Source organism: Antedon bifida, chromosome 10, assembly GCF_963402885.1.
Source record: "Antedon bifida chromosome 10, ecAntBifi1.1, whole genome shotgun sequence".
NCBI lineage: Eukaryota > Metazoa > Echinodermata > Crinoidea > Comatulida > Antedonidae > Antedon > Antedon bifida.
In genome coordinates this window covers 14,018,426-14,090,514 of record NC_136235.1, presented here as the reverse complement: position 1 = coordinate 14,090,514, position 72,089 = coordinate 14,018,426, and the positions used below count along the sequence as shown (strand labels likewise).

The 72,089-nt window shown below is 33.9% G+C and overlaps 1 protein-coding gene, 1 long non-coding RNA gene and 2 other non-coding genes across 4 annotated transcripts; 1 reads left to right on the top strand and 3 right to left on the bottom strand.

Annotated features, from left to right (window-relative positions):
- Window positions 1-11,779: 11,779 nt before the first annotated feature.
- On the bottom strand, window positions 11,780-11,851 carry Trnad-auc (transfer RNA aspartic acid (anticodon AUC)). Its single transcript has one exon. It is a non-coding gene; the product is annotated as a tRNA-Asp (tRNA).
- A 204-nt stretch (window positions 11,852-12,055) lies between these two features.
- Window positions 12,056-12,127, bottom strand: Trnad-auc (transfer RNA aspartic acid (anticodon AUC)). Its single transcript has one exon. It is a non-coding gene; the product is annotated as a tRNA-Asp (tRNA).
- A 22,666-nt stretch (window positions 12,128-34,793) lies between these two features.
- On the bottom strand, window positions 34,794-36,779 carry LOC144854156 (uncharacterized). The gene is made up of 3 exons (XR_013614518.1): window positions 36,431-36,779; window positions 35,511-35,539; window positions 34,794-35,077 (listed from the first exon to the last, which is right to left on the bottom strand). It is a non-coding gene; the product is annotated as an uncharacterized LOC144854156 (long non-coding RNA).
- A 1,487-nt stretch (window positions 36,780-38,266) lies between these two features.
- On the top strand, window positions 38,267-58,679 carry LOC144854508 (uncharacterized). The gene is made up of 16 exons (XM_078712460.1): window positions 38,267-38,309; window positions 45,132-45,357; window positions 45,477-45,592; window positions 47,283-47,451; window positions 48,300-48,424; window positions 50,794-50,948; window positions 52,359-52,473; window positions 52,609-53,290; window positions 53,687-53,876; window positions 54,318-54,519; window positions 54,887-55,098; window positions 55,273-55,495; window positions 55,957-56,157; window positions 56,526-56,678; window positions 57,114-57,317; window positions 57,601-58,679. The coding sequence occupies exons 1-16, from the start codon at window positions 38,267-38,269 to the stop codon at window positions 57,657-57,659; spliced, it is 3,075 nt and encodes a 1,024-aa protein (XP_078568586.1). The 3' UTR covers window positions 57,660-58,679.
- The last annotated feature ends 13,410 nt before the right edge of the window (window positions 58,680-72,089 follow it).

Below are 72,089 nucleotides of genomic sequence, written 5' to 3'. Positions count from 1 at the left end.
CCACATGTACGCATATCGAGTAAAAATATTGGCACGCAATGAAGCCTGTGGTCGTATTCACCAATCTCACTTAGGCTAAGGAAATACTTCCCCTTAAAATTTGAGAATTCCCTTAACAAAGGAAAACACTTAAAGGATGAGTTAAGGGATTCACTTACCTAAGGAAAACACTTAATTTAAGGGTAAAACTTAAGGGTAACAAGGCCAACAGCCATTATACATTATTTTGAATCTTTAGGGTCACATTTATATTTGTACTAGTAATCTCTGGATGGGAGGGGTGTCGGCGCAGTGTGCAGATATCAATCTGCTGAAATGTCTGTACTGTATATGCTATGTTTTTAGTAGTAGTAAGACTACTATGCAAATTGATTTAAAAGGATAATGTGAATGTTTTTATATTGTGACCTTTGACCCAATGACCCCAGGGTAAGATGAAAAATCAAATGTGCTATTCTGAATCTTAAGGGTCATGTTTATATTTGTACTTGTACATTCTTATTCAAAATACCTAATGGATTAAGAGATAATTAGCATATTTTAGATGTCATACTGGAATGACCTTTGACCTTGACCCCCAAAGACAATTAAAATATATTATTCTGAATCTTTGGGGTCATGTTTATATTTGTGTTCAATACATTCTTATACCAAATTCTTTATGGTTTAAGAGATAATTGGGATCAAAGTTGTAAAATGGCAGCCATTTTGATTTTATGCAAATTAGGTAATTTATAATGGGCAGATCAGGGTAGATTTTGGATATAATAATATCTACATATAGTTGAGCATGTTTCAGCAAAAAAACAAACTGTTGCAATTTGTTTGACTGAAAAATCTATTTCCACTCATCTACTAGTTTATATATAATTTACACAGTGCCCAAGCGAAGGTGCGCGTAATGAATGAACTAGGTAGAATTCCAATTAATCACTATCAAATATTGAGAATGATCAAGTATTGGAAAAAAATTTATAAAATGGAAAATAATAGATTACCAAATATATGCTACCAAACTCAAAGATCGTGGTCGGAAAATGGAAAAAACTGTTGGGCGTTCTGGATAATTTTGGTTGTTGTTATATGTGGAATAGTTTAATCAATGAAAACATTTTACCTTTTATCTCACAAAGAATTAGGGATGTTGCATTGTAGAAATCAAATGAAAAAAAATAGTAATATACACGTCTCACTTTTTATAAAAATATTAAGTTTGACAATTTTTACGAACCTTATGTTTATGATTTAAGTTTTAAGTATAGAACACTAACATCACGCTTTAGATTATCTTGTCATAATTGAAATTAAAAACATTAACCGAAAGTCTATAATATGTATGTTTTGTGATCAATTAAGTTTAGAAGATGAACAACATTTTCTTTACTGCCCTTTTTATAAAAACATCAGGAAAAAATATATGTCTGATTTAAATGTATACATGTTAAAAAATATGTTTGTAAACAATGAAACCCAAAAAAATTAAGTCTTTTGCAACCTACTTATGTAAAGCTTATGAAAAAAGAAAAACCTGTATGTCCGAAAATAATATAGATTTTATTATGTGAAATGGGCCGGATGTCATTGTTAATTGAAATAAAAGAAAGAAAGACAGTTCTTCTGTACGATTCTGGAAAATCTAAATCTGAAGAACAGATACGTCTGATACGTAATGCTTGACTGTACGGTGGTTTTGGTACAGTGTCGGGAATGACAACTGCTAGGTAGCAGGTACAGGTTTGTGGGTTTACGGAATAGGTCAGTTTTGAGTGTACCATTTTCTATGGTCACTATAGTGTCGAAAAAGTCAACGCTATACTAGTGGATTTAGTAGCTGTAAATTTGATAGGTGAGTGGGCTGAATTAATATTCAGAAGAAATGAATCCAGATTATCTTCACCATGGCTCCAGATCATGAAGATGTCGTCAATGTATCTAAACCAAACAAGTAGTTTATTAGGTTGGAGAAGGGACAGAAAATTGGCCTCAAATTGTCCCATAAATAAATTTGCAAAAGATGGCGCCATTTTTGTGCTCATCGCTGTGTCATGAATTTGGAGGTAAGGCATTGCCAAAAATAAAACTGTTGTTGGTTAAAATCAACATGACCAGTTCTCGTAAATGAGCTTTAGTAGGCGTTTTTCCTGGAATTTGTTTGTAATTTAAAATGCATGCATCGGCTCCAGTCTTCGTGAGGGATATTAGTATACAGCGATGAAACATCTAATTAATGTAGTCAGAACAGAATTAATAGGTACATTTTGAATTTGGTTAATTTTGCGGATAAAGTCCGTGGAGTCCTGAATGTATGCAGGGAGATCAGTCACATATGGTCTAAGTAAATCATCCACATAGGCCTATTCAGAAATTTTCTGTGTAGCAGTGCCATTTCACGAAATAATCGGTCTACCAGGATTGCCTGCTTTGTGGATTTTAGGTAAGAAGTTAAATCTGATTAACCTGTGCCAAATGAGGTCCAATCTATTATTAATTATTAAATTATGTATTAAATTAATTTGAATATTAATATAGCGTTATTATTAACAAATCGCAACAATAGCTGTTGTGGAATCGGTGAGAGTAAACATGATAAACACGTTGTTGTAATATATTTGTCTTTATTTTGTAGTGTTAGTATTATTCAACAACTGTGTGTGTGTAGTAGAAAGAAGTAGACAACGTACGCGCCGACTCAAATCAAACGGCATGATAACGAGCGATACCTAGAGATATGAAACAATTATATATAATTCAAAAGGGGCAACAACACAAAGACTGCACAGGCAGACCCCCCGCACAACATATTAATTGTTGACTATAATTCAAACTCACCCTAAGGGTTCCAAATAACAATATAGATGATAACAACTGCATAATATCTCACACGATACCATTAAATAGATTAAATAGTAGATAATAATATTTTATAACGAAGCTGCTTGTCGAAACTGCTCGCCAAAAAAAATCGGTATAAAAGCTGAAAACAGGCATATAATGATGAGATAAATAATAATACTGATCGAAGGTCTCCGAGTAGCATCTACCTGAATACCTGAATACCCTATTTTGAAACTACAAAACTGTTATTTTAGCACGAAAACTGTTGTATTTTTGTTTGTCTTTTTGACAACACCACCTGTAACCAAAACAAAACAGCTAGGCTGATCACGTGATGTCTAGTAAAAAGGACATTCCAGTCAACGAGTTCAAGACAAATTTCATTATATTCCAAGGCAAGAGAAAAACAGTCACAACTATAGATAATATTATAATTGATAATAAGTACATCCAGGAAGTATCTGAAGTCATGTTTATTGGCCTAATTATGGATAAACATTTGACATGGAAAAACCACATAGAGAAAATTAGAACTACTATTAAAAGAAAAATTGGAATCATTTTTAAATTGAGACATTTTCTTCCACAGAATATTCTTTTATTAATTTACAAATCATTTATACAACCACATATCATGTATGGCCTTGAGATCTGGGGAAGCACTTATTCATCGTATTTACAACCTATCTTTTTTACTTCAGAAAATGGCAGTGACAGCAATTTCTTTTAGTGACTTTACCTCCCATTGTCACACAGCCGCAATTACGGCTCTTTCGGACATGTAATTGCTGGTAACCAACGGTGAACAACGGTAAATAGCCACAACTGTACACATATAAATGTAAAAAGTAAAATTTAATAATAATCTTCGACAACCAATTCTTTCTTTTATAATTCAAACCCCCCAAAAAAAACCCACAAAAAAAAACCCAACCAATTCTCAAACAATGATACCGTGTTCCTATTCCCCACAAACTTTATGCAATTCCCCAAATTTCCCAATCCTCCCAAACCAAATATCAACAATCTTCTTATTTTTAAATAAATCCCCGAAACCCCCCCTTTCAAATACAATAATATCACAAGATGAATAATTAAACAATACTAAATGTCCACAATATCGTTCCTTCTTGCCTTCTCTCCTACGCTGACACAAAACAAATTAGAAAGATAAAAGTTAAAACGATTCTGCAAATAAACAACTCCCACGCCTCTGCTCCCGTTCTGCTTGTATTATCAATTATAATTCTTCCTATTTTCTGACATATAAATAAATCAAATATAAAGTTAAAATGTTTCTTGATGTCGTTCTGCCCTGCAATCCGCTCCCCGACCAATTATTTCTTTCTCCTTTCCACGTAAAATAATATCAGTATCAATCCAGTTACTCTTCAATATTTCCAAACAATTCTTTACATGCAACAACGTCTGCTGTTTCCAACAGTTATTTCTTCCGTCAATTTACCTTCACAATTTAAATTAATCCTCAGTAATCTCAACAATTAACAGTTCTACATTTAAGTACAGCCTTATAGTATTACTTCCAACTCACAATTTATTAACTTCATGTATATCACTTTATTTCCTTTCTGCTTCAGCTCTATATCACCATAATTATCTCCAACTCACAATTTATTAACTTCATGTATATCTCTTTATTTCCTTTCTGCTTCAGCTCTATATCACCATAATTCAATTACTTCTTCTCCTGCACGTCTTAGTTTCTCATATCAATATTCACCTATCCCTTTCTGGCTTAACATAACATAGCCCTCCCTCTCTGTCTCCTCTCAATTTCCATCTACCTCAAAATTCCCTCAATTATCCACATATCACCACCTTATCCTTCTCCACCAATCAGCAACTCACACACTAACTTAACCCTTATACCTCTCCTCCAATCAGCAAACACCACACAATCCTTCTCTGCAACACAACAACTCTGCTCCACTGGCTTCACACAATAGCTTCCTAAAACAAAAGAAAGGTTCAAATAGTGAAAACAAAAGGAAAAGTAAGAATGACTTGCAAAATATATACACAACTTTATGTCACTTGTGACATTTACTCCCCTCTAAAAGAATAATGTATCAACATTTTCTCCATACCGTGACGGGTCCTATTTACACTCGACTTAAATAATCAGCTCCTACATTTTCACTGCCTTTAATCGCCTCTATTCGGAACTTGTACGGTTGTAGAGCCAGGGCCCATCTCATAATTCGCCCATTGGACAATTTCGCTCTGTGCATAAACACAAGCGGCTGGTGATCAGTTTCCAACGTGAAGTTTCGTCCATATAAATAAGACTCAAATTTTCGTACACTCCATACAATGGCTAAGCATTCTTTTTCCATCACTGAATATGCTTTTTCTCGAGGAAGCAGTTTCTTGCTAGCGTACGCCACGGGAAACTTCACGTCACCATACTGCTGCATTAGAACCGCTCCCACTCCATATTCGGACGCATCTGTTCTCAAAATAAAATCTTTGTTTAAATTAGGAAGGCATAAAATTGGAGTACTGTTTAATTTTTCCTTAAGTTTAACAAACGCACTTTCCTGGGCCTTCTCCCAACATATTCGGTTAGGTTCCCGATTCTTCGTTTTGTCGGTTAATGGACAAGCAATCACAGAGTAATTAGGAATGAACTTTCTATAGTAGTTGGTCATCCCAAGGAATGACCGGAGTTGTTTCTTTGTTTCTGGTTGTTTGGCTGACAAGATGCTTTGTATCTTCTCCACTCGAGGTTGAACATTTCCTTTCCCTACCACATGGCCAAGAAACTCGATTGTTTCATAACCAATGAAACATTTGCTTGGTCGAGCAGTTAGATTGGCCCTGCGGAGACGTCCAAACAATTCAGACAAACATTTCATATGTTGATCCCAAGAAGCTGTGTGAATTAGAATGTCATCAATATAATTAAGTGTATTATCCATTCCTTTTAGTAATTTTCTCATGATACGACTGAAAGTAGCCGGTGCATTGACTAAGCCGAACGGCATGACATTAAATTGAAACAAACCATCTGGTGTTAGAAAGGCTGTTAAAGGTTTTGACGCTTCATCCATGGGAACTTGCCAATACCCTTTACTTAAATCTATCTTAGTAAAATAATGATCATGGGCCAACTTTGTGAACAGTTCCTCTTGGTCCGGAATCGGTTCGGCGTCAAAAACTGTAACCTGATTAAGTTTTCGAAAGTCCACGCAGAATCGATTTGACCCATCCGGTTTCTTTACCAATACTATTGGAGAGGCAAACGGTGCCCCTGAAGGCTCCACTACACCCAGATTTAACATCATATTTACCTCATCCTTAATGGTACCTCGCAACGCATGTGGAAGTGGATAGGGCTTGGAACGGATTGTATCATCAGTTTCCAGCTTGATTTCATGCTGCCCAAGTGTAGTCTTACCCGGTAAATCCGTCAGTACATCTTTGTAGTTTCCGATAAGTCGGTGCACCTCATGCTTTAGTGTATCATCCAGGCTTTCGTTGATGTGGATGTCGGCTGTTGTTTCTTTTGCTAGTAGAGGGTGGAGCTGTAAAAGATTCTCATTAGATAGATGATAATTTTGGTCATTTGTAAATGTTTCATTAGGTCGCATTCAATAACAGCGGTGCTAGCTAATTCAAGGATACCAGAAGGCTCGGATACCCCTAAGGCAGCACTAATGTCTGCGGTTCGCTCATAATACTTTTTCAAGAGATTGGCGTGAAATATTTTGAATTTCCCGTTAAGGTCAATTTGGTAGTCTAGATACCCAAATTTCTTTACAACCTTAAAAGGACCTTTCCATTGAAGCAATAGTTTGTTTTTGTCTGTGGGTAATAAAAGTAGTACCTTATCCCCAACCTCAAATTCCCGGGACTTACTCTTTTTGTCATAATATTGTTTGTACCTGACCTTAGATTTTTGTAGATTCTTCTGAGCCATCTGACAGGTTTCATGTAGTCGTTCCCGTAAATCCATAACGTACTGGTAGGTGGTTTTTGTTTCTGGTGTTTCGATTTCTTCGGTCCACAATTCCCTTAGGATGGACATGGGTCCTCGTACGGTACGGCCATATAACAGTTCAAAAGGAGAAAACCCTAAACTTTCCTGTGAAGATTCCCTAACCGCAAAAAGTAGTGGGTCAATGTAACGATCCCAATCAGTAGGCCTTTCTGCACACATACGTTTCAGCATTTGTTTGAGTGTTCCATTGAACCGTTCGACCAAACCATTACAAGCTGGGTGATATGGAGATGTCATTACCTGACGTATAGACAACAACTTACTAACTTGCCTCATGACTTCAGATGTAAATTGTGATCCCCTATCGGTAAGCATTTCTTTCGGGATACCAAGTCTAGAGAAAACACCAACCAAGGCCTCAGCAACCCGTTCAGCTTCAATATTTGGTAGAGGCACTGCCTCTGGATAACGAGTAGCAAAATCTATTATTGTGAGTATATAACGATTACGACCTTTAGACATGGGGAAAATGGGACCAACTATATCAACGGCAATCCGTTCAAACGGCACCTCGATCAAAGGCATGCTTCCTAGAGGCACTTTCGTAACTCTACCTTTTTGTACAGTTCTCTGACAAATGTCACAGGATCGACAATATCGAGTAATATCTGCAGTTACCCCAGGCCACCAAAATGTTGTCAACACTTTATCTGTCGTCTTTTTTACCCCTTGGTGTCCTCCTAATAAGGTTTCATGGGCTTGGCGCATTACCTGGCGTCGATAGTCAGCTGGCACTACTAGTTGGGTAAACTTATCCCCGTGTTCAATATTAGGAGAGGAAAATTGCCTATATAATAGGTCTTTATGATAAATAAACCTAGCCTCGGCTTGTTTGTTACTCACAGTTGTAGTTTGTTTCTCTGCAAGATCCTTGAATTTTGCAAGGCTGATATCTTGTTGCTGGGCGGTTTTCATAATTCCCGCTGTGATGATTTGCTTGTGTATTTCTGTAGTTTTAAGTGTTCTGAATGGTTTATCCATAGTGTTAGCTTGAGACCGGGTAACAACAGAACATCCTTGAAGATTTCGCTCTGTCCATGTGGGATCTGGATTTCCTGGTGCTCGTACTCCTGCAATATTACCTAATATCAAGTCATAAATAGGGTTATTCATACATAGTGCATACGTCTTTCCTGAAAAAAATGGAGTATTAACATGTATTAATGCAACCGGTAAGTTGCGGACCGTGCCATCAATCAGCACACAGGTTTTCTCCTTACCAGTAAGTTGTTCGGCTGATACAAGATCTTTCTTCACAACCACCCCACTACAGCCACTGTCACGAAGAACAGAGACGCAGCGTGACCCAACACAACCTGTATAAACGGGCATTTTACTAATTGAATTATTTAGAGCCGCTGTCATAATTGGAAGACAGTGCCCACATTGAAGAGTGACCTTATCACCATCATTATTGATACAACATTGATTTAAAGACTCTGACATTTTCGTAACCATACTGGCCCCCACATCGGGAATTTCTTCTTTGGCATTACATTCGTGTTGGTTTGTACATTTCTGGCAATCAGACCCTGTTTGTGGTGAAGTAGACAACCCAGCGCAACTGTTGGCGTCCTGTCTACAATTTCTGGCAATATGTCCTGTTTTTAAGCATCGGTAACATTTTGGAGGAGAGTTTGGCTTATGCATAGTTGAGGCTCTGCAATTTCTAGCTAGGTGACCTACACGATGACATATAAAACAAGTTGGACTACGGAAACTAGAAGGGCTTTGTGATGAGGATGTACTGGGAACATTATTAGAGGAGAGTTGAGGAGAATTTGGCTCTTTTTGTTTAAACTCTATTGGTTTACCAAATAATCCCCCACGAGCTTCCAAATATTGCTCCGCAATTTCAGCCATCGCTTGTATCGTTTTCGGTTGACGTTCCCTTAGGAACAGAGCTAGGTCCTTCCCACACCCATCGGTAAACTGCTCTCGCAGCAATAAATCTTTTAACCCCTGAAAGGTTTTTTCCCCCTCTGCTAGGTCAATCCACCTATCAAGATAATTGCTTATCCTCGCAGCAAATTGCGGGCCGCTTTCTCCGTATTCGGGCTTAGCTGTTCGTAACTTATGTCGAAATCCATCGGCGGTTAACTGAAACCGTTTTAGAAGAGCCAATTTCAACAGTTTGTAATCGTTAGCTTCAGCTGACGACAACCTGGAATAAACCTCGAGAGCCTTCCCAGTTAGTAGGGCACTTAAGTTAACCGGCCACTCAATTTCTTTCCACTCCTGACTAGTCGCATACCGTTCAAACCTTTTCAGATAGGCATCTAGGTCATCTGTTCGATCATGGAAAGGGGGTAATTTAGGTTTACTGGCCTTAACCCGTGACTCAGGATTGGGTAATACTCTACCACCCGGCCGTGCCCGATTCTTTTCTTGTTCTAATTGGATTTCTAACCTTCGCATTTCTATAAGATAGGCCTGATTCTCAGCTTCTTTCGCCCTTTCGTTTTCTCTCTCTTTTTCTTCACTCGCTCTTTTTCTCTCTGCTTCGTCCCTCTCTAGTAACTCTCTCCTCTCTCTCTCTTCCTTCTCTAGTGCCTCTCTTCTCTCTCTCTCTTCCTTCTCTATTGCCTCTCTTCTCTCTCTCTCTTCCTTCTCTAGTGCCTCTCTTCTCTCTCTCTCTTCCTTCTCTAGTGCCTCTCTCTCTCTGTCTCTGTTTCGCTCCATTTCTTCTCTCTCCCTGTCCCTGTTTCGCTGTTTTTCTTCTCTCTCCCTGTTTCTCTCTTCTCTCTCTAGTGCTCTCTCTTCTCTCTCTCGTGCTCTCTCTTCTCTCTCTCTGGCAGCTTCCTCTCTCTTTTCCACAAACTCTCTTAATTCCACTCCATCTAACCCCAACGCTTTTCCTGCGTCAACAATTTTAGTGAGATCCATTTCTTAAGAAAAAAAAATATATATATATATATAAGTATCCAATATAAGTATACAGTATGCCAATAATATGGCAAATAGACAATCCAAGAATCCCGTACAATTGTTTCATCTACCAATGTTCACGCTAGGTTACAAAGTCTCCCGGACGAGCCCCCATAAATGTCACACAGCCGCAATTACGGCTCTTTCGGACATGTAATTGCTGGTAACCAACGGTGAACAACGGTAAATAGCCACAACTGTACACATATAAATGTAAAAAGTAAAATTTAATAATAATCTTCGACAACCAATTCTTTCTTTTATAATTCAAACCCCCCAAAAAAAACCCACAAAAAAAAACCCAACCAATTCTCAAACAATGATACCGTGTTCCTATTCCCCACAAACTTTATGCAATTCCCCAAATTTCCCAATCCTCCCAAACCAAATATCAACAATCTTCTTATTTTTAAATAAATCCCCGAAACCCCCCCCTTCAAATACAATAATATCACAAGATGAATAATTAAACAATACTAAATGTCCACAATATCGTTCCTTCTTGCCTTCTCTCCTACGCTGACACAAAACAAATTAGAAAGATAAAAGTTAAAACGATTCTGCAAATAAACAACTCCCACGCCTCTGCTCCCGTTCTGCTTGTATTATCAATTATAATTCTTCCTATTTTCTGACATATAAATAAATCAAATATAAAGTTAAAATGTTTCTTGATGTCGTTCTGCCCTGCAATCCGCTCCCCGACCAATTATTTCTTTCTCCTTTCCACGTAAAATAATATCAGTATCAATCCAGTTACTCTTCAATATTTCCAAACAATTCTTTACATGCAACAACGTCTGCTGTTTCCAACAGTTATTTCTTCCGTCAATTTACCTTCACAATTTAAATTAATCCTCAGTAATCTCAACAATTAACAGTTCTACATTTAAGTACAGCCTTATAGTATTACTTCCAACTCACAATTTATTAACTTCATGTATATCACTTTATTTCCTTTCTGCTTCAGCTCTATATCACCATAATTATCTCCAACTCACAATTTATTAACTTCATGTATATCTCTTTATTTCCTTTCTGCTTCAGCTCTATATCACCATAATTCAATTACTTCTTCTCCTGCACGTCTTAGTTTCTCATATCAATATTCACCTATCCCTTTCTGGCTTAACATAACATAGCCCTCCCTCTCTGTCTCCTCTCAATTTCCATCTACCTCAAAATTCCCTCAATTATCCACATATCACCACCTTATCCTTCTCCACCAATCAGCAACTCACACACTAACTTAACCCTTATACCTCTCCTCCAATCAGCAAACACCACACAATCCTTCTCTGCAACACAACAACTCTGCTCCACTGGCTTCACACAATAGCTTCCTAAAACAAAAGAAAGGTTCAAATAGTGAAAACAAAAGGAAAAGTAAGAATGACTTGCAAAATATATACACAACTTTATGTCACTTGTGACACCCATTCTCAACCTTTATTTAAACAATTTAATTTGCTAGATGTATTTAAGTTACACAAATTATGTATTTCCTTATTCATGTTTGATCTGTATCACGATAAATTGCCTCATGATCTAAACGAATATGTAACACTTATCACCCATTCACATGAAACTAGACAAAAATGTAAGGGAAATCTATACCAACCTAAGGCAAATAGTACATCAGGCCAATTTTCCATTACCTGTATAGGCACGAAAATATGGAACGAAATACCAATACAAGTCCGGGAAATTAAATATAGGAAACATTTTAAAACCAAAGTCATAGAACTCCTGTTGGAGTCATAAAATTTATTCGTAAATGTATGGCATTAATATACATGTGTGTATGTGTATGTATATACAATTGAAACGGAATGATATATGTATGTATGCGTGTTTGTATGTATATATATATATATATATAAACACAGTAGGCAAAGAACATTAATTCTAAACCGCCCGGTGATATACTGAAATTTAATTAATTAATTTGAAACGATAAAGATGAGGAAATCTGTGAGAATGAGAAAAAGTCGCCCCAACCGAGACTCGAACTCGGACCGCCTGCTTGATATGCAGATGTCCTAACCATTAGACCACTGGGGCTTTCATGGTATTGTTCGAACTCGATTGGATAGCGACTCTTTAACATTCTCGGCGTGGTACGGCGGGAATGTATATATATATATATATATATATAAACAAATCAGGCAAAGAACATTAATTCTAAACCGCCCGGTGATATACTGAAATTTAATTAATTAATTTGAAACGATAAAGATGAGGAAATCTGTGAGAATGAGAAAAAGTCGCCCCAACCGAGACTCGAACTCGGACCGCCTGCTTGATATGCAGATGTCCTAACCATTAGACCACTGGGGCTTTCATGGTATTGTTCGAACTCGATTGGATAGCGACTCTTTAACATTCTCGGCGTGGTACGGCGGAACAGCACTAGTCCTCAGTTGTACACACGCGCACCAGAGATCAAATTGATACGCCCTCATCTTACAGTATTTTTATTCACGAGGCGGGATCTCCGAAGAGATACTTTTATATATATAAACAAATCAGGCAAAGAACATTAATTCTAAATATATATATATATATATATATATAATTTATAGTATGATTTGTATATATATATATATATACATCTATTATTATTATTACTATTATACTATTATTTATTAGTAATTAAATTATATCATAATATGATTTGTTTGATTTAAATAAAATTGAAATCTTTTAGTTATAAGGGAGTAGGGCTAGATAGGCATGAAGTTGCCTTTTCTCTTCTTCCTTTTTCTCCAATTATTTTAATGTTTTGTATTGTATGTTATGTTTATGTATTTGGATAAATAAAGAAAGAAATGTATAAAAAATATAGATTTTGCTCAGCCTGCCCATCGTACGCGCAATGCGCAAAGTGAAAAACAATGACGTCATGACAATAGCGTTAGTTATAATATTGCGACCGTGTGATATACAGCATATTGGTTTTTGACGACGTAATTGAACATTGTTTATTAACAGACTGTGAAGTTAGATTGTTTCTAAAAATGGCCTGTTGGAAATTCGTCTGTTTTTTTCTTTCTACCTTTCTACATTTAAGTAAAGGTATGTTATTAATATTATTTTAGTATTTATCAATGCTGTAAATGACTACATTGAGAAAGAAACTTGGATGTTTAGGCCTATGCTCTTCAAAGTAAGCTACTGTGTATTTTACGAATTCAATATGAATTACTTCGTTATTATTTTAAAAATAATTTCCTGAATTAGAAAAGTTTTTTAACATTACTAAACATTTTCAAAATGTATCTACCACATGTACGCATATCGAGTAAAAGTATTGGCACGCAATGAAGCCTGTGGTCGTATTCACCAATCTCACTTAGGCTAAGGAAATACTTCCCCTTAAAATTTGAGAATTCCCTTAACAAAGGAAAACACTTAAAGGATGAGTTAAGGGATTCACTTACCTAAGGAAAACACTTAATTTAAGGGTAAAACTTAAGGGTAACAAGGCCAACAGCCATTAAGTCGCGTGCTATGCATAGTGATACCGGACCGACAGACCGACAGACCGACAGACAAACCGACAGACAGACCGACCGACCGACCGACCGACATAGTGAACTATAGAGTCGCGTCCACGCGACTAAAAATAATCATAAACATTTATGAGTTGTCCCATTGTCCAATCACAGAGGATTTAATTCCCCTATGGTACAATCACTTTCCTCTCTTAAACTAATTTGCATATTTTAAAAAAGAGTACGGAGGGACGGGGAGGATGAAGATAAAAAGTGTGTGGACGATCGATGATCAATAAAAAGAAAATGGCAGTCAAAACAAAAACAAATAAATGAATATATAGGCCTAGGCATAGACTAATTTGTATGGTGAGGATCACCAAAAACGGTCTAGATGCTACTCAAACCAAACATCCTAGGCTGGTTACTAGGCAGACCAACAGGGGACCTAGCATATCTACCTAGCCTAGACTGGGGCTATCTACAAAGTAGGCATTATTACTCGCACATACAGAATCGTCAGCACAACCAAGGTACTGAATAGTTAAGGGAACTTTTAAGGGACCTCTGAGGTCCCTTAAAAGTTAAGGGGAAAATAGACCAAGTTAAGGGTTTCCCTTAACCTTAAACCCTTTGTGAACACCAAGTGAAACCCTTAATATTTTCCTGATTTATGGAAATTTATAGTTATTATTTTTAAATAAATGAATGAATGAATGAATAGGATTTAAGGGAAATATCTCACTTAAGTATGATTGGTGAATACGACCACTGGTTTCCATTAAATCTCTACACTGTATCGCCGACAGTTGTCCCCGACTTGGGATATAGTCCATGAGCATTAGAGTTTGACCCGCATATGTTTGGTAACAAGATGATTTTTTCAGGAAAGGTCCTGAACTATGATTGGACTACATCATACTAAAAGTCCTGAAAAATCCTCCTTGTGCTCTCCGAGAAATCCAAGATGGCGTCAAAAATGGCCGCCATAGTTCACAATATACACATTCCTATTTGCTCTAACAGAAAAAGTCTAATTATAGAGACAATTTGTTCACAAGATTAATTAATCTTTCTTAAACATCCACTAAAAATGCAGTACTGTACTACTATAAGTCTTTTCATTTTAATGTCTATGTTAGGGGCTATGCACTTGGTCTTGGACAGTCATATACAGTAGGCCTACATTTGTTTTATCATGTGTATTTTTACTCACTGCTGTATATCTATTTATGTATATTTTTGTTCTTATTATTTTTTTATTATGTACATCTCATGTTATATCACAATAAATGATTGTATTATGTAAATAAAATGATCTATTTTATTTACATTATACAATCAACTATTTTATGTAATAGTCCAATGATGTTTATATAGAGTAATTACGTTAACATTATAATGTTTCATGTAAAATAGTTGCATGATGATTGATATTATGTTATCAAGATAAATGACTTTATACTGTGTCATATATAAATATTTTGTATGTATTACAACTTACAGTATGCTATGTTATCAAGATAACTGACTGATAATGTGTGCCACGTTTGACAAAATCTATAGTACAGAAATATTGTTTTCGAAAATGGGCAAACCATTATGATTACAAATGTTAATTTCTACCAGGCAAATATAAATCATATATTCAATATCGAGTCAATAATTGTTAACAAAGGTAGTGGATTCCAATTAAATCACTCAAAATCAATGTTGCTTGTTATGTGGTAAATAACAATTGTGTGCAGAGTAACATTATTTCTGAGGTGCGAGTGGATATATCATGGATATAAGCAGACATTACAGTAGCAGAATCCGATGATTTTATCATTTTAAGCGGACATCAATTAATTTTTATAATCCAATCCTGTCGAAGATGATGCTCTCGTAGCTACAGTGCAGCGATTTAATGGATACCATGCTGCCGCGTCGTGGAGACGAAAACTTGATGATTTTCAGGTGTGAAAGACACTTAAGTCGGAACTACAGTTATTTTAATATCGCGATAGTGGAACTGAACAACGCTTGTAAGAAACATGTTAATGTAAATGTGGAGTGAATGCTTTTAATAAAGAGATCACCTCGATTTTGTCTTTTTATTTATTTATTTCCACTTTATTTAGGAGGGTAAACCTTCTAGCATATCAGGCCAGCTAATATTCAGAGGCCTTCTTTAAAATGATAAACATATTATATTTAACTAAATTAAACTCTTTACACTATTAAATAAAATATAAAAAATACAATATATTTAAACAATTACGATAGAATATGTTTTTATAAACTTAATTTAATCCTCTGGAGCTTTGAAAAATCGCTTTGTTTTTGTGCATAGGTATTGTATTTGATTCGTTCATGTGTTTATCTATAAATCATCAAAGAATATTTTCCCAAAAATTAATGTTTAATTGAATAATAATTAGGGTGTTGTTATCATTGTTTATTTAGGTGTTATATTCAAGTAAACGTTTTGTTTTTTTATATTTTAATACAGGTGATGTTATGTTTGTGGTCAATAAGTCGAATCCTCCTGGAATTTATATGACAAACATTAGTTCCAGCGACAACACAACTTTAATTTTAGAATCAGTTTTTCAGAATGTCGTATTAACTAAACCTGTCGCTATCGATTATGACATTAGCAGATTAACACTGTATTGGTCTGATGTCAGCAAGAACACCATTGAACGGTTTTCACTTGTCACTAACCAACATGAAGTGTTTGTATCTTTAGGATCAAGTAATATTCTATTCATTTTTACATTTTTTTTCTTTTAATCAAAATGTATTTTTGTTATGTTAATTTATTTGTTAAGAATATGCATAATTATTTGGTAGCAAGTGTATAACTTCACTAGCTTCATCATGTAGTCCAAATACTGATGTCAGCAAGGACACCATTAAACGGTTTTCACATGTCACTAACCAACAAGTGTTTTTGTCTTTGGGATATTATGCTCGTAATATTCTATTCATTTTTACATGTTTTATTAGGAAAAATAATTTGTTTCGCTAACTTTTAAATCAAATTGTATGCAAAAGAAATGTATTTTTTTGTTAGTGTTTATTTATTTTTTAAGAATAGGCCTAATTATTTGGTAGCAAGTTTATAATTTCGTTGATTTACATAGCCCAAATAGACCAACTCTTCAGAGTTATTTCAAGGTTGAACCAAACGTTGTTGAACTAAACGTTGTTGTTTAATAATCATAAATAAACGTTAGAGGATACTAAAGTAAATTAATGTCGTGAAGAAATTTACGTTTTACCTCTTTTTGCATAGGTTAATTAATTAATTACACGAATATTATGAATATCATAAACATAATTTTACAAATAAATTCAACTAAACAGTAAAAGTAACTATTAAAAACAACATGTAAAACAATCAATATATCATGCTCTGTGAAAATAAAGACATTATCTACTTATTTTGTAAATAAATTGCCACGAAATCTAGTTACTTTACTGCAATATGACCAATGTTCTTGTAAAACCCAAGCTATCTCTTGCAATGTCACTCACTAATATCTAAGGAATCCCACTAAAACTTGTTTTTACCTAACTCTGCAAAAGAGATTCTTGAAATAATTTATAATCTAATATAGTGTCGGCCTTGACGATGTTGAACTACAATTATAAAAGAAATTGAATCTTTATTAGGCCTACCTAACGCATAGGCCTAACTAAAAAAATGTCCAACTTAAAAAAAAAATAAAATGATGTATGGTTCAATTATTATACTGCCTTGCTCTTTTAAGATACGCCTTAAATTATATATATAACATACTTTTTTTCTTTCTACGTGAGCAAGCATTACGAAAAAATATAATTAGTTGCGTCGAGAACCTTATTTCGGAAAAATAGCGACGTGAAAAATGTTAACCAAAGGGTATCGAAACATGGAAGATCATTACATTTCTGCAGAATAATTAAGAAAACAAAATGGTAAATTTAAATTTATGTTTTCAATTAAGTCAAACAATAAGATTTGTTTATCGCAGTATGCTAATTATCAGCTAATAATAATATAATATGCAAGTTAAAAAGCCTAGCTAGGTAGGGCTAAGTCTCTTGGCGGCCCAAGGCAATTATTTTAATGCGAGAGCGGCGTATGTTGCGTGCGCGACACATGCGTTGCGTTCAAATCAAATTTACAAACAAGTACGTTAAAACGCAACTGTTCGCTGAATTATGAACTACACTGTTATGCAAATGAGTAGAATGTTGACATTATCCGTTAAAGTAAATGTTTATGTCCTCGTGCGAAAGTTTAGTATAATATAATACATAACCCTAGTCGAGGGTTGAGCATCAATTGAAATGTGTTAAAACAGTTTTAGTCTAGTCTTTAGCATATAAAGTATATAAAGTATCAATTGTTTAATTTTTTATCATTAAGATGTGTATGAATTAGCAGTTGATGGAGCTGGAAAGAAGCTTTATTGGACAGATCATAAAAATGACCGAATTGAAGTAATCAATCTGGATGGAACAAACAGAACAATTCTGTTTGACACGGAATTGGCCTATCCACATGCAATTGAGATAGACACAGCTAACGGGTATGTCACTCTCTCTTTCACACACCCAAAAGAGATGAACTGTGTGATCACATCTCGGATTGACATGTACTCTGTATATTAATAATGCATCTAAACCACACATTTAAATTCGTTAAAAATTAATAAGAATGTTAAAGAAGAATGATTGCCTTTAGGTTTAAAACATTCAATGAATTGAATTTCATAATAATATCTCAGCTTTAGTAGTTTTGTAAGTTTCTATATTATCTGTCCAATATAGGCCAATTCAATGTAAATACATTGCCACATGTTTCACATGGCGTCTGTACTATGTTATGGTTACAGTTAGGGTAGGTTTATTCTTCCTTTTGATTAGTAAGCAAAAACGTAATAATAATAAAGCATTAATACCACTCAACAATAAAGGAAGTAATGATCACATAATTATTTGTAAATCATTGATAATTAATCTGCTTCAGTAATTTCGTAAGTTTCAATATATTGTTTTTATCCGTGGAAGGGATGTGAACTACTTGTAACAGAACGTTAATGTAGTAACAGAGATTATGCTTATACTTAGATACCTGTACTGGACTGATATATGGAACGATGTGATAGAGCGAGCGGAGTTAAATGACTTGAGTACAAGGACCGTCTTAGTAACAAGTGTACCATACGCAATCGGACTTGTTTTAGCAGTTCCTGGTAAGTTACTGTAGGCCTATGACCATGAATGAATTATATAATATTACTACCGTATGTAATATATTACATTCCTACAAGACGTAACATCATTAGCCTATATCTACAGTGGGTGTGTTTATAAAATTCATATAAAAAATAATATTTAAAAACCAAATGTTACTGTTTTAATCAATGTGAATCAAATGTAGGCCTTGGCTAGGCCTACCTTTTATTTGATTCAAATGACAGGAATCTATTTAGATGTTATATAAAACAACTAATGAATGTTTTATATTTGTGTAATGGTACAAATAATGGAATTTGATGAATGATGAAAGGTTATATTTCAACGAGGCACGAGCAGAGTTGAAATACAAACTTTCATCACCTCATGCCATTATTTTGTACCATTCCACTCAAAAACATTCATTATTTTTGTATCCTATTTCTAATTGTTGATGCCTGTACATAAAGTCTTACTATAAACAACATGATCATTTCGGGCCACGTTGCTTATTTTTACCTGCAACACGAGTGACTGTGTAGGCTATTATAGTCAGACCTAGAAAATAAAATGTTACCAACGTTTGAACCTGCAGAGCTTAATGACAAAAACAACGATCGATTACATATACCTCCTTAAATTATATTATGTTTTACGTATCGTGGCTGGTATCGTGGCTGGTATCGTGGCCTATGTATATTGTCATCCACGTACCTATAGGCATGGTGTTGGTTGATAAGTGCTATGGATGTTACAAAATATATTCTTTATACGTGAAGCTAAACTAATCCCATTTAAGTACATTTTAACATAATTTGACTTGTTAAAACGTATAATATAATAAGGATAAGCACGCATATGATGAGACTATATTATCAAACGTTTTTAATTGAATTCATACTCTTTCCTTACTGTGTTGAAATACTATTTATAAGAAAGGAAAGATGTAGTATGATGCATGTACTGACGAAATTGAGAAAGCTAACCTTGTGCACGCTTCATATGTAGTCAATGTGTGCGCATCCGTGACATGTGCTGGCTCAGCATTGTATTGCTATAGAGTGCATGATACTACAAAATCATGTAAAATGCACGTGGGGTTATCACTTTGACATTCGATGTACTGCATGTTGTAGATTCGTCTTACTTCCTGACATTAGCGACTTTGCGTTCACACGACGCGCCACGCGTCTTTCATTCGAGTAAAAAGAAAATTCTGCCCACGCTCAAAAACACATGAGCATGCGCATAATGACATTTTTACTCGTTAGGCACAAAGTATGTTGCTCAGACCCCATGATCAAATCTATGCTTCCATTTGATTACATTCTCGTTTGAGTGATAACATTTTTTTTTACGTTTTACATTGTGATTCATTTTCTTGAGAACTTCTTTTCATTTGAACTAAATGCACGGTAATCCCTTTACCGTATTCAATCGTAAAGGTCTCTCTCATTTTTGTTTTTCACTATTCTCAAGATGGAAAGATGTATTGGTGTGACTACAACAGAAAGTTAATCGAGGAAGCTAATCTAGACGGTACTAACAGAAGAACGATTATAACTGTGCCGGAGCGCTCGTATAGAATTGACATTTATGGAAACTATCTGTATTGGACAGGTTATCCTGATGGTATATATCGAGTGGATAGAAAAACTGGAGTATCATCACGACAAAGTAGCGATAGTCGACTTAATAATCCAAGAGGCTTATATATTTTAAAAAGTAAATATTCTATTTTAATATTCAAATGAAATTGCTAACTCCTTGTTAAAGATGCAAATGGCACACGTTCCATTAGCGTTGCTTTTATATTTCTATTTCAATATAGGCCTAATTACTAGTAAAGTATATTTGTGGTCAGCAAACCCATTTTTTTTTTTTTTTTAAGTACATACATTCACAATTAAACCAAATGTGCTAGTAAAACACTCTTTAGAACAAAACAATGTAAGACGAAATTCGACGCGATGTTCTCTCAGTTCCCGAAATAATTTTAAATCGACGAAATATTTATGTGTTGTGATTCAAAAGCATAGTGGAGGATTGAAGAGTAACATATTAAACTTTGATCTGATAGAAATAAGATGTGTTTTCCTTATTATAATATTATTGGGCGAAAGTTGCTTAATTTTTTTAGAACAAGAGTTCCATCGAGTACATTTTGATAAAATACGCATTCCCTACATATTGTGTATGATCTATTTTAAGATCACAGACTACATTTTTTGTTGTAAAATGAACCCTACATGTTGTTGTCTTTAAACGGGTATTAATCTGAAAAAGAAGTCGATTATAACAATTTAAGCGGCTAGCTTCAAATACCGGTGCATTGCGCGCAGATTGTTTCGTTTTGCTTCAATAATAAACCCAAAATAGAGGCGATTGTGAATAAATTTATCGGATCTTCCCCGTTCTGTAGTAATGGATTCTGCCATAAAAGACAACGCGCGGATGTATTATTCTAATGGGAACTAAGCTTTAAATGAATAGTTTTTTAAAACAATATGATTCAGATTCAAACAACTGTATTTACAAATTATTGCCCAACAAACTATTAGGTTGGACAAAACGAAATAATTACGCAAACAAAATAATTAATATCCTTTGGATGAGACTATTAAAAAACGCTATAAAATGTAATTGATTACAAATAATTTAAATAATCTGATATACCATCGTATAGATAAATTTATAACACACCGTCCTGTTTGTATTTTTGCAATTTCATTGGTCAATTAAGCCTCGTTAAATAGTGCAATCAATTTTTCAACGAATATAAAACATCACTTATTTGAATAATAATTCTTATTTTTATTGTTATTATTTAATTGTTTATTGATACCGGCAACGTATACTTTCAGTTCCCATTATGGATACGGGCGCAAACGTAGAAGATTCGACAATCTACTACGGAATTGGAGATGAAGTGAAGACGGACCTCTTGGTGAACACTACTGGGTTGACATTAGGAACAGGCTTTAAAGTCACCCTTACAGCTGAGAATATGGAGGTAATTAACTAAAAAGATACATACATAGTATACTGTGTTTCGGACCATGCAAATTATATTTCATCGAATGTCTAGGCCTATATTTATTTTTACTTGTTGGTTATTCTAAATTTAAGTGGGCAGCTATAGGTGATTATAGTGATTATTTGGCCGAACTGTTTTCCACTTCGTTGTTTTTTGGTGGTATTCATCCAATACGGAACAACAGCCAAAAGTCGCGTGCTCTCAGAAAAAAATGAACTTTCAAAAAGTAATGTACTTTAAAACTTTTCTGTACATCAAAACAGTTGAAAAAGTACAGAAAAGCGATAAAACGCATAGTGATACCGGACCGACAGACAGACCGACAGACCGACCGACCGACCGACATAGTGAACTATAGAGTCGCGTCTACGCGACTAATAACGATTATTAGTGTTTCAAATTTGCACAGTTGTTGACCTGTACGTCGATGATTCTCAGTTGAGAACGCATATGAAGGGTATAATGAGTTATGGAATAAGTAGAATGGAAAAACTCCATAATATGGGTGAAATTCGCGTAGGTCACAATGTGTGCGAGTAGTGTGACGTTAGCCGCGTGATGATTTGCTGTTCTTTTTGTATGGATTGAATTATACGTTAACTAAAACTTTGAGATTTAATTGTTGAAAATACATTTCTATATCATATTTTATTTCATCAGTGACACTGATAGGTTCCGAGTTGTCATACACATGTATAATTAAGACAAAGAACTAAACAAATGTTGGCCAGACTGTAAAATCCACCGTAAGCCTACGGAGAACAATGGATCACATGTCTGTCCTACCGACGGACGTAAAAGGAATTTGGCCAAATGAAATACGAATTCATGTGTCGATAAATATACGTATACGTTAGTTTATACAAGAAATAACAAACGCGGAACATAATGTTTATAGTACTAACCGGTTGTTGTAATTATTACTCGATTCTCAGTGCTGTATCTTCTATCTTCAAGATATAGTTTCCAAGTATCAGAGGAATAATTGGTTGTAATACTATAGGAGAAACATGTGAAACACATGTGATGTTGTATTACCAACTATTCCTATTATACTGGGCAAATATACATAATTGATCGATATTCTGGTGGTAATTATAGTAAACATCTTTTTCAGTTCGACCTGTCTGCAGATCCTTTTATATGGACTTTAACAGGAAACGGAAACACCGACTCAACCATGACGGTATGGTTCTGTTTTATATTTTCTTAATATACGGTTGGTTAATTGGGTAATGTTGTAATCATAACAAAATGAGTTTGATTTTAGCAGTGAAATAATTAAATATAACTTAATGTAATGGTATGTCAAAACCATAGATAGGCCTATAGGTATTTTCTATATAATATAATTGGGCGTGCGGAAAATATGAAGCAGAACATCCGACTTTAATCTCAGAGATTCTATTTACATTACCGCTTAATATTTTTACATAAATGCTGAGTTCCTTCTCGATTTGACCGATATACTGTGTTTTGTTTTCAAGTCAGATTTGCTATCAGCTGTTGCTACGGATTCATTGTATTTTTCAGAGCGACTTCACGGTCATCCGGGTCTCCGCATCAGACATTACTTTGTCTTTTAGTAATAATGATTACTTTTTATCTGACATTCAATTTGAAGGGACCATCAATTCCACTGTTAATGGTATTTTAACTGAATCTTTTGTTTGTTTTTTTAGCCAAAATAATAATTTACACTGTAAGCTGTTGAACACAAATGAGTGTTACCACATCCTTGTTCCTATCAAACTGATGTCGTTAGCGTATAAGATCAGATTTATTATCAAATTGATAATCTTTTGTCAAAGTATTTTTTTTATGAATTAATGTGCAGACCTCAACCAACCATATCACATTATAACAGTTCTTATAGATCCCTCCGGTAACCGTATACAGTACATTGCTTTGTTGTACAAAATCGTAATTACGTCAGCAAGTGCTAGTCCTAGTTTAAGGCATGTATTTGACAAGAAATATAACACCAATACGTCTTTGAAGTGAACATTATAGTTTTAATGTCTTCCTAATTTGCATTATTTTAGATATACAATATTAATCTTTATTTATTGTTGTTACATCAATTTCTATGTAGCCGATGTAAAACCTGGAGCTATTTTACGTGTAGCTATAACTATTGAAATAACTGACATATTCAATAGAGTCACCGCAGAAGGAGTGTCAAACGCAGTTTTCAGTAAACTACCGCATTTCGTGATGAACATCACCGAGCAATCTGCAGATGGCAATGTTTATGTTAACGTTGGTCAAAAGGTGCATATGAACCTTATTGTTGAGTTTCCAAAAGGTATCGCTGATCCTACAATTGAAGTCATACTACCATACAACTTCACGACTAACAAGACAAGCGAGCAGTGGAGTATCAACAAAGTGTCCGTTTCGTATGTCAGTGACTCCTTATCCTGTACATATTCGACAGAGTTCTGCTACTACGCTCCTCAGACGCAGTACATTGCTAACGATGATGATTTCGGCATCCTTAAAGACTGGTCGGTGACACAGTTCAACGGATTTATTGAAGTGAACGACCCAGATACTTTCAATAACATCTTGGCGTTAGAAGTTGAAATTGTCCTAGACGATACAGACGCGGTGGTCAATGGATCAGAGCACTGGTTAGGACTTGGAATGCAGATTGGCGACGGAGCTCACATCTGGGTTGGAGAATTACCAGTTTATACGCTGGTTAATGAAGTCCTGAAGCCTAAGATGTCGTTCAAGATAACATACGAAACTAATTCCTTTTATAAAGGGTAAGTTTAGTATCGGATACAAGCAATGTAGGCCTACTGTAAGAGTAGGCCTAATTGTTCTTATTATTGTAGAATTGTATGAATGAAATAAGATAAATTAGAATGGTTCAAGTTGACACTAGCGAACACTATCAGAACTTGTGATGTGCATTATTTAATTGGCAAACAATTGCATTCGTCGTATTTGATAGTTGGCAATCATTGTTCATGTTTGGCGATTTTTAAATGTAACCAATTTGTACATAAGCGTTTGACATTTTGTTTGCGGCATTTGACATTTGGGTCGCGACAACATTTTCACATAATCACTTTTGACGTCCTATAAGTATTGGGATATAGTGATTGTGGTACCACTCTAATTCAATTTCGATAATTTTCGATTTGTTTGTTATTTTCAGTGATGATGTAACACTACTGATTAGTATTTGGCACGATGACGATTCAACCGGAAAAGCAGTAGATGTAACTTTCACAATAATGACATCGAAAAATGTGCGATATCTTAGCCTTGAATCAGAATACACTGAGCTGTTCCAGCCACCAGTGGTAAACCCAAACATGTCTGGACCATCTCCTGTTCGATTTAATGTAAGTTATTCTACAATTAACCAGATTCAATTATGTGAAGGGCCCACGGTCAGCTTGGTTAATAAAGTTTGGAAGAGTACTTTTAAGTATGTTAGGTGTTTACCTACAGCGCTGATACATTTTGAAAGAATAGGAAACGGGTGGATGGCCAGTGTGAGTGTGTACCTTCAGCAACATGTTCAGAATACATTCATACACCTATTAATGAAGTGTAACGCCTGTCTGCATCAGGATAACAAATTCGATATTGGCTGTGTGCGATTTGTTCACTCACAGATTTGTTATTATTTAAAGGTTTACAGTTATTACAGCCTTTATTTCGCTGGGTGGTGTGTTTAACTTTCTCTGTTCTAATGACTTACAGGGACAGGGCTTTCTAAATGATATCAAAGACAGGCGTAAAGGACAACATTTAGTAACATTTTGTATTATTTCACAGCTTGGAACTATTCAGATTGCTGCCAAACCAACTTTCCGTGTACGCCTAGGAATCGACAAAAACGGAAAAACTGCTCCGGGCAGTCATCGCTTTTTTGGCGTGGCTGATTTGTTGTGGTTTTCGACTGCTAATAGCGCTAAAGTTCTTGGTTCCACAAAATATTTTCAATTTAAGTATTCGGACAGACCAGATGTTGGTGGTGGTAAGTGTACGATAATAAGGCGACCACATTGACAATGTTTCTTTCATAACATTAAACATCCTTATCAAATCTGAATTATGTTTATTATGATTGTAATATCGGTAAAGTATCAACAATTTGTCCTGTAACATAGAGAAGTTGTAGATACAGGAACACATGTGTATCATAACGATGACTTCCTCGACCAAAACAACTTTCGTTGATACACTTTACATGTGATCGATATATTACGTTGTAATAAACAGTGTGTCTATGATTCTTACAAACATGAATCGGCTGATTGTAATTACTCTATAACTCTTACACTGTACTTGTAGATTTATGTCGATCTGGTTACACACCTTACGAAGAAACGTGTTACAAAGTGTTCAACGGCACGCTAGAAACTTGGGATGCAGCAAAGGCGGCCTGTGAAGCAGACAATGCGCAATTAGTCATGGTTGAAGATACGTTTGAACAGCAATTCCTTCGCGGCCTTGTTCCAGCACTCTCTCCATACAAATACTGGATTGGGCTAAAAGACGTTGGGGTGAGTCGGAGATCCCACGTCACTATATAGTAATCACCGTAATGAACTGACCATGCACAGTAAACGAGAAAGGGGACGTAACTTCGACAGGGCAAGTCTATGATTAATCACATGACATGCCGTTTATTATACCCCTTATGACTTTTCAATTATAACAATATATATGTTCTAGGGTACTGATACTTTCGAGTGGACAGACGGGTCATCGGCGTCTTTTACAAAATGGCTACCAAACAGACCCGGAACAAGTGTGACCGAAGACTGCGGAGCTGCGGCTTTTGTTGACGTATACGATACCAGGGATGTCAGTACTGATCTTGGTGACTGGGACATTATGGACTGCACCGCTATCCTGCCAGCTATCTGCGAGTATCATATGTTAGATTTTGAATACGGTACGCTAAATCCATGGTTCTTAACATACTGCAAAAAGACTGTGTTTCTGCAGCCAAACATTAACCGATAAAACTAACTTAACCGATATTTAACCGATGTGGAAACGGTGTTTAACTGATTCCGCTCCAGAAAAATTAACCGATAATTATCGCTTTCAAATCGGATAAATTTTGGCATTAGCACGCAACGTAACACGGACGCGTGTGTAATGCATACATCTGACCAATATCGAATAAATGCAATAATGTTTTAATCTTTGACCTAAGGACAAATGGTTTAGAACAGTTACAACTGCAATTTTGTAATAAAGTAGCACACAAACATTGAAAATGGGTTTCAGCAAAATAAATATGGATTTCCATTGTAATATACTTTTTTCTTCAGATGAGGGTACACCAGAACCAGTACTAAGATATGCAAAAGAAGCTGTGATGAGGTACAGCAAATGGACCGAATCTCAGACAGACGTATGTCATTATGATGAGGGATCTAGCCAGACGTGCGATGCTTGCGTGGCTGGTGCTCATAAGTGTGAAAACGGAAAACATACTGTGTGTGTCAGTGATCCTAGTAAATGCCCAGTTCCAGGTAAGTTTGGAATAAAGAGTCCTGACGGTATAGCTAATATATCACATTTTTATTTGGCTTATGAATCAAATTCTGTGTCAACACTGATGCGTAACCTATATAAAAAAGAGACAATAATTCCTAAAATTCTGACTATAGGCCTATAGTATATATAATATAATGTTGGTAAACACTCTCCGGGCACTCCGATCCCTTCCCATTTTATCATCCTAATATGGTTTGGTTTCTATCCATGTGACTTTTAGCAATTTGTCGAAGCATCAACACGACATCAACAAGATATTTTCCACACAATCTAATTAATCGATGAATAAGGCCTTGTGGATTGCGTTTGCTTTTAATGTATCGATGTTTTTTAAAATTTATTTATTTCAGATTATTATGACCAGGGTTTTGTCATAACTAAGAAGTTGGATGATCCGGATAACGACGTCATTTTTGCTTGTAACCCTTCAGTTGGACGTCTATTAGACAAGGTTGTTCCGTCCTGCTATGTACAAGATAATCCACCAGATGGACGCTGGAAAGGTAAAACAATGAGGATTGTTTTCATAATGTCCATCAAAGAATATCACTGACCTGAGGCTGGCTGATATATCAAAACACACGAACTTCCATACTTAGAACATAATTGGCACGGGTCATCATACACATCGATATGCAAGAGGAATTTCTAACTTGATAAATCGAAAAGTAATAGGCCTAACACTGACATTTTCTCCCGGAGATCCCGGATTTGCAGAGAACTAGCAATGAATTGTTAGGCCTAGGCCTAGATTTATTTTGTCAATACATCCTGCCTTGAATGCCTAGCGGCCACACATATTTTCCAATTAAAAAAAAAGGCACATAAATGAAACATTGCATTATTTTATTAATATTTTCTTTTTTCAAGATGAAAAATCTATCCCAGTACTATTACCATTACAATATGTATAAAAAATTAAATATGTTTCAATAGCTCTACCAATGAACCTACACAATGTCATTGGATCTGACCAACTCACAGGACTTATCTATGGCATTCACATGGACATGCGCAGTTACATGCGCAGTAAAGATCATGGTGCGACGTGGGTGTTTATCAGTAAAGACGCCTGGGACTCTTTGACAAAAAGTTTGCCGGACTTCAAGACGGCTGGAACTAGTGAAGACAACTGGCTGTGTGAGTTTATATCATTATTTAGCTACCACTAAGGTTTCACGGTCATGTACGTCCAATGCGAGTAATTTGACCAATAACAAGCGACGCCTAATCTGAACTGTCGCTTGTGATTGGTCAAACTTGAGCTACCTGTCTTTGCTTCAGTGTTTTAAAAACTGAAATATTTACACTACAGTGTATTGTTTTTAAGTGCGACAATCTTTTAAAAATGTTAAAAATGGGCTGACCATTGAATAGAACGAAATAACCAGTAGAACTAATCAACTGTAATATACTTGTGATAATGATGATTAGTTTTTATGCTACTGTGCTTATTTAACACATTTCTATCTTTTCAACAGATGATGACAGTGGCTTGAAGTATAATGGAGTTTTGAAAATGAAGAAAGACTGCTGCTAAATCATGACAGTTCAGCGGCCCGATTCTAATTCAGATTTCCGTCCTGTTGTGGTTTTTAAATTCAATCGAAAATGGAACTTTGAAATTTACAATTTATATTTAATTGTTTTAATTGTAATATGTTTGGTATTTGCATTGCTAATTTTGTATTGTTCTTAAATATTTTGAATGTTTTGACCTAGTGTAATACTATTAATGGCGATTCGGACTAATAATAATAAAATTTGTTTTTTGTCACGCATGAAGTTTCATACATATACAAAATCCTGTTTTGAAAAATCAAATTGCCGGGCCACTCGTGGCGCTACGTAAAAATAATAAGAATTATATCAATTAAGAATATTTATATTTGTAGTTAGATTTTGTACATACTTAATATTTATTATTATTGTAATTACACTATAGTTATTGTTATTTATCTTACGTGTAATGAAATTTAATAATTCGTATTTTAAATCCTAAAAAATGTATTTAAAATTGTAATTGCGTAATTGTTTTTACTAAATTATAATTTGCTTAATATTGTTTATTATTCGAATGAAATATGGTTGTCAGTGTAGCAGACCAAAGCACTTTTATTCTAAAAACCAAGATAATCACACATTCCTACATAGTTAAAGTCACTTGTTGCGCATGCGCGTATCAAACTGTAATATGTATCTGGATCAGACTGTATCGTTGACGTACAAACACCATTGCTAGTTGTCGCGTACGTTGGTCAGGGGTCAGGTGCAAGAAGATCAATTATAAACGAAGGGCGCTTATCAACGTCAATGATGTTCAATTTATTCTTCTTAATCATGAGAGGCATACGTCGTCCGATATGTGTTCAGTCTGGCGCTGATATAATTAGAATATATAACATGCAAATGGCTTAAATTTCATTTCACGTTATGTGTTATCATGCTCGGTAAGAATTTGTACAATCCAGCGTATGGTTGAATTGAGTGAATATTTAGCCTTACGTATAGTAGATAAAGCATATCTTTGATCGAGTACAGGTCAAACTCGGTGCTTTCTGAGTTGGCCGAAGGCCTTACTAAGCCTGTAATAGTGCAACTTGCCGGTTATTGAGTAACGTCAACAACACATATGGGCTATGTGAATTATGCGGATTAAACTACAGGCCTATTAATAATAAAGTGCACAGCCTATATTTTAGTAACGTCACTACAGTAAAAGTTCTCATATTAGAAACATATTGAGGGCGGTCGCTTTTTCCGTGACCTAACGTGCTACGGCCTATGTCATCTTCTAAATCATCGAATTTGAGTTCACGAAAACATAAAAAGTTACCGTGTTTAAATTAAATAAATATTTTATTAATGCTAATTGTTAAATGGTGTAGTGAATTGAAGGAGATGATTATTGATTACGAACTGTATCTAGGTAACTTAAATTATTTATTTCAACTGTATCTTAGTTACAATGTAAACGTAATTTAACGCTCAAATAAAGTTGTCGAAAAAACATTGTAGGCGTATTTTCCTATTATGTACATACATAATACACATACATGCGCGTACATATTTTAGTCTTTAACAACAAAACTGACATGGCTATAAAAACATGAAGCTGTAGATTTTTATGTAAGCAAACACCATATCTCATCTCAAAAACAAACTATCTGTTTGAAAAATATTTATTCGGGGCCGGTGCGGCCACACACGCCAACTACCATAACCCCTCAGAAACCGTGAGAGGATTGACCACGAAGGGCGGAGAATTGTGTTAATTAATGCTACCGACACTTAACAACTTTGAATGGCCTCGACTACAAACTCGGGGTGATTAAAATTAGAACGATTATTTTTCAGAAAAACTGTGGGTGGTAAACGTGTAAATGGAATAGCGTAACCCTTATTTAAAATATCAATCACAAACAAAGGTGGATTAAGGTGTTCTAACCAAAAATCTCTACAGCGGCGCAAACGGCCTGTGACTCCGGGAAATTCAGAGTCTAAACTAGTCTCATATTCGTAATTGTTGTCAAAAATATCATAACTGTCATCAATACTTATCTGGTTAATGCTTGTTTCCTCCTCCTTCTGCTTGCTGCGAACTGCTTGCCCGTTGAGGGCATTGGTACTGGATGTGGCCAACTTGGCCGCATCCCCAGCAAGCCTGGTAGCTGCGGTTAGCACGGGTTGCTGTTGGCGCCTGAAATCCTGGGAGAGCTCCCGGTGTGACGGACTGAAAACAAAAATTGCCACGTCCTCTGCTGCCAATAGAGCGCCTACGTTTGCGCTCCCGCTCTCGCCGTTTAAATTCCGCTTGACGTACCGCTTTAGACAGGCGCTTGTCATCATCGGAATCGCTAGCAAGGTCGTCAGACACGTATGCCTGTATGGTATCCCAACCTTGCTTGTCGGCCATTTTGACAATTTGTTGGCGTTTGTCAATAAACCTAATACCTTCGTTGAGCAGCTCCCTCGCCTTTTCAATCTGATCGTTGTCAATGTTAGACACGGCCTCTTCTATCTTCTCCTTTAATTCCTCGTTGTGCATGAACTGGTGCCTGCAACCTTCCCTTTTAAACTGCGCAGGCGCTGACCTAGCACGTTTCACCGCTGAACTCAGCTGGGAATACGACTCCTCGGCAATCTCCCTTTTGAATTTGCTCAACTTAGCATCAAGAACAGCAGATATCTGGTTAATGTCCAAGTTTGGAGACGCAGCAATGTCAACGTAACCCTGGTCTCCAACTACGCCCTGTTCTGAATCCATAACGGCACAAAAGGAAAACGCGAACTGGTGTAAAGAACTTAACAGTGTGACGTGTTGACCGCGAATGAATAAACATACTCCCTTTCCCACTACACCTGTACTAGTCCATTTGCATAACAACACACGGCATACCAAACCGTGTCGTACAACTACGATGAGATATAAATTCTCTTCTAAACACGTAACGAAGAGAATTACTAAAAAACTATACATGGCAAATTGTAGATAGCCACACTGAGGGCGTGTTATTTCATATTTTCGCACATGAAGATTAAGTATATCGATTTCCCTGACAATCAACATGCATGTTCTTTTTTGTATATACCTATCTGGAAAACACTTTCTGGACGCTGCAAACAAAATAACTCATATACAAAGTCAGGTTCCCAACACGACGCAACACAAAGAAATAAATAATTTGACCAACGACGACGCGTGGATTTGAAATACCATCTCATGACCACTGATCCGGAGAAAATGTTATTTTTCGAGTAACAAAACAACTTGGAGGCGCACGATGGAGAAAGAAAGAGATCATGCTGGAGATCATGGAATGAAGCTAAAGCTAAAGTTAGAAAAAGAACTGGATGAAGAGAACATCTTGTAGCCTTATGGGACAATCGGTCGAAAAAGGATATTGTTAAACATGTATTGTCCCCCAAAACCTGAAAAATAAAGACTAACAAAATCAGACTTTGAAAAGTCTATTGTGCAGTTTTAATAAAGTTATATAATTATTTCACTTATGAAAAGACAAAGGAAACGGTTAATTTTAAATTACATTTTTTCAGGAAAATATATATATATCTTTTTCGATCCAGTTTTTGGTCAAAGTGAATAACCATTATGTGACATTAAAATGGCATATTCAACAAAAAATTAAATAACAAAATATAAATGTACGGGGACAATATATTTTTAAGTAAGGTAATTTCCAGGAAATGGTGTTTAGAGACAATCCAGTGACATTGATGGTACTCGATATATGGACGTCTAGATCCACAAGTTTAAAATTGTCTTTGTTTTCTTTTTCCTTCCTCTAGAATTTTGAGTAAATATTGCTACGAGTATAATTAACCAACAGTTAACGTAGCTAATTATTTTCAAATTGCTTACACAGTATGATGTTTTGGTGGTATTCTAAAAATGGGTTTATTAATTAAAAATAATAATTTTAAAAAAAAATCTGGTCTTAAAAATACTGTTTTATTGTGCTTTTGTGCATATAAGTACTTATTGTCAGTCTTAATTATGTATTAAATTAATTTGAATAAAATATAGCGTTAATATTAAAAAATCGCAACAAAATAGCTGTTGTGGAATCGGTGAGAGTAAATGATAAACACGTTGTTGCAATATATTTGTCATTATTGTGTAGTGTTAGTATTATTCAACAACTGTGTGTGGATCTCTAAAAGAACGAACACTATTACACTAAATAGATATAGTATTCAACACATACTTCAAAACATACATAATCTCTGATGATAAACAATAATAAAACTACCCTCTCTATAGTCGGGATTATGTATCAGATAATGTCAGAGAGATGTAATAAGCCGCTATATAATATCATTGGATAATGTACGGGGTAGTCATGGCACTCCATATAAAAAATATTGGAACTACCCCCTCAAAAATAGTAGAAAGAAGTAGACCACGTACGCCGACTCAAATCAAACGGCATGATAACGAGCGATGCCTAGAGATATGAAACTGCTTAAACAAACAATTATATATAATTCAAACGGGGCAACAACACGCAGACTCCCGGCACAACATATTAATTGTTGACTATAATTCAAACTCACCATAAAGGGTTCCAAATAACAATATCGATTATAAAAACTGCATAAATATCTCACACGATACCATTAAATATAGATCAGCCTTTCTATGCGGCCCGCTTAATAAAGTATGATCATGCATTATCAAAACTCTAAGCTCTAAACTTATCCAGTATAATGTAAGTTTATTAAGTTATTAATTCTGCATTTTTTAAGGAAATAAAATACTACTAAAGTTTACTTGTGTGTGGTTATCAAGTACAATTTTGTTGTGTCTATGTGCATAACATACTATATTGTCAGGCCAAAGTGAATGAGATTAATTTTAATACTAGCGTTATTTTTAACCTAAAAATTAAGCCACGCATAGTTTTTTTTCCTATTGTACACACACACACAACATGCATGTACATATTTTATTCTACAAAACTGTGTCTGCCATGGTAAAAAAGTTAAACATGCATCCGAGTCGAGTTAACGCCAAAACAATTAATGCTTGGCAAAAACGACAGAGGGCGTGTTATTTAAAATATTTCCGTTAAAGAAAGATTATAATAATCTTCACCGTCACCGATATATCGATTTCTCTGAAAATTAATATGCATGGTCTGTATATATAAAATCATGTTCCGAATATGAGCACTGTTTCTATAATTTGACAGTATGATTTATATATAATTTACACAGTGCTACGCAACACAATTGATTTACATATACACAATATTATTTAAAAACCGTTGCGTATTGAAGTTAGAATTTATTCTGACTAGTTAAGCCTCCACTGATTGTGAGGGCGTTTGTTGTATGAGAGAATGTATCTGGTGGGTGAAAATCTGCGATAATACCATATATGGCTCTGTGGTCTAGTGGTATGATACTCGCCCTGTAAGCGATTTGGTTCGAATCCCGCCAGAGACATTTTTTCATACAACTAAAAATACGGAACTTTCGCCGATGAGCTATGCTCGACGCGATTATAAGATCCGAATATGAGCACTGTTTCTATAATTTGACAGTATGATTTATATATAATTTACACAGTGCCCAAGCGAAGGTGCGCGTAATGAATGAACTAGGTAGAATTCCAATTAATTACTATCAAATATTGAGAATGATCAAGTATTGGATAAAATTTTTTGATAAAACTATAAATAAAATAGTAAAGGAAAGCAACAATAGTATTCTGCAAAACACAAATGAAACTTCTTAAAACTATGAATACATTACCAACATTAACAAAAGAACAACAAAATAAAATTGAAGGGCCAATTACTTATAATGAACTTTTAGAGGCTCTTAAGAGGTCACAAAATGGAAAGTCACCTGGTATTGACGGCTTTAGCTATGAGTTTTTTAAGTTCTTTTTTGCGGATTTAGTTTCCTATCTTTTGAGAGCTATTAACGAGTCGTATAACTCAGGTCAACTGTCAATTTCCCAAAAGTCAGGAATAATTACTTTACTGCCTAAGGGGGATAAACCCCGAGAGTATCTAAAAAACTGGAGACCTATTACCCTGTTAAGTGTCACTTATAAACTTGTTTCTTCATGTATTGCAGAACGAATAAAATCGGTCCTTGATATACTGATTAGTGAACAACAGAAAGGATTTATTAATGGGAGATATATAGGCGAAAATACAAGACTTATGTATGATATTATGCAAATTTGTGAAAAGAAGAAAATTCCTGGTCTGCTTTTACTGATAGATTTTGAAAAAGCGTTCGACTGCATTTCTCATACATTTGTTAACTGCGTTCTTAAACATTTTAACTTCGGACAATCCATTCAAAAATGGGTGAAAGTACTATATAAAGATGCAAGATCCTCAGTTCTTGTTAATGGCTTTCTCTCCGAATCATTCCTAATTGAAAGAGGATGTAGACAAGGGGATGGGTTGAGTCCATACCTGTTTCTTCTTTGCGCAGAAATTTTATCCTCAATGATATCTGAAAATAAACAAATTAAAGGAATATCAATTGCAAATCACGAGTATCGATTATCTCAGTATGCGGACGACACTGTATTGTTTCTTGACGGTAAAGAGAAGTCAATGCACGAAGCATTTAAGACTCTCGATGTATTTTCCAAATTTTCCGGGCTAAAAGTGAATGTGAACAAAACAAATGCTGTCTAGGTTGGTTCGTTTAAAGACCGAGGTGACTCAATATGCGAAAACTATAATATAAAATGGATCAAACATGGAGAGCCCTTTGTATCATTGGGTATTCGGTTCAGTACAAATTTAAATGAAATGGTAGATCTGAACTATGAAGACGCATATAAATCAATAAAAAATACAATGAGACATTGGTCAAAAAGAAACTTAACTGTTTTGGGAAGAATCACGGTAGTTAAGTCTTTACTACTGTCCAAACTTACCTATGTCCTTTCGACATTACCCGATCCCCCTGAAAAAGTAATAAAATCACTTAAGTCAGAACTATATCGTTTCATATGGAAAGGGGTGGATAGAATATCCAGAGATCAACTTATACAAGAAAAGAAATTTGGAGGCTTACGAATGGTCGATATAAATGCATATATTCAATCGGTAAAAATCACGTGGGTTAGACGGTTAGTAACGTCCAATGAGACGGGCTGGGCTCTTTTAGTTCCAATCGTGTTGAATATTCATAAAAAAAATTCGCGGATCAGCGAAGTTAATCAAATTAGCGAAGGTTAAGCCCTACAATGCATTTTGGCTGGATGTAATGAAGGCGTGGTGCGTATTCGTGAAACACAACATTCCTATGAGCACCGAATCGATATGTAGACAATCACTCTGGATGAATGACAATATTAAAGTCGGCGGAGAAAGTATCTTTTATAAAAACTGGAGTAATCATGGGGTGAATTTTATAAATGATTTAGTTGATAGACATGGAATAACTCCATTTAAACAATTTAGTAAACATCATAACCTTAACATAAACTTTCTTCAATATGAAGGCCTAATAAATGCGGTCAGACAACATACGTCTTTAAATCAAATTTCTCCAAAAGAAAATATAAATAGTCCATTACTACCTTTTAACCTTAGCGTAGTTATTAAAAATAAAAAAGGATCAAAGCTAATTTATAATACTCTAATCAATTCCAGAAAAAAACAATCGAAAGCTAAAATTAAGTGGGAGAAGGCATTGGATATACTTTATATGTTGATAAAGAGTGGGAAATTATTAATACCATGTCTTTCTCACTTACTATGTCCACACCACTAATCTGGTTTCAATATAAAATTGTGCATAGAATTCTAGGTAATAACTCCTTTTTGTTTAAAATTGGGAAAATTGACTCACCTTTATGTGCTTTATGTAAAGCAGAAACAGAAACCTTAATACATATTTTTGCACAATGCTGTGAAATTAAAATATTTTGGAGAAAGGTTAAACAATGGTTGAAATCATATTTTAATATAAATGTAATTATTAACCCCGAATTATGCCTTTTTGGAGTTAGAAAAAAAACATTTAAAGCCCTAAATACTATTTTACTAATTTGTCGACACTACATATATAGCTGTAAAATGAGAAAAATTAAGCCTAATATTGCACGATTCGTGAATGAGATTAAGTTACACGTTAAACAAGAAGAATATATTTTGAAAACTAAAGGGGAGCATCATACTTACTTAAACAAATGGAGTCCTTTCTTGTAAAAACATGAACTTATTGACTGGTAACTTTGCATTTAAAAAAAAAGACTTAGTATTGTTTTTTTATATAATGTTTTTTAATCTTGAATTATTTATAGACTTTTATCGTCTGTTTATTTAGTAAGTAGGCCTAATAACTATTTATTTGAATAAGAAAGTTATATGTTTAGTTAAATTATTTTTTTCAATTGAAATATGCTATAAAAAAAAAAAAAAATTTTGACAACAAATTATTTATAGATTTTGTTTTTAAGAGAAAAAAAAAAGTAGATTTATATTTATTACATTATGAAATTATTTATATTTTGTTCTTAAGAGAAATGTATATTGTATATTACTATTAATAAGAAAGTGTTATTATTTTAAGCTATTTTTTATTTTTTATGAAAGTGTTCAATAAAAAAAATAAATAAAAAAAAAAAAAAAAGTATTGGATAAAAATTTATAAAATGGAAAATAATAGATTACCAAATATATGCTACCAAACTCAAAGATCGTGGTCGGAAAATGGAAAAAACTGTTGGGCGTTCTTGATAATTTCGGTTGTGGTTATATGTGGAATAGTTTAATCAATGAAAACATTTTACCTTTTATCTCACAAAGAATTAGGGATGTTGTATTGCAGAAATCAAATGAAAAAATTAGTAATATACATGTCTCAATTTTTATAAATATATTAAGTTTGACAATTTTTACGAACCTTATGTTTATGATTTAAGTTTTAAGTATAGAACACTAATATCACGCTTTAGATTATCTTGTCATAATCGACATTTAAACATTAACCGAAAGTCTAGAATATGTATGTTTTGTGATCAATTAAGTTTAGAAGATGAACAACATTTTCTTTACTGCCCTTTTTATAAAAACATCAGGAAAAAATATATGTCTAATTTAAATGTATACATGTTAAAAAATATGTTTGTAAACAATGAAACCCAAAAAAATTAAGTCTTTTGCAACCTACTTATGTAAAGCTTATGAAAAAAGAAAAACCTGTATGTCCGAAAATAATATAGATTTTATTATGTGAAACGGGCCGGATGTCATTGTTAATTGAAATAAAAGAAAGAAAGACAGTTCTTCTGTACGATTCTGGAAAATCTAAATCTGAAAAACAGATACGTCTGATACGTAATGCTTGACTGTACGGTGGTTTTGGTACAGTGTCGGGGATGACAACTGCTAGGTAGCAGGTACATGTTTGTGGGTTTACGGAATAGGTCAGTTTTGAGTGTACCATTTTCTATGGTCACTATAGTGTCGAAAAAGTCAACGCTACTAGTGGATTTAGTAGCTGTAAATTTGATAGGTGAGTGGGCTGAATTAATATTCAGAAGCAATGAATCCAGATTATCTTCACCATGGGTCCAGATCATGAAGATGTCGTCAATGTATCTAAACTAAACAAGTAGTTTATTAGGTTGGAGAAGGGACAGAAAATTGGCCTCAAATTGTCACATAAATAAATTTGCAAAAGATGGCGCCATTTTTGTGCTCATCGCTGTGTCATGAATTTGGAGGTAAGTCATTGCCAAAAATAAAACTGTTGTTGGTTAAAATCAACATGACCAGTTCTCGTAAATGAGCTTTAGTAGGCGTTTTGCCGGGAATTTGTTTGTAATTTAAAATGCATGCATCGGCTCCATAGTCCAGGAGTATTAGACTTTGAGGTAGAAATAAATATGCTAAAGCTGAATTTTTCAGGATAGGTCCCTAATGTTGTCTGAAACAACATACTAAAAGTCCCCGGGTTTCCCCGTTGTGCTTCTACCTGATTGGGCCATTTTTCAAAATGGCGGCCATCTTAAAATTATTTACCATATGTTGACAACCAGTAGGTGTAAGTAAACAATCTTGGTGTCAAAATACTCAGAAGACCCATATTTATATTCACTGTAATGGAAAAGTTTAACAAAAAATGGTCAGAAATGCCTGTTTTGACCTTTGACCCTAAATTTGGATTATCTCAATATCTCATCAACGACTGGCCGTAGAGACGTCAAAGTTGTCCCAAATTATTCAGAATGCCCAACTTTCTATTCACTTTAATGAAAGAAAAATACCAAATTCCTTTAGAAACCTTCTATTTTGACCTTTGAACTATTGACCTAGACATATTTTAATTTTATAGACATCTTGGTGATCGATAGGAGTACACAAGCGAAATTGGTGTCAAAATACTCAGAAGACCCACATTTATATTCACTGTAATGGAAAAGTTTAACAAAAAATGGTCGGAAATGCCTGTTTTGACCTTTGACCATAAATTTGGATTATCTCAATATCTCATCAACGACTGGCCGTAGGGACTTCAAAGTTGTCCCAAATTATTCAGAATGCCCAACTTTCTATTCACTTTAATGAAAGAAAAATACCAAATTCCTTTAGAAACCTTCTATTTTGACCTTTGAACCATTGATCTGGTCATATTTTATACCAAAATTGTATAGAAATCTTGGTGATCGATAGGAATAGGAATTTGGTGTCAAAATACTCCAAAACACCCATGTTTCTGTTTACTCTTATAGAAATAATGTACTGAATGCGATTGAAAGTGTTTTGACATTTGACCCTAATAATTACATTTTAATGAGAATTAGTCTATTTCGTGCCTAGCTTACCTGTATAAACCGACAATAGCCCGTGCTCTCCAGAGGGAGGGCTTAGATGCAAAAAGTTAAATTTAAGTTGACATAAAGATAGACAGAATCTAACAATTCATCAGTATGGCCATTGCCATGAGAGGTAAAATTCATTCCAAATTGCTCAGATGCTAAACAGACAAACCAAGCCCCAATTTTAAACTATATATATATGATACATTTTACTGTCTGTTTGGGCTTTAGCCTGTTTTCACTTCTTTTATTCATTAGTAACCAAACAAATTTTATTATTTATTCATTATTTAAGGTTAGAAATTAGTCCTCCAAAAAATGCCACGCCTTCTCTATATGGCTAATGTCCATGTTTAAACTTTGGAGCTACACCAATTCTGAAATGTTTCCTCTTCGGCAGTGCCATTTAATATATAGCAGAGACCACTACTGGTTGATTTGACACACACTTATTGGTAAAATTTGTTTTTTTTTTTCAATTGAGCTGCACTATTACATTTCTTTGTGTATATAGGTCTGGAGTACATAATTCATCTTATAACATTTTTTAAATTGTCTAAAACTGCACACTGTACATAGTCACCCACCCAACCATTTATCAAGGTCTCAGTCTAAGTCTCATTTTAGGCTCTAGTCATACCTCCGATTCTTATCTGATATGATGCAATTTAATTTTAAAAGAATTATTCCATTTATCTTTAAGATGTGAACATTTTTCTCTGTTTTTTTCCAATCAAAATTCTCTAAAAATCGAAAATACTTCAGGACTATAATTATGATGGTTAATAAAATAAGGGCATGAAAATCTGTTGAAGACCATAACAACTTTACAGTGACAATTTCTTTATAATTCATCTTGATAGATTTGTAAGAGTTTCATATTGTATTTTATTATTTAGGTGATTTGTCAAATGACACATTGTGACCCTTTGATACCTGAAATTATGGCCTCATATCTATATTGATGAATAGTATTATTCGTCCATCGGACATTTTTTTCTGGGCTGTTTCGGATAAATTTGACATCTCATGGCATGATGAATGGTGTGATATGTCCATCATGCTATTTGGGACTTAAATTATTAAATTATAATGTAGTGATTAAAGTCAAAGGTAAAAAAACATGGGTGTTTAGGAATATTTTGACAACAAATTCGCTTATGTATTCCTATCGATCACCAAGATTTCTATATATTTATGATATAAAATACTGTATTGGCCAGATCAATAGTTCAAATGGCAAAATAGGTGGTTTCTAAAGGCTTTTAGTATTTTTCTTTAACTACAGTGAATAGAGAGTTGGGCACTCTTCTTAATTTAGGACAATTTTGAAGTCTCTACGGCCAGCAGTTGATGCGGTATTGAGATAACCCAAATTTAGGGTCAAAGTTATACATTTTTAAACCAATTTCGTATCCTATCGATCACCAAGATGTCTATAAAAATAAATATGCCTACATCAATAGTTCAAAGGTCAAAATAGAAGGTTTCTAAAGGTTTTTAGTATTTTTCTTTCATTAAAGTAAATAGAAAGTTGGGCATTCTGAATAATTTGGGACAACTTTGAAGTCTCTACGGCCAGTCGTTGATGAGATATTGAGATAATCCAAATTTAGGGTCAAAGTTCAAAACATGCATTTCCGGTCATTTTTTAAAAAACTTTTCCATTATAGTGAATATAAATATGGGTCTTCTGAGTATTTTGACACCAATTTCGCTTATGCACTCCTATCGATCACCAAGATGTCTATAAAATTAAAATATGCTTAGGTCAATAGTTCAAAGGTCAGAATAGAAGGTTTTTAAAGGAATTTAGTGTTTTTCTTTCATTAGAGTGAATAGAAAGTTGGGCATTCTGAATAATTTGGGACAATTTTGAACTCTCTACGGCCAGTCGTTGATAAGATATTGAGATAATCCAAATTGATGGTCAAAGGTCAAAACAGGCATTTCCGGTCATTTTTTTAAAAACTTCTCCATTACAGTGAATATAAATATTGGTCTTCTGAGTATTTTGACACCAAAATTGTTTACTTACACCTACTGGTTGTCAAAATATGGTAAATAATTGTTAAGATGGCCGCCATTTTGAAAAATGGCCCAATCAGGTTGAAGCACAACGGGGAAACCCGGGGACTTTTGGTATGTTGTTCCAGACAACATTGGGGACCTATCCTGAAAAATTCAGCTTTAGCATATTTATTTCTACCTTTGGCCCTTTTTTTGTCTAATACTCCTGGACTACCAGTCTTCGTGAGGGATATTAGTATACAGCGATGAAACATCTAATTAATGTAGTCAGAACAGAATTAATAGGTACATTTTGAATTTGGTTAATTTTGCGGTTAAAGTCCGTGGAGTCCTGAATGTATGACGGGAGATCAGTCACATTATGGTCTAAGTAAATCATCCACATAGGCCTATTCAGAAATTTTCTGTGTAGCAGTGCCATTTCCCGAAATAATGGGTCTATGAATAATAATGGGCCGACTCAAATGAAACGGCATGATAACGAGCGATGCTTAGAGTGTAGGCCTAGAGTAGAGATATGATTATGAATTATGAAACTGCTTAAACAAACGATTATATAATTCAAAAGGGGCAACAACACAAAGACTGCACAACATATTAAATGTTGACTATAATTCAAACTCACCAAGGGTTCCAAATAACAATATAGATGATAAAAACTGCATAATATCTCACACGATACCATTAAATATAGATCAGCCTGTCTATTGTACGCGCAACGCGTAAAGTGAAAAACAAATGACGTCATACACAATAGCGTTAGGTATAATATAATTATATTGTATTGCGACCGTGTGATATACAGCTTATATTCGTTTTTGACGACGTAATTGAACATTGTTTATTAACAGACTGTGAAGTTAGATTGTTTCTAAAAATGGCCTGTTGGAAATTCGTCTGTTTTTTTCTTTCTACCTTTCTACATTTAAGTAAAGGTATGTTATTAATATTATTTATAGTATTTATTTACCAATGCTGTGTAAATGTAAAGGGTGTCTCCGACTAACTGATTCTTTACATTAAGAGAAAGAAACTTGGATGTTTATGCTCTTCAAAGTAGGCTACTGTGTATTTTACGAATTAAATATGAATTACTTCGTTATTATTTAAAAAAAAATGTTTTCCGGAATTAAGTTTTTTAACATTACTAAACATTATAATCAGAATTTATTTACACAATTTTCGGCGCAAATGTTTGGTAACAAGCTGATTTTTTCAGTAAAGGTTCAGAACTATTATTGGAACATCATACTAAAAGTCCTGAAAAATCCTCCTTGTGCTCTCCGAGAAATCCAAGATGGCGTAAAAAATGGCCGCCATAGTTCACAATATACACATTCCTATTTGCTCTAACAGAAAAAGTCTAATTATAGAGACAATTTTTTCACAAGATTAATTAATCTTTCTTAAACATCCACTAAAAATGCAGTACTGTACTACTATAAGTCTTTTCATTTTATTGCCTATGTTAGGGGCTATGCACTTGATCTTGGACAGTCATATACAGAGGCCTACATTTGTTTTATCTATTTATGTATATTTTTTTTCTTATTATTTTTTTATTATGTACACCTCATGTTATATCACAATAAGTGATTGTATTATGTAAATAAAATGATCATAACTATTTTATGTAATATTCTACTGATGTTTATGTATTCATGAGTAATTACGTTCAATATGAATCTCTTGGTGCAAATTTTGCAACCAAACAGTGATTTTTAATATGTACCTATTGAGCTGTTTATCTACTTATAAGTTCATACCAAGTTCATGCAACCCAAGTCTTGTCATCGTCCATTATATAGGGGGGGGGGGGGTTAAACATTATGACTACAACTAATTTTCACGATTATTGATTACATTTTTTAACCAAAGAAATTAAAATGACATGAACTAGTATAGTATGAACATTTCCAGACTTTGTAATAATTACCATCTATTCATTAAACAAAACAGGTCACAGAAAGATAAACATAACCATTACCCGAGTGAAAAATGGTAGATCCCAGCTCGCTATCATTAAACCATAGGTGTTTTAATTTGGCAATTGTGAATACAAAACACGACATATAGAACTAAATAACACCTAACAATTGTTCCTTATATATCAAACATTAGAATGATATAAAAATTAAATGCTACTTACAATTATATAATGAAAAAATTAACCCCAAACTTAGCTACAATCCAACGGTCTGTCAAGTGAAGACCGGCTTGATAACATAGGCAAACCCTATTTGAATTTTGCCGCCTTTTTGAGGATTTTTTAGATTTTTTCAAAATAGATTTTGCTATTTTGACACAGTCTATTTTAAGCCAATGCTCATAAGAAAAGTATGTAAGGAATCTATGAATATTCAGCTTTCTTTTAAGAAACTATCCAAAATGATTGATGGCCTACAAGTGATCTTAAATTGCAAATAAAACACTGTGGTGCTTTAGAAAATAGGTAAAAAATTGACCTCACACTGTCAGCGGGCAATGGATGGTGAGTTTTAAAACGTAAAATGACACATAGGCCTACTTTTTGTAACTTTACAATTTCAAACATATATCATAATGTTCAGTATTGTCTACAGTTTATTTTGAGCTACTATCGATCGACTATCGACTACCGATTTATAATAGCCGAGATATTTAGGTTGGAACATGAAATTCAAGTGTTTTGTAGAATATCACGATGCGAAATCAGTGGTATTCATGTCCCAGTGGAGTGTGTTGAGGCAATTTAGCTATTTCGTTGCTCAAGAGATTCATATATTATAATGTTTCATGTAAAATAGTTGCATGATGATTGGTATTATGTTACCAAGATAAATGACTGTATACTGTGTCATATATAAATATTTTGTATGTATTACAACTTACAGTATGCTATGTTATCAAGATAACTGACTGATAATGTGTGCCACGTTTGACAAAATCTATAGTACAGAAATATTGTTTTCGAAAATGGACAAACCATTATGATTACAAATGTTAATTTCTACCAGGCAAATATAAATCATATATTCAATATCGAGTCAATAATTGTTAACAAAGGTAGTGAATTCCAATTAAATCACTCAAAATCAATGACTTTTTATAATCCAATCCTGTCGAAGATGATGCTGCTGTGGTAGCGACAGTGCAGCGATTTAAAGGAAACCATGCTGCCGCGTCGTGGAGACGAACACTTGATGATTTTCAGGTGTTAAAGACACTTAAGTCGTAACTACAGTTATTTTAATATTGCGATACTGTGGGACTGAACAACGATAAGAAACATGTTGATGTAAACGTGGAGTGAATGCTTTTAATAATTTCCTAGAGATCGGCCTTGATTTGTTGTTTATTTATTTCCACTTTATTTAGGAGGGTAAACCTTCTAGCATATCAGGCCAGCTAATATTCAGAGGCCTTCTTTAAAATGATAAACATATTATATTTAACTAATTAAATTATTATTAACACTATTAAATAAAATATAAAAAAATACATTATATTTAAACAATTAGAAACTTAATTTAATCCTCTGGAGCTTTGAAAAATCGCTTTGTTTTTGTGCATAGGTATTGTATTTGATTTGTTCATGTGTTTATCTATGAATCAGCAAAGAATTTTTTTCCCAAAAATTAATGTTAGTGTTGTTATGATTGTTTATTTAGGTGTTATATTCAAGTAAACGTTTTGTTTTTTTATATTTTAATACAGGTGATGTTATGTTTGTGGTCAATAAGTTGAATCCTCCTGGAATTTATATGACAAACATTAGTTCCAGTGACAACGCAAATTTGATTTTAGCATCAGTTTTTCAGAATGTCGTATTAACTGAACCTGTCGCTATCGATTTTGACATTAGCAGATTAACACTGTATTGGTCTGATGTCAGCAAGAACACCATTGAACGGTTTTCACTTGTCACTAACCAACATGAAGTGTTTGTATCTTTAGGATCAAGTAATATTCTATTCATTTTTAATTTTTTTTTTCTTTTAATCAAAATGTATTTTTGTTATGTTAATTTATTTGTTAAGAATATGCATAATTATTTCGTAGCAAGTGTATAACTTCACTAGCTTCATCATGTAGTCCAAATGCTGATGTCAGCAAGGACACCATTGAACGGTTTTCACTTGTCACTAACAAACAAGTGTTTTTGTCTTTGGAATCAAGTAATATTCTATTCATTTTTACATGTTTTATTAGTAAAAAAAATAATTTGTTTCGCTAACTTTTAAATCAAATTGTATGCAAAAGAAATGTATTTTTTTTTTTATGTTTATTTATTTGTGAAGAATAGGTCTAAATATTTGGTAGCAAGTTTAGTTTGTTAATTTACATAGCCCAAATAGACCAACTCTTCAGAGTTATTTCAAGATTGAACCAAACGTCGTTGAACTAAACGTTGTTGTTTAATAATCATAATTAAACGTTTGAGGATACTAAAGTAAAATAATGTCGTTAAGAAATTTACGTTTTACCTCTTTTTGCATAGGTGATGTAATAATTATAAGCAACAATTTATCAATCCGTACGATTTTTCCAAAAATTGTAGATAACAGAGTCGGATTAAGGATTTCTGAATCGAAAGATTTCAGTAAGCGTTGATAACAGATGTGAGGTTAGGAAAGATAGCGCCTTGTCCAAAGGCGTAGCAGAAGTTAAACCATTTTACAGCATATTTATAATTTATATAGGCCAATCTTTTATTTTCCGTTTTCGCAAACAAAAATCTTCTTTTGTCATTTCCTCTGCATACAAGAACTAAAAAACCTGAGATAATAAAGGGTATAATTGAATAAATAAACACTAGAAAGTAAAACACCGAACATAATTAATAATAAAACCTACGGAAATAAATCACACGATTAATATGAATATCATAAACATAATTTTAAAAACAAATTCAACTGAACAGTAAAAGTAACTATTAAAAACAACATGTAAAACAATCAATATATCATGCTCTGTAAACATACCTAAGACAGTATCTAGGCCTAATTATTTTGTAAATAAATTAATATTAATAATTAATACTTTACTGCAATAGGATCAAACTTGTAAAACCCAAGCTATCTCTTGGAATGTAACTAATATCTAAGGAATCCCACTAAAACTTGTTTGTACCTAAATCTGCAAATGAGATTCTTGAAATTTATAATCTAAAAAAGTGCCGGCCTTGGCGATGTTGAACTACAATAATTATAAAAGAAATTGAACCTTTTTAGGCCTCCGAACGCATAACTTATACAATGTTCCCATCATAAAATTTTTCATAAAAGAAATGATCGTACGGTTCAATTATTAAACTGCCTTGCTTTTTAAAGATATGCCTTAAATTATATATATATATATAACATACTTGTTTTCTTTCGACGTGAGCAAGCATTACGAAAAAATATAATTAGTTGCGTCGAGCACCTTATTTCTGAAAATTAGCGAGGTGAAAAACGTTAACCAAAGGGTATCGGAACATGGAAGATCATTACATTTCTGTAGAATAATTCAGAAAACAAAATGTTAAATTTAAAGTTATGTTTTTAATTAAGTCAAACAATAAGATTTGTTCATCGCAATATGCTATTTATCAGCTAATAATATGCAAGTTAAAATGCCTAGCTAGGTAGGGCTCTTGGCGACAAATCAAATTTACGTTTACAAGTACGTTAAAACGCAACTGTTCGCTGAATTATGAACTACACTGTTATGCAAATGAGTAGAATGTTGACGTCTTCCGTAAAGTAAACGTTTACTTCCTCGTGCGAAAGTTTAGTATAATTATAATACATCTAGTCGAGGGTTGAGCATCATTTGAAATGTGTTAACACAGTTTTAGTCTTTAGCATATAAAGTAAATTTCAGATGAAGATGTGAGTGATTTAGCCGTCGATGGAGCTGGAAAAAAGCTTTATTGGACAGATCAAAAACAAGACCGAATTGAAGTAATCAATCTGGATCGAACAAACAGAACAATTCTGTTTGACACGGGATTGCCCTATCCACATGCAATTGAGATAGACACAGCTAACGGGTATGTCACTCTTTCTTAACGCACGTCAGTCTTTTTTTCACACACCCAAAAGAGATGAAATGTGTGATCACATCTCGGATTGACTTGTATTCTGTATATTATTAATGCATCTAAACCACATATTTAAATTCGCTAAAAATTAATAAGAATGTTAAAGAAGAATGATTGCCTTTACGTTTAAAACATTCAATGAATTGAATTTCATTAATAATGTCTCAGCTTTAGTAGTTTGTAAGTTTCTTTATAATCTGTCCAGTATAGGCCAATTCTGTAAATACATTGTCACATGTTTCACATGGCGTCTGTACTATGTTATAGTTAAAGTTAGGGTAGGTTTATACAGGTGTCACATGTGATACAGATATAACACTGTATTACAGATTATACTTAGGCCTATATTACTGAGAATCCCACCATTATACCACTTGTATCATAATTTAAATTAGTGAAAGACTGACCGCATTAAAGTAATAAATCTGGATGGAACGTACAAAACAATTCTTTTTAGTTACGTTTGATATATCTAACGTTGTCACCATCTATACACAGTAAACCAGTTTTCACTTAGTAAGGAGATCAACTATGATCTTCACATTTCTATTCTTTTGATTCTTCCTTTTGATTAGTAAGCAAAAAACGTAATAATAATAATGTATTAATACCACTCAATAAAGGAAGTAATGAAGATTCATTAACATTTCTTTTTACATATTCGTAAATCATTAATAATTATTATTAATCTGCTTCAGTAATTTTGTAAGTTTAAATATATTTTTTATCCATGGAAGGGATGTGAACTACTTGTAACAGAATGTTAATGTAGTAACATAGATTGTACTTATACTTAGATACCTGTACTGGACTGATAGAGTAAACGATGTGATAGAGCGAGCGAAGTTAAATGACTTGAGTAAAAGGACCGTCTTAGTAACAAGTGTACCAGGCGCAACCGGACTTGTTTTAGCAGTTCCCGGTAAGTTACTGTAGGCCTATGACCATGAATGCATATAAGTTATATAATATTACTACCGTATGTAATATTATGTTTACTATTAGTAACTATTTCTAATGCTGATTGTTGATGCCTGTACATAAAGTCGCATACTATTGTAAACAACATTTCAAGCCACGTTGCTTATTTATACATGTAACATGAGTGACTGTGTAGGCTATAGTCAGACCTAGAAAAAAAATGTTACCAACTTTTGAGCCCGCAGAGCCTAATGACAAAAAACAACGATCGATTACATATACTTCCTTAAATTATATTATGTTTTAAGTATCGTGGCTGGTATCGTGGCCTATGTCTATTGTCAGCCACGTACCTATATTAGGCATGGCGGTGGTTGATAAGAGCTACGGATGTTGCAAAATATATTCTTTTTACGTAAAGCTATTGGTACTAACATTTTAACATAATTTGACTTGTTAAAACGTATAATATAATAAGGATAAGCACGCATATGATGAAACATATAAGTTATCAAACTTTTTCAATTGAATTCATACTTTTATCCTTACTGTGTTGAAATACTATTTTCAAGAAAGGAAAGATGTAGTATGATGCATGTACTGACGAAATTGAAGAAGCTAACCTTGTGCACGCTTCATATGTAGTCAATGTGTGCGCATCCGTGACATGTGCTGGCTTAGCATTGTATTAATAGGCCTAGTGCATGATACTACAAAATCGTGTAAAATAAACTTGGGGCTATCACTTTGACATTCAATATACTGCATGTTGTAGAATCGGCGTCTTGCTTTACTTCTTGACATTAGCGACTTTGCGTTCAACCGACGCGCCACGCGTTCATTCTTCTTAAATTCTGCGCACGCTCAAAAACACATGAGCATTTTTACTCGTTAGGCACGAAGTATGTTGCTCAGACCCCATAATCAAGCTATGCTTACATTTGATTACTCTTTCTCAATGAGTGATAACATTTTTTTTATGTTGTACATTGTGATTCATTTTCTTGAGAACTTTTTTTCATTTGAACTAATGATAATCCATATTTGCGCGTCTACTAAAAGGTCACTACGTGCTTGAAATTATCATTTTGTTGACACTTAATACAGTATTCAATCGTAAACGTCTCTCTCTCATTTTTGTTTTTCACTATTCTTAAGATGGAAAGATGTATTGGTGTGACTACGGCGCTGGGTTAATCGAGGAAGCTAACCTTGACGGTACTAACAGAAGAACGATTATAACTGTGCCGGAGCCCCCGTTTAACATTGACATTTATGGAAACTATCTGTATTGGACAGGTTATCATATATATCGAGTGGATAGAACAACCGGAGTATCATCACGACAAAGTAGCGATAGTCGACTTAATAAACCAAAAGGATTATATATTTTAAAAAGTAAATATTCTATTTTAATATTCAAATGAAATTTCTAATTCAAATTGTAGTTAAAGATGCAAATGACACACGTTCCATTAGCGTTGCTTTTATATTTCTATATAGGCCTAGTTAATAGTAAAGTATATTTGTGGTCAACAAACCCATTTTTGATTTTTTTAAAGTACATACATTCACAATTAAACCAAATGTGCTAGTAAAAACACTCTTTAGAACAAAACAATGTAAGACGAAATTCGACGCGATATTCTCTCAGTTCCCGAAATAATTTTAAATCGACGAAATATTTTTGTGTTGTGATTCAAAAGCATAGTGGAGGATTGAAGAGTAACATATTAAACTTTGACCTGATATAAATAAGATGTGTTTTCCTTATTATAATATTATTGGGCGAAAGTTGTTTAATTGTTAACGAACAAGAGTTCCATCGATTACATTTTGATAAAAGACGCATTCCCTACATATTGTGCATGGTCTATTTTAAGATCACAGACTACATTTTTTTTGTAAAAATGAACCCTAAATGGCCGGGCCGATATTGCGATCATTTTTGTTGTCTTTATACGGGTATTAATCTGAAAAAGAAGTCGATTATAACAATTTAAACGGCTAGCTTTAAATACCGGCATGCATTGCGCGCAGATTTTTTCGTTTTGCTTCAATGATAAACACAAAATAGAGGCGATTGTGAATAAATTTACCGAATCTTTCCCGTTCTGTATTAATGGATTCTGCCAAAAAATGAAAGACAACGCGAGGATGTATTTTTCTAAGCTTTAAATAATTAAATAATCTAATACTAGCAGACCATCGTATAGATAAATTTATAACACACCTGATTGTATTCTTGCAATTTCATTATTATGCCTCGTTAAATAGTGCAGTTAATTTTTCAACGAATAAACATTAATTATTTGTATAATAATTGTTCTTATCTAATTGTTTATTGATACCGGCAACGTATACTTTCAGCGCCCATCATCATCATGGATGCGGGCGCAACCGTAGAAGATTCGACAACCTACTACGGAATTGGAGATGAAGTGAAGACAGACTTCTTGGTGAACACTACTGGATTGACATTAGGAACAGTCTTTAATGTCACCCTTACAGCTGAGAATATGGAGGTAACTAACTAAAAAGGAACACATATTTTATATATACAGTGTTTCTGACCATGCCATTAATTTAAATATATAATTTCTATAATATAATCTTTCTTCTCCTCTATCCCATAACGAAAAATTAGGCTATTTTTGGTTATTCTCAATTTAAGTCGGCGGCTATAGGGTGATTATTTGGCCGTAATGTTTTCCACTTCGTTGTATTTTTGGTGGTGTTCTTTTAATACTTGCACAGTTGTTGACCTGTGCGTCGATGATTCTCAGTTGAGAATGCATAAGGTAATGAGTTATGGAATAAGTAGAATGCAAAAACTCCGTAGTCGCATAATTGGTAAAATTCGCGTAAGTCACATGTGTACGTGTAGTAACGAGACGGTAATTCCGCGCGTGATCCGGATTTTATATGCATTTTGTATGGATTGAATTTTACACGTTAACTAAAACTTTGAGATTTAATTGTTAAAAATACATTTCTATATCATATTTTATCAGTGACACTGACAGGTTCGGAGTTCTCATAAACACAAACTATTTACAAGAAAAATGTTTAAATATAACGGCAAAGAACTAACAAAAATGTTGGCCAGACGATAAATCCACCGTAAGCCTACTGAGAACAATAGATAACATGTCTGCCCTACCGACGGACGTAAAATGAATTTGGCTAAATTAAGCAAGCTACGAATTCATGTGTCGTTTGTCGACAAAGATAAATATACGTTAGTTTTTCAAAGAAATAACACACGCGGAACATAATGAATATAGTACTAAATACCGGTTGGGTGTAATTATTACCCGATCACCGTGCTGTATCTTCACGTATTACTAGATATTTTCCCAGTGTCGAAGGAATATTTGGTTGTAATACTATAGGAGAAACATGTGAAACACATGTGATGTTGTATTACCAACTATTCCTATGATACTGTGCAAATAATATAGATACAGCACCGATAATCGGGTGGTAATTATAGTAAACATCTTTTTCAGTTCGACCTGTCTGCAGATCCTTTTATATGGACTTTAACAGGAAACGGAAACACCGATTCAACAACCATGCCGGTATGGTTCTGTTTTATATTTTCCTAAATACGATATTGGTTAGTTGTTGTTGTTATAACAAAATAAGTGTGACGTGTGATTTTAGCAGTGAAATAGTTGAATATAACTTAATCTAATGATATGTCAAACCATAGGTATAGGTCTTTTATCTATAATATAATTGTCGGTTGGGCGTGCGAAAGAAATAGAAGGAGAAGACCCGACTTTGCCGACTTTAATCTCAGATATTCTATTTACATTACAGCTTAAGATTTTTACCTAAGTTACTTCTCGATTTGACCGATCTACTGTGTTTTGTTTTTAAGTCAGATTTGCTATCAGATGTTGTTACGGATTCATTGTATTTTTCAGAGCGACTTCAATGTCACCCTGGTCTCCGCATCAGAAATTACTTTGTCTTTTAGTAATAACAGTTTATTTTCATCTGACATTCAATTTGAAGGGACCATCAATTCTACTGTTAATGGTATTTTAACTGAATCCTTTGTTTGTTTTTTTTAAACATTATAGTTTTAATGTACGTCTTCCTAATTTGCATTATTATATTTTAGATATACAATAATAATCTTTATTTATTGTTGTTACATCAATTTCTATGTAGCCGATGTAAAACCTGGAGCTATTTTACGTGTAACTATAACTGTTGAAATAACTGACATATTCAATGGCTTAGTCACCGCAGAAGGAGTGTCAAACGCAGTTTTCAGTAAACTACCGCATTTCGTGATGAACATCACCGAGCAATCTGCAGATGGCAATGTTTATGTTAACGTTGGTCAAAAGGTGCATATGAACCTTATTGTTGAGTTTCCAAAAGGTACCGCTGATCCTACAATTGAAGTCATACTACCATACAACTTCACGACTAACAAGACAAGCGAGCAGTGGAGTATCAACAAAGTGTCCGTTTCGTATGTCAGTGACTCCTTATCCTGTACATATTCGACAGAGTTCTGCTACTACGCTCCTCAGACGCAGTACATTGCTAACGATGATGATTTCGGCATCCTTAAAGACTGGTCGGTGACACAGTTCAACGGATTTATTGAAGTGAACGACCCAGATACTTTCAATAACATCTTGGCGTTAGAAGTTGAAATTGTCCTAGACGATACAGACGCGGTGGTCATTGGATCAGAGCACTGGTTAGGACTTGGAATGCAGATTGGCGACGGAGCTCACATCTGGGTTGGAGAAGTACCAGTTTATACGCTGGTTAATGAAGTCCCGAAGCCTAAGATGTCGTTCAAGATAACATACGAAACTAATTCCTTTTATAAAGGGTAAGTTTAGTATCGGATACAAGCAATGTAGGCCTACTGTAAGAGTAGGCCTAATTGTTCTTATTATTGTAGAATTGTATGAATGAAATAAGATAAATTAGAATGGTTCAAGTTGACAGTAGCGAACACTATCAGAACTTGTGATGTGCATTATTTAATTGGCAAACAACTGCATTCGTCGTATTTGATCGTTGGCAATCATTGTTCATGTTTGGCGATTTTTAAATGTAACCAATTTGTACATAAGCGTTTGACATTTTGTTTGCGGCATTTGACATTTGGGTCGCGACAATATTTTCACATAATCACTCTTGACGTCCTATAAGTATTGGGATATAGTGATTGTGGTACCACTCTAATTCAATTTCGATAAGAGTATTTGTTTGTTATTTTCAGTGATGATGTAACACTAATGATTAGTATTTGGCACGATGACGATTCAACCGGAAAAGCAGTAGATGTAACTTTCACAATAATGACATCGAAAAATGTGCGATATCTTAGCCTTGAATCAGAATACACTGAGCTGTTCCAGCCACCAGCGGTAAACCCAAACATGTCTGGACCATCTCCTGTTCGATTTAATGTAAGTTATTCTACAATTAACCAGATTCAATTATGTGAAGTGCCCACGGTCAGCTTGGTTAATAAAGTTTGGAAGAGTACTTTTAAGTATGTTAGGTGTTTACCTACAGCGCTGATACATTTTGAAAGATTAGGAAACGGGTGGATGGCCAGTGTGAGTGTGTACCTTCAGCAACATGTTCAGAATACATTCATACACCTATTAATGAAGTGTAACGTCTGTCTGCATCAGGATAACTAATTCGATATTGGCTGTGTGCGATTTGTTCACTCTTCAGATTTGTTATTATTTAAAGGTTTACAATTATTACAGCCTTTATTTCGCTGGGTGGTGTGTTTAACTTTCTCTGTTTTAATGACTTCCAGGGATAGGGTTTTCTAAATGATATCAAATACAGGCGTAAAGGACAACAATTAGTAACATTTTGTATATATTTCACAGCTTGGAACTATTCAGATTGCTGCCAAACCAACTTTCCGTGTACGCCTAGGAATCGACAAAAACGGAAAAACTGCTCCGGGCACTCATCGCTTTTTTGGCGTGGCTGATTTGTTGTGGTTCTCGACTGCTAATAGCGCTAAAGTTCTTGGTTCCACAAAATATTTTCAATTTAAGTATTCGGACAGACCAGATGTTGGTGGTGGTAAGTGTACGATAGTGTGTTTAATAAGGCGACCAAAACATTGACAATGTTTCTTTCATAACATTAAACATCCTTATCAAATATGAATTATGTTTATTATGATTGTAATATCGGTAAAGTATCAACAATTTGTCCAGTAACATACAGAAGTTGTAGATACAGGAACACATGTGTATCATAACGATGACTTCCTCGACCAAAACAACTTTCGTTGATACAAGTTTACATGTGATAGATATTATTACGTTGTAATAAACAGTGTGTCTATGATTCCAGGGAAGAGTTAATTTAACTCTTCCCTGACGATTCTTACAAACATGAATCGGCTGATTGTAATTACTCTATAACTCTTACACTGTACTTGTAGATTTATGTCGATCTGGTTACACACCTTACGAAGAAACGTGTTACAAAGTGTTCAACGGCACGCTAGAAACTTGGGATGCAGCAAAGGCGGCCTGTGAAGCAGACAATGCGCAATTAGTCATGATTGAAGATACGTTTGAACAGCAATTTCTTCGCGGCCTCGTTCCAGTACTCTCTCCATACAAATACTGGATTGGGCTAAAAGACGTTGGGGTGAGTATGACTCAGAGATCTCACGTCACTATATAGTAATCACCGTAATGAACTGATCATGCCCAGTAAACGAGAAAGCGGACGTAACTTCGACAGGGCAAGTCTATGATTAATCACATGACATGCCGTTTATTATACCCCTTATGACTTTTCAATTATAACAATATGTTCTAGGGTACTGATACTTTCAAGTGGACAGACGGGTCATCGGCGTCTTTTACAAAATGGCTACCAAACAGACCCGGAACAAGTGTGACCGAAGACTGCGGAGCTGCGGCTTTTGTAGACGTATACGATACCAGGGATGTCAGTACTGATCTTGGTGACTGGGACATTATGGACTGCACCGCTATCCTGCCAGCTATCTGCGAGTATCATATGTTAGATTTTGAATACGGTACGCTAAATCCATGGTTCTTAACATACTGCAAAAAGACTGTGTTTCTGCAGCCAATTAACCGATAAAACTAACTTAACCGATAATTAACCGATGTGGAAAAGGGGTTTAACTGATTCCGCTCCAGAAAAATTAACCGATAATTCTCTCATTCAAATCGGATAAATTTTGGCATTAGCACGCAACGTAACACGGACGCGTGTGTAATGCGTAAATCTGACCAATATCGGATAAATGCAATAATGTTTTAATCTTTGACCTAAGGACAAATTGTTGCGTTGTGATTGGGCACTTGGTTTTTCGATAATGACTACATACTATCATATACCACAATAAACCTTTAGAACAGTTACAACTGCAATTTTGTAATAAAGTAGCACACAAATATTGTCAATTAGAAAATGGATTTCAGCAAAATAAATACGGATTTCCATTATACAGTAATATACTTTTTTCTTCAGATGAGGGTACACCAGAACCAGTACTAAGATATGCAAAAGAAGCTGTGATGAGGTACAGCAAATGGACCGAATCTCAGACAGACGTATGCCATTATGATGGGGAATCTAGCCAGTGCGATGCTTGCGTGGCTGGTGCTCATAAGTGTGAAAACGGAAAACATACTGTGTGTGTCAGTGATCCTAGTAAATGCCCAGTTCCAGGTAAGTTTGGAATAAAGAGTCCTGACGATATAGCTAATATATCACAAGAAGTTCCGTTGCTTATGAACTCAAATTACTGTGTCAATACTGACGCGTAACCTATATAAAAAAGAGACAATGTGACTCATAAAATTCTGGCTAAACAAAACAAAGTAGTATAATGTTGGTATACACTCTCCGAGCACTCCTCTTCCTATTTTATCATCCTAACATTTGGTTTCTATCCATGTGACTTTTAGCAATTTGTCGAAGCATCAACACGACATCAACAAGATATTTTCCACACAATGTAATTAATCGATGAATAAAGCCTTGTGGATTGCGTTTGCTTTTAATTTATCGATGTTTTTTTAAAATTATTTTGACAGATTATTATGACCAGGGTTTTGTCATAACTAAGAAGTTGGATGATCCGAATAACGACGTCATTTTTGCTTGTAACCCTTCAGTTGGACGTCTATTAGACAAGGTTGTTCCGTCCTGCTATGTACAAGATAATCCACCAGATGGACGATGGAAAGGTAAAACAATGAGGATTGTTTTCATAATGTCCCTCAAAGAATATCACTGACCTGAGGCTGGCTGATATATCAAAACACATAGAACTTCCATACTTAGAGCCTAATTGCCACGGGTCATCATACACATCGATATGGACAGCAAGAAGAATCTCTAACTTGATAAATCGAAAAGTAATAGGCCTAATACTGACACTTTCTCCCAAAAATCTTTGAATTTGCAGAGAACTAGCAATAAATTGTTAGGGCCTAGATTTCTTTTGTCAATACATCCTGCCTTGAATGCCTAGCGGCCACACATATTTTCCAATTGAAAAAAAAGGTACATAAACGGAACATTGTATTATTTTATTAATATTTCTCTCTTTTCAAAATGAAAAATCTATCTAGTACTATTACCATTATAATATGTATAAAAAATTAAATATGTTTCAATAGCTCTACCAATGAACCTACACAATGTCATTGGATCTGACCAACTCACAGGACTTATCTATGGCATTCACATGGACATGCGCAGTTACATGCGCAGTAAAGATCATGGTGCAACGTGGGTATTTATCAGTAAAGACGCCTGGGACTCTTTGACAAAAAGTTTGCCGGACTTCAAGACGGCTGGAACTAGTGAGGGCAACTGGCTGTGTAAGTTATTCATCTTATTCTATTTGGTTACTGTTGTCCGACGTTTGACCAATCTCAAGCGACGGCTCATCTGAACTGTCCCTTGTGATTGGTCAAGTGCTTAAAAAATAAGCTGTACGTTGCTTCTGTATAAATAAATTAGACTGTTATTGTTTTACGGTGATCTTAATTCTGACAATGGGCCTAATAAAACCACGTTAGATTTTAAAGTTACACTTGTGTTAATTTTCCTATAATATACTAATAATATATATTGTATAATTCATGTCTATCTCATCTACAGATGACGACAGTGGCCTCAAGTATGATGGCGTTTTGAAAATGAAAAAAGACTGCTGCTAATTTATGACATTTTAGCGGCCCGACTCTTTTTCAGCTTTCGCAATTATTAGACAAATTGGAATTTGTCCTGTTAAATGGCATCGAAAACTTATCTTTGAATTTTACTAAATAATATGTTCGTTTTATATTTGTTTGTGATTGTAATTATGATATCTGCAGCGTATTTAAATATGTTAAAACAAATTCAAATCATTTCAGAAATTTACTAATCGTAAGAGAATTACAAGTTTATCACCTTGAGCAAAAAAATGTGGTTTAAATTTATTATTATTACATTTTTCAATTTTAAATAATGTAAGATAGTAGCAGTTATTATTAAGTACAATAAAAGTAGGGTATAGAGACCGTGTGACCAAAATACAAATAGAGAAAATTCTGTATAATGTCTGGCGACAATAACATAATTGTGCTGTATCGTGGCTGCTGACCGCAACGGCTCATACCATAGCACCTAATTTATAAACTTAGCCTAAATAATCTCTTACTATTACAGTATCCGATAGCGGATAAATATTTTTGTCAGAAGAGGCTGTTTAATGTCACTCTTGGATACTTTAGGGTCATTCATTTCACTGTCACTGTATTTTAGAAAGTAGTCCTAATTATCAATTTAATGCAATTTATGCAAAAAAATGCCGTGCTTTTAGTTTAATGTCTAGTCCTAGGCCTTTAGATGGCTTCGGCTTAGTTAAAATAATGTCGTATACATTATAAACATCTTTGTGAACATACAATGTCAATCTTACTGTACAATCACATGGCCTTCCGATTTTTAAGGAAAATAGGCGTAGGCCTAGTTCAACTAGATCTTATGTACAATTTCATAAGACACACTTTAATTAAGCCTTTCGTCCCGCGACCGTATGCCGTTGGCCTCATACCAGAAACTCCTCGCAAGAAAAAAACTATAAAGTGTTTAAATAAAGAATGTATTATTTATTGTTAAATTGGTGTATTAATTGAAGGTAAACTAAATGTATCAGTATTTTATTTAAAATCTTAACGTAATTCACCGCTTAAATAAAGTTGTCGAAAAAAAAAATCATTATTGCATAGTTGCATTTGTCCTATGTTGTACTACATAACCACAGACATCTGACACTTGAATTGACTTGACTACTAACCATTGCAAGAAATTATCGCTATATTTGAGAATTAGGATTCTTATGACTACAGTATTTTAATTCATTGAAGTTCAAACACCCAATTTGTACGTTGAAATACCGGTTCTCGTCTCGTCGTCGCTATATATTTACATGGACAGTAATGGAGTGAAGGAGTAATGATAATATCGGGATAGCATGTGGTAGGCATGGGTTCGAGCCTATATACCATACTAATTGTATCCTTAGGCAAGATGCTTTACTCTCATCATTGCCTCCTCCTTCGGATGGGACGTAAAGCCGTTGATACCGCTGATTACTATCTGCATTATGGGAGTATGTTTCCATACGTGTTTGATACATACAAAATGACTGAGGTAATAATGTTCAGCGCGTTTAACAACATTAGGCGCTATATAAATCCAGGATATTATTATTACATTAGTGCACGTCAAAGAACTTGGTACATTATATTGGAAAAGAGTAGGGGATCATCTCCCGGTGTGCTGATCTGGTAGACGCTGCACTGCTGGCTGCCGTGGGTCCATGGAGGGCCCAAGCGAATTTCTCAGTTTTCAGTTAAGCTTGAGGACCAGTAATTACCTTTACTTTTAGTTTTAAACTCTATGCTGCTGTAGACGCATGCCATAGGTCTGTCTACACTATCAAACTTTATAAAAAAACAAAATGTGATATGCCCACATATGGACATGATGATGTCATACCACTACCATATTTGGGTGTATCACTACCATATTTCGGTGTATCACTGTCACTCTTTTAAACTTAATGTAGGCCTAAGTCGTACGGGTGTGTTCATTGCTTTCTTTTTTGAGAAATACCTGAAAACTAGGAGCAACATGCATAGTCAAAGTGACAATGAGGGCATAGATTCCCTGATCTCAATTCAATATAGGCAAGTTATGCTTGACGATAACTTTAAATTTTGGACGTTATCGCGCAAACAAACATTACAAAAAATGAGTTAAACATTTTCTGAAATTATTTGCGTTAAAATAAGTTTGTGGGCGAATTTATTTTCGCAAACCGCATGTTCCCTGATTTCTAAATTAATATTGGTAGCACATTCTTTACTTTCGCAACTGCTAAATCGTCGTCACTGCTTTGCTCCAATTGGTTGATTGTTTACTCAACAATCACTTTTGCCACCGCGTTTCTAAACTTTCTCGGAACAACGATAGTCAACTGCAGAAACACGTCTGCTACCAAGCTCCGCCCCAGACTTTTTAAGAACTTTTAGCGCTATAAATTGTGGAAATGTTGCCAAAATATTGTTTTATGTTGTTATTATGTATAAGGACCTCAAATCACCTGGATAAAAATGAAGTTATCTAATGACTTCTTCTATGGGTGTCTGAATAATTTAATTTACGTTATGTAGCGGTATTATTTTGGGTAAGACAGAGCCATATATTATGGCTCTGGGGTAAGATTATTCCAAGTTAAATGACAAATAATAACGGATCGATGTTTCGTAAAATCATTTTTGCTATAACATTTTATTTTAAAGTTATATAGTAAACTTGTTTTAATTCATAAGAAACTTAAAGCAGATTTAAAAGGCAACAAATAACTATACTAGATAAATCATATTTGTATAATCATAATAATAATGCTGGTAAATTTAGAATTTCTTTTAATGGAGCTCAACTTTGGAATAATTTACCCTTAGTTATAAAATGTACCTCTTCTAGATTTAAATTCATAAATGAAGTTAAATGTTTACTTTTACAAAAATATTAATGTTAGCCCTTGTTTATGTTATTTCTTTCATATAGTTGCTGTTTCTTTCTTATTGAATTATTGTTGATAGATGAAAATGTATGCATTATGACTAATTTATTTTTTGTGACAGGAGTCAAACCTTGATTAGCGAAAGCTATTTTTTGGCTCCTTTTCACACACACATAGGCCTATATATTGTATTGTATTGTACTATTTATTTATGATAATGTAAATAAAGTTGGTATATTTTGAACTATCAGTTGGCCGTCGTCGCGTGACTCCTTAAATTCAGTCTGGTATTAAATTTTGTTAACGTAGCTAATTATTTTCAAATTGCTTACATACATAGTAGGATGTTTTGTTGGTCTTCTAAAAAGTGTTTAAAACGGCCTGCTTCAAGATTTATTGTCCCCCCAAAACATGAAAAATCAGACTTTGAATAGGTTATTTTGTAGTTTCAATAAGTTAATAATTTTTGTAGAAAAAGAAAAAAAAGTTTTCACTAATAAAATGACAAAATAAATGGCTAAATTCAACCAAAAACCCATTGGCTGGCAGCCAATTTGACAATTTTTTTGCTTTAAATTACATTTTTGTTTCAAGTAAATAATTTTGTTTTCGCTCCAATTTTTGGTCAAAGTAAATAACTATTATGTGACATTATTCATTATTCAATATTGTTGAATAAAATGTTTTAAGAATTATTTTTTCGGGGATGGGGGGTGGGGGGGACAATACATCTTTAATAAATAAGCCCTAAACTTATCCAGTATAATGTAGGTTTATTAAGTTATTGATTATGTCTTTTGTTTAAGGTAATAAAATACTATAAAGGTTCACTTGTGTGTGTTATTAAATAAAAGTACAGTTTTGTTGTATTATATATAGGCCTAACGTATTTAATTAGTCAGGCCAATGTGTATGAAACTAATTGTAATACTAGCGTTATTGCTATTTTTAACCTTGAAATGAATTAAAAATAAATTCATAACTCATTGTTATTTTTCTATTATCATATACATGCACGCACATTATTATATTGTTTATAAAAATTGTCATGGCTAAGAAAAGTTAAAGATGCATCCGAGTCGAGTGAACGCAATAAAAATTAATGCTTGCCGGAAATGACTGAGGGCGTATTATTTAAAATATTCCCGTCCACGAAGATAAAGATACTAAGACTATAATTAATAAACTATGTTAATATTATTGATTATGTCTTCGTTTAAGAGAGTAAAATTTTCATAAAGATCGGTGTGTTATGGTCTTAAAAGTAATTTTTTATTGTGCTTATCATGTCCATAAGTACCTAATATGTCAGTATTAATATTAATTAATTTGAATAATATAGCGTTATTACTAAACAAATCGCAACAAGATAGCGTTAGTTATAATATTGCGACCGTGTGATATACAGCATATTCGTTTTTGACGACGTAATTGAACATTGTTTATTAACAGACTGTGAAGTTAGATTGTTTTAAAAAATGGCCTGTTGGAAATTCGTCTGTTTTGTTCTTTCTGTACTTGTACATTTAAGTAAAGGTATGTTATTAATATGTTTTAGTATCTATCAATGCTGTATAGTATCTTGGAAGGAACTTAATGTTTTTTTGTCTCTTTTGTGGCGTAAACATCACTTTTATTCACATTCATATTATCTTTCATGTCATCACATAAATCACAATTATTTATCACATTTTGTTAATTCCTAATGTCATCACAATTTGATAAACTTCATCAGTAACTTTTTTAAATCTTTGTATTCCGTATTACCTCCTTCCCTTATATTTTGCTATAATACACTTACAAAAGAATTTTAAAAAGTTAAAACAAAAACGTTTGGTCTAAATAACCTTGATGTTTATGCTCTTCAAAGTAGGCTACTGTGTATTGTACGAATTTAATATGAATTACTTCGTTACTGTTATTATTTTAAACAATGTATTCCGGAATTGAGTATTATAACATTATTAAACATTTTTATTAAACATTTTTAATAATCACAATTTATTTACAACATTGAAATTATAATTTTCTATTTGGTTCTTGTTATTCGTTCACACACTCGTGACGGTAAATTAATCAACTATATCGGTAACTAGATATGATAAATATTTTTTTCTAAAACATTATACAATCTACTACATCTACGCATATCGAGTAAAAATATTGGCATGCGTCACAAGAGATCGATTGATTTTTTTATTTATTTATTTCCACTTCATTTAGGGTAACCCTTCTAGCTGAATCTTCAGGCCAACTAGTATACAGGGGCCTTTAAAATATAAACATCTATTATACTTATAGTATCCCTATTTTAAGTCTAAAAAGGGCCAATCTGGGAAAAAATTAGAAACAAGTGTTTCTCAACTGATTTGAGTTATATAGGTTCTATATATCCACCAAAAAAAAGTTCCAGTTCATCTGGCCTGGGGAAAGCCGCCATTTTGGATTTTTAAAATGGCCGCCATAAAATACATATTTTTGCTCATATATCAGCTTCCACATCATGTATGGATATGATTTTGGTGGCAAAGTATATGTTTTGAGGGTCAATGAATCCAAATACAGCATTTTGAAGTTTACTGAATGTCCGCCATCTTGTTTTTCAAAATGGCCGCCATAAAATACAGATTTGTACTCATCTCAACTTCTACATCGTGTATGAACGTGATTTTAGTGACAAAGTGTAGTTGTGAGTGTCAAGAAATCGAAAAACAGCATTTTCGTAATTCACTCAATGGCCGCCATTTTGTTTTTCAAAATGGCCACCATAAAAATACAGATTTTTGCTCTTATCTCAGCTTCCAATCCATATAATGTATGGAAGTGATTTTGGTGGCAATGTATATATTTTGAGGGTCAAGGATTTCAATTACAGCATTTTTTTTAAGTTCACTTAATGGCCACCATTTTGTTTTTCAAAATGGTCACCATAAAATACAGGTTTTGCTAATTTCGTAGCTCATATACATAATGAAGACATGATTTTGATAACTAAGTCTATGTTTTGATTGTTACAGAATAAAAAATCAGCATTCTAAAATACAGAGTCGGAAAGTGATCAGATCTTCTTATTCCATTTAGGACCAAACTTCATAGTTGAAGGCTTCTGCTCCACTGGCTTTAGATGTTGCTTTTTTTTAATACAGTTTGTTAAATACAGTAATAGTTTTAAAATTCCCAATCAAACTGGCACAACATATAATAATGACAACATTTATGTACAATCCCCTTTGTCTAGTCTCCGAGATCTATCGCTATTACAATCCTCATTATTACTATGTCAACGTCGTGAGTTAATCACAAGATCGAGTTCCATACTGATTACGACCAAAGAGGTACACAAGAAGATACCAGAGAGTGTACTGTAACTATCATTCGCGAGAAGAAACTAATAAACAAGATATTCTAAAGAAGTTACATAGACATGTAAAGATATTTTCCAAATATAAAGAGAAGCATGGCCAACTTGCAGTTAAAAGTACAACTTATGGATAAAGCAAGTAACATATCTTAAGAATACATGGTAATACACTGGGAGATCAACACTAGTCACCCTAAATGGTCTGCATTTATGTTTAAATCTAGCTGCTTATCTGCCATCCTAATAACCTTCGATCAACCAATGTGACGTAAAGTAATGCAAATAATTAGAGAAAGAAAACTGGCATTTGTCGTCAAACTCGAAAGATTCTTAAGAGCTTTCTGGGAAAGTCAAAAAGATATCAAGAACATTTAAGCTGTGGCTGTATCATTAGATGGTATAACTTTTTAGGCATGATTGTGCAATTGGGAGCTCCAGGTTCAGATATAGCATCTACAGTATGCTTTCATATTTGCAGCAGCTGGTCATGGCCAAAATGCCAAAAGTGGAAGGCTATATCTGGAAATGCTGAAAGACAAATTTCAAGATACATAAGGTTTTCTCTATTGTCATGTGCTCATGTCTGAAAACTGATTCTTCACCATTATAACACGTTGCATGATATCCATTCTTTTGGAACATCTTGTATTGTATGTATATGGAAATTTGTCGTTCGGGCATATTGGCCATCATGGTCAATTGTCCTATACTGTGTCTATATCTGGAGACAAAATGGTACATCCTCATCTCGTGTCATCATTATATGATACATAGCTGCATCTTCTAAGATCTTTAGAATATACAGCTCTCTTTAAAGTAGGTTATGCACAACTTCAAAACCTCAAGCCACCAGTATGTCCAATATAACCAAGAAAGCTCCTGAAAAGATAAACTCCTCCGTGTCTGATTATTATGACTGGTAGATGAGCAGCTAGATATACGTTTTCAGAGTGGCTGTACCATTGTATAAACTGTTGACATGTTAATTGGATAAAAAAGAATGATCGGCATAAACTATCGTCGATTTGTCCAGTTATCGCATTATACCTACATGCATAAATCCAGACCAGTTATGGTGAAGTAGTGTTAGTCCCCAGTGTATTAGGTAACCATACATTCAGTCACATAAGATATGTTGCTTTAAATTGCTTTATCTATAATGTATCTGATTGGAATATGCTTAACTAAAATTGGCCATGCTTCTCTTTAGGATTTGGAAAATATCTTAAAATGTCGTCTAACAAACTTTTTTAGAATATTTTATTTTTAGGTTCTTCATGCGAATGATATAGTTACAGTACATCGCTGATATCTTCTTGTGTACAGTATCTCATGGGTCCATAATCATTGTGGTTCCCATATATTATCACCAACATATTGACTTATTCTCGTCATCACTTTCCAACTGTATTTCAAAAGCTGAATTTTGTTTTTATTCTGTAACCTTCAAAACATAGGCTTAGCAAAATCATAATCATAGTAGCTCATAAATTAGGAAAAACCTGTAGCTTATGGTGGCCATTTTGACAATCAAAATGGTGGCCATTGAGTGAACTTCAAAAAGCTGTATTTAGATTTCTTGACCCTCAAAACATAAACATTGCCACCAAAATCACTTCCATGCACCTTCCATGTAGAAGCTGAGGTACGAGGACAAATCTGTAAATTTTATGGCAGCCATTTTTAAAAACAAAATGGCGGGCATTAGGTGAACTTTAAAATACTATATTTGAATTCCTTGACCTTCAAAACATATACTTTTCTACCAAAATTACGTTCATATGATGTAGAAGCTGAGATATGAGGAAAAATCTGTAAATTTTATAGCAGCCATTTTGATTTTTAAAATGGCGGCCATTGGGTGAAATTCAAATTAATGCTGTATTTGGATTCCTTGACCGTCAAAACCTACATTTTGCCACCAAAATCATGTCTATACATGATGTAGAAGCTGAGATAAGCACAAATCTGTATTTTAAGACGGCCATTTTGAAAAACAATATGGCGGTTATTGAGTGAACTTCAAAATGCTGTATTTAGATTCCTTGACCCTCAAAACATACACTTTGCCACCAAAATCATTTCCATGCATGATGTAGAAGAGGAGATATGAGCAAAAACCTGTATTTTATGGCGGCCATTTTGAAAATCCAAAATGGCGGCTTTCCCCAGGCCAGATGAGCTGGAACTTTTTTTTGGTGGATATATAGACCCCATATGACACAAATCAGTTGAGAAACACTTGTTTCTAATTTTTTCCCAGAGAAAGTGTAAAATGGGGATACTATTAACTTTATTAAACTCTTTACAATATAACATTCAATAAAAAAAAGATAGAATATATTTTTAAAACTTAAATTTAAAGGAATTGATACTGAAAGACTCTTTTAAAACAGATGGTAATACATAATATAAATGTGTCGCAAAATAACTAAAATAACGGCGGAAGCATTCCAATGTTACTTTAGGTACCTGTAAGTTGCCTCTTGATGTAGCTTAGTCCTCTTGAACTTTGGAAAATCGCTTTTGTTTTTGTGCATAGGTATTGTATTTGATTTATTCATGCGGTTATTTATGAATCATCAAAGCATTAATTTTTATCTCAATAATGAATGTTTAATAGAATATTATTTAGGGCGTTAATGTTTAATTTTGTTATACTAATTGTTATTTAGTTATATTCAAGTAAACGTTTTTTTTATATATATTTTAATAATACAGGTGATGTTATGTTTGTAGTCAACCAGATATATGAACAAACATTAGCTACAGTGAAAACACAAATTTAATTTAGTTTATCTATGAATCAGCAAAGATTTTTTCCCCAATACTTAATGTTTAATTGAATAATAACATCATTATTTATTTAGGTGTTATATTCAAGTAAACGTTTTGTTTTTTTTATATTTTAATACAGGTGATGTTATGTTTGTGGTCAATAAGTGGAAACCTCCTGGAATTTATATGACAAACATTAGTTCCAGTGACAACGCAAATTTGATTTTAGCATCAGTTATTCAGAATGTCGGATTAACTCAACCCTTCGGTATCGATTATGACATTAGCAGATTAACACTGTATTGGTCTGATGTCAGCAATGACACCATTGAACGGTTTTCACTTGTCACTAACCAACATGAAGTGTTTGTATCTTTAGGATCAGGTAATATTCTATTCATTTTTACATTTTTTTTCTTTTAATTCAAAATGTATGCAAAAGAAATGTATTTTTGTTATGTTAATTTATTTGTTAAGAATATGCATAATTATTTCGTAGGAAGTGTATAACTTCACTAGCTTCAAGTGTTTTTGTCTTTGGGACATGCTCGTAATATTCTATTCATTTTTACATGTTTTATTAGGAAAAATGAGCATCATGCTATTTTGTAGCCTTTGTTTCGCTAACTTTTAAATCAAATTGTATGCAAAAGAAATGTATTTTTTTGTTAATGTTTATTTAATTTTTGAAGAATAGGCCTAATTATTTGGTAGCAAGTTTATAATTTCGTTAGATTTACATAGCCCAAATAGACCAACTCTTCAGAGTTATTTCAAGGTTTAACTAAACGTTGTTGTTTAATAATCATAAATAAGCGTTTGAGGATACTAAAGTAAATAATTTCGTTAGATTTACATAGCCCAAATAGACCAAGTCTTCAGAGTTATTTCAAGGTTGAACCAAACGTTCTTGAACTAAACGTTGTTGTTTAAAAATCATAATTAAACGTTTGAGGATACGAAAGTAAAATAATGTCGTTAAGAAATTTACGTTTTACCTCTTTTTGCATAGGTGATGTAATAATTATAAGCAACAATTTATCAATCCGTCTGATTTTCCAGAAATTGTAGATAACGGGGTCGGATTAAGGATTTCTGAATCGAAAGATTTCAGTAAGCGTTGATAACAGATGTGAGGTTAGGAAAGATAGCGCCTAGTCCAAAGGCGTAGCAGAAGTTAAACCAATTAACAGCATATTTATAATTTATATATAGGCCAATCTTTTATTTCCCGTTTTCGCAAACAAAAATCTTCTTTTGTCATTTCCTCTGCATACAAGAACTAAAAAACCTGGGATAATAAAGGGTATAATAGAATCAATAAACCCTAGAAAGTAAAACACCAAACATAATTAATAATAAAACCTACAGAAATAAATCACACGATTAATATGAATATCATAAACACAATTTTAAAAACAAATTCAACTGAACAGTAAAAGTAACTATTAAAAACAACATGTAAAACAATCAATATATCATGCTCTGTAAAAATACCTAAGACAGTATCTAATTATTTTGTAAATAAATTGCCATGAAATCTAATTAATACTTCTGCAATAGGATCAAACTTGTAAAACCCAAGCTATCTCTTGCAATGTCACAAATATCGAAGGAATCCCACTAAAACTTGTTTGTACCTAAATCTGAAAATGAGATTCTTGAATTTATAATCTAAAATAGTACCGGCCTTGGCGATGTTGAACTACAATAATTATAAAAGAAATTGAACCTTTTTTAGGCCTCCGAACGCATAACTTATATAATGTTCCCATCATAAAATGTCCCAACTTTTCATAAAAGAAACGGTTCAATTATTAAACTGCCTTGATTTTCAAAGATAAGCCTTAAATTATATATATAACATACTTGTTTTCTTTCGACATGAGCAAGATTACGAAAAAAATATAATTAGTTGCGTAGAGCACCTTATTTCTGAAAATTAGCGACGTGAAAATCGTTAACAAAAGGGTATCGAAACATGGAAGATAATTACATTTCTGCACAATAATTAAGAAAACAAAATGTTAAATTTAAAGTTATGTTTTTAATTAAGTAAAACAATAAGATTTGTTCATCTCAATATGCTATTTATCAGCTAATAATATGCAAGTTAAAATGCCTAGCTAGGTAGGGCTCTTGGCGGCCGAAGGCAATTGTTTTAAAGCGAGCGGCGATGTGCCTGCGCGATACATGCGTTGCGTTCAAATCAAATTTACGTTTACAAGTACGTTAAAACGCAACTGTTCGCTGAATTATGAACTACACTGTTATGCAAATGAGTAGAATGTTGACGTCTTCCGTAAAGTAAACGTTTACTTTCTCGTGCGAAAGTTTAGTATAATTATAATACATCTAGTCGAGGGTTGAGCATCATTTGAAATGTGTTAACACAGTTTTAGTCTTTAGCATATAAAGTAAATTTCAGATGAAGATGTGCGTGATTTAGCCGTTGATGGAGCTGGAAAGAAGCTTTATTGGACAGATCAAAAACAAGACCGAATTGAAGTAATCAATCTGGATGGAACAAACAGAACAATTCTGTTTGACACGGGATTACAGTGGCCACATGCAATTGAGATAGACACAGCTAACGGGTATGTCACTCTCTCTTAACGAACGTCAGTCTTTTTTTCACACACCCAAAAGAGATGAAGTGTGTGATCACATCTCGGATTGACTTGTATTCTGTATATTATTAATGCATCTAAACCACATATTTAAATTCGTTAAAAATTAATAAGAATGTTAAAGAAGAATGATTGCCTTTACGTTTAAAACATTCAATGAATTGAATTTCATTAATAATGTCTCAGCTTTAGTAGTTTGTAAGTTTCTTTATAATCTGTCCAGTATAGGCCAATTCTGTAAATACATTGTCACATGTTTCACATGGCGTCTGTACTATGTTATGGTTAAAGTTAGGGTAGGTTTATACAGGTGTCACATGTGATACAGATATAACACTGTATTACAGATTATACTTAGGCCTATAGTACTGAGAATCCCACCATTATACCACTTGTATCATAATTTAAATTAGTGAAAGACTGACCGCATTAAAGTAATAAATCTGGATGGAACGTACAAAACAATTCTTTTTAGTTACGTTTGATATATCTAACGTTGTCACCATCTATACACAGTAAACCACTTTTCACTTTGCAAGGAGATCAACTATGATCTTCACATTTCTATTCTTTTGATTCTTCCTTTTGATTAGTAAGCAAAAAACGTAATAATAATAATGCATTAATACCACTCAACAAAGGAAGTAATGAAGATTCATTAACATTTCTTTTTACATATTCGTAAATCATTAATAATTATTATTAATCTGCTTCAGTAATTTTGTAAGTTTAAATATATTTTTTAACCATGGAAGGGATGTGAACAGAATGTTAATGTAGTAACATAGATTGTACTTATACTTAGATACCTGTACTGGACTGATAGAGGAAACGATGTGATAGAGCGAGCGAAGTTAAATGACTTGAGTAAAAGGACCGTCTTAGTAACAAGTGTACCAGGCGCAACCGGACTTGTTTTAGCAGTTCCCGGTAAGTTACTGTAGGCCTATGACCATGAATGCATATAAGTTATATAATATTACTACCGTATGTAATATTATGTTTACTATTAGTAACTATTTCTAATGCTGATTGTTGATGCCTGTACATAAAGTCGCATACTATTGTAAACAACATTTCAAGCCACGTTGCTTATTTATACATGTAACATGAGTGACTGTGTAGGCTATAATAGTCAGACCTAGAAAAAAAATGTTACCAACTTTTGAGCCCGCAGAGCCTAATGACAAAAAACAACGATCGATTACATATACTTCCTTAAATTATATTATGTTTTAAGTATCGTGGCTGGTATCGTGGCCTATGTCTATTGTCAGCCACGTACCTATATTAGGCATGGCGGTGGTTGATAAGAGCTACGGATGTTGCAAAATATATTCTTTTTACGTAAAGCTATTGGTACTAACATTTTAACATAATTTGACTTGTTAAAACGTATAATATAATAAGGATAAGCACGCATATGATGAAACATATAAGTTATCAAACTTTTTCAATTAAATTCATACTTTTATCCTTACTGTGTTGAAATACTATTTTCAAGAAAGGAAAGATGTAGTATGATGCATGTACTGACGAAATTGAAGAAGCTAACCTTGTGCACGCTTCATATGTAGTCAATGTGTGCGCATCCGTGACATGTGCTGGCTTAGCATTGTATTAATAGGCCTAGTGCATGATACTACAAAATCGTGTAAAATAAACTTGGGGCTATCACTTTGACATTCAATATACTGCATGTTGTAGAATCGGCGTCTTGCTTTACTTCTTGACATTAGCGACTTTGCGTTCAACCGACGCGCCACGCGTTCATTCTTCTTAAATTCTGCACACGCTCAAAAACACATGAGCATTTTTACTCGTTAGGCACAAGGTATGTTGCTCAGACCCCATAATCAAGCTATGCTTACATTTGATTACTCTCTCCTCTTTCTCAATGAGTGATAACATTTTTTTTATGTTGTACATTGTGATTCATTTTCTTGAGAACTTTTTTTTATTTGAACTAATGATAATCCATATTTGCGCGTCTACTAAAAGGTCACTACGTGCTTGAAATTATCATTTTGTTGACACTTAATACGCGTATTCAAGTACAGTATTCAATCGTAAACGTCTCTCTCTCATTTTTGTTTTTCACTATTCTTAAGATGGAAAGATGTATTGGTGTGACTACGCCGCTGGGTTAATCGAGGAAGCTAACCTTGACGGTACTAACAGAAGAACGATTATAACTGTGCCGGAGCCCCCGTATAGAATTGACATTTATGGAAACTACCTGTATTGGACAGGTTATTATGGTGGTATATATCGAGTGGATAGAAAAACCGGAGTATCATCACGACAAAGTAGCGATAGTCGACTTAATAAACCAAGAGGCTTATATATTTTAAAAAGTAAATATTCTATTTTAATATTCAAATGAAATTTCTAATTCAAATTGTAGTTAAAGATGCAAATGACACACGTTCCATTAGCGTAGCTTTTATATTTCTATTTCTGTATAGGCCTAGTTAATAGTAAAGTATATTTGTAGTCAAATGTGCAAGTACATACATTCACAATTAAACCAAATGTTCTAGTAAAAACACTCTTTAGAACAAAACAATGTAAGACGAAATTCGACGCGATATTCCCGAAATAATTTTAAATCGACGAAATATTTTTGTGTTGTGATTCAAAAGCATAGTGGAGGATTGAAGAGTAACATATTAAACATTTACCTGATAGAAATAAGATGTGTTTTCCTTATTATAATATTATTGGGCGAAAGTTGTTTAATTTTTAACGAACAAGAGTTCCATCGATTACATTTTGATAAAAGACGCATTCCCTACATATT

Coding starts and splice junctions, on each gene's coding strand:
- LOC144854508 (XM_078712460.1), top strand. CDS start 38,267: ATGGCGCCATTTTTGTGCTCATCGCTGTGTCATGAATTTGGAG. Junction 54,520..54,886: donor CAGACCAGATGTTGGTGGTG/GTAAGTGTACGA, acceptor CTGTACTTGTAG/ATTTATGTCGATCTGGTTAC. Junction 55,099..55,272: donor TTGGGCTAAAAGACGTTGGG/GTGAGTATGACT, acceptor AATATGTTCTAG/GGTACTGATACTTTCAAGTG.